Source organism: Ahaetulla prasina, chromosome 2 (genome assembly GCF_028640845.1).
Source record: "Ahaetulla prasina isolate Xishuangbanna chromosome 2, ASM2864084v1, whole genome shotgun sequence".
In the NCBI taxonomy this organism is placed as follows: Eukaryota; Metazoa; Chordata; class Lepidosauria; order Squamata; family Colubridae; genus Ahaetulla; species Ahaetulla prasina.
Window position 1 is genome coordinate 176,134,295 of NC_080540.1, and position 64,572 is coordinate 176,198,866.

Sequence of the window (64,572 nt, forward strand, 5' to 3'; positions counted from 1 at the left end):
CTTGATCTGTTTTGGGTATCCCTAACCTATAGCTGCTTCTGGAAATAAATCCAAGTAACATATTACATTTTTTAAAAAAATAGACCATTATTATGGGAGTCTTAGCCATAACTTTATGATATGGTGTAATGAGATTTTTTGAACATGCTTCTTGATTCTTTTAAAACTCTAACCAGGTCATTTTCAGTATCAAGGCAGCCTTTACCCATCCCCTCCTCCCCTTGCGTCATTCCCACTTTGTTGTTATTGTTGGCAGCATCTTTTCTGATGAAAAAAGCTGGCAAACTTGAAAGGTTAATCAAAACTTTGTAGATTTTTGAGTTTCTCTTTTTTTGAGTTTATCATTACAATTTTATTGCTTCTTATGAAAACACTTTTCTTGGCTGTTGTACTTTGTGGTGAAAAGATTATTTTGGAATATACTAATACTGTCAATTCTTTTTTAAGCCTATTAATGGTATACTCCATTTTAATTATTATATAGAATTATTATGTATTACACTGTTCTATATGCTAGGCAGTTCCTACATTTATTATTTCATTCAAAGAGTATACCACTGAATCTTATGATTTGGTGGTTATAAATCATTTGGCAACTTTCTCAGATGCTGGGTGCCACTTCTCATAAGCGTCAAATCTCAGAGGATTCCCAAATTTTATGAGACTGGTGCCTTCCACTTTTAAAAATTAACTACAATAAATGATTTTCTCTCACAAGATCTTTGTTGCTGTGAATCAGAAAGTTTAAGTGAAGTTAACAGAATAAAAAAGTTGGAAGAGACCTTGGAGGTATTCTAGCTCCACCCTCTGCTCAAGCAGGGGACCCTATGCTATTCCAGAAAGACAGCTGTTCGGTCTCGTCTTAAAAGCCTCCAGTAATGGAACACACACAACTTCTGAAAGGAAGGCTGTTGCACTGGTTAATTGTTCTGTCAGGAAATTTCCCCTTTGTTCCAAGTTGATTTGCTCCTTGATTAGTTTCCATTTATTGCTTCTTGTCCTGCCTTCAGGTGCTTTGGAGAATAAGTTGCCCCCCCCTTCTTTGTGGCAACCCCTTAGATATTGAAACACTGTTATCATGTCACTCTTAGCCCTTCTTTTCACTAGGCATACCCAATTCCTGTAACCGTTCTGTTTTTATACCATTAGTGGATATTTTGTTGTTGTTAAAAGGGCAAACAAAAAGTAGCTGCAATTGGCTATAAATAGCAGATGAGCTTCCGAGCTCATAAAAATTATTTTGTAAGGCAGAGTTGATTGCCCAGGAAAAACTTCCTCTGGAAGCTCCCTCAGTTTTAGGGAGCTGGCAGAAAGTGGCTGTTTTTTTCCTCGCACAGTGCCTACACACAAGTAGAATAAGGTTTCTAATTCTACTTCACTGTCTGCAACTAAAGTAAAATGGTCTACTTTGAGACTGTATCACCTTCAAGTCTCCCAATAAATCCACACTTGTTTGTGTTCTTTAAAGTCCTGCTTTATTAAAATAACTGTTGTTATTGTTGTCCATGGTAATGGCAGTTCCCTTCCATCTCCAGTCATTTACATTCACTTGAAAACAGAGACCCAAGACAGAGACTCAAGTAGACTCTTTGGAGCATGCAGGGAGCCAGAACTATGTGTAACCTGCATGGACAGTAACATAAAGTTACATAAAGGTTGCTCAGGCAACCCAAACTGTGAGCAAATCTGAATACTGCAATCACCTTGAATTGTGCTAGTTGGTCAAATTTGCATAAGAGTCATTTTGCATAATAGTTGGCCAGTTTGATTGCTTTGCATAATTTATTCTCAATTTATTCTAATTTATTTTCATCAGAGCGAAAACCTGTAAGGCATTGCAGGGTCATTGAAGTCCCACGTTTCCAAAACTCACTTAACAGCAATTTCAAATTATTTCAAGCAAGCATTGGCCCTAGGCACATATCTTCATTGCCTCAAAGGCCAGAAAAATCCTGAAAAAGGAAGCAATACATTGAGAAAACAGCCTCTTGGGAAGATTAATTTTGCAGACAAAATGTTCTTCTGGACTCCTGTGGACCTACTAAACAGAGCTAAAATAAAAATCTTAAATGCAGATCACTAAAATACCTCGGACATCTTTTCACATGCCTATGAGGACCATATCATGTACACATAGTGGTTAATGATTTTAGATAATTATTGAAAATTTTGAAATCACCAAGTCTGCAGTTTTCTTCCTAATAAACTGTTAGGTAAGAAACACTGTAACACATTTCCCCCCCTACAATGCTCAGAAGATTTATCTTTTTATTATGAACTCAAAGGATCCTGGAATTGAGCTCCAATACTGAAAAGGTCCTGACTGGAATTTGGGGAATAAAACGTGGGCGCAAATTAACCCTTTCAGGCAGCTACTAAGCAAACAATGCCTAGTACACACATTCACAGGTCTCTTTGCTTTCATGCAAGTATTAAGGCACACATACAAACTCACTATTTGTACAAATACAGATACAAAATGCAGAGCTCCTCTATTTTCTCCCACAACGAAAGACCGGGTTGTATAACACAAATATTTTTGCTTCTAATACTTATGTCTTCCCACTATGATTCTGTTCCAAAGCTTCTCCCCCACTATTTTTATTTCCCTCTGCCTAAATCCTGAATGAACCATAGAGGATTGAACGAGGTGCTTTGGGGATGATGAGAGCATCTATAATTTTGGGAATAATGGGAGAGTTAAGGTTATCATACAAATGTTTGAACCTGCTCCAATTCTGGAATACAGCTCTGGAGGTCTGTTCTGGTGACATAAACACCTAACATCGAAAAACTTAAAAAGTTTCAGATTCTCAAACCCATTTCTGCAGTTCTTGTATCACAGGACCTAGTCAAGGTTAAGATAGCTCTAGAGGTTATGTTTATATAAGCTGCTACACTGATTCCTCAATTCTATGATTCATCCTGGTCTTAACAAGAGAGATCTGGGAAATTCTGTGGTTTCATTTCTAAAATATAGGACTCTGCATTAAAAATTTCTATAAGTTATTTTTTAGTCATTCCAGGATAACCATGTTAGAATTACGTTCCTGCATCTCACTTCTCAAACTGAAAGAAATGAATCTAGAGCAGCCTTCATCAGTTAAGAGGTCATCATTTGGTCTTGTTCATTGGAGGTATTGGGAGTGGGAACTTAACACATCAGCTGGTGAATGTGCTATCATCTCACCAAAAGTCCTGCCTACAGAAGATTCTTATGGGAGAGCTGCAGGTCTCTGCCTAATTTCTGCATAATGGCTGGAGAAGGAGAAACACAAGAAAACCATAAAACCTTCAATATGTGATCAACATCATTAATAACCGGCAGGTTCCAGCCCTGACATGTTCCATTTCAAATATTTAAATTTTAAAAGAGGGTGATCTGGATCAAGTTTGAGATGCTGTTATGCCCAGACCCAACATTCCAGAAATAGCCTCCCCCTCCCCCCGAAAAGTGTTGGTTTCTTGGTCTGTACAGAGCTTTTGGGAGAAAGGGAGAAGAGTCTTTGGTTATTGGTGTGGCCATGTCAGTCTCGCTGTGTGATTAGTAAGGACACCATTGCTGTTGATATTTCAGAAAACCCAAAAGGCAATGAGAACCTTTGCTGGAAGTAGCAGTTGTTCCTGAAAGTGGCACCTCCCTCTCTAGTGTGAGGTATTCAGTTCATCCCAGAAGATTCTGCCACCAGGGCAGGCAGATAGAACCAAGAACAGGAGGTGTTGGTGGACAATGACAAAAACGTAGCACCCTTCTGGCTCCTACGTAGGATCCAGCTCAAAGACACTGTCATTGGTAGGTGAGGTGAAGAAGCAGGTCTGGTCTGAGGCTGGCCGCCGACTGCCCTGGCTAAGCCCCAGGGACTTCTCAAAATCCAGCAGCTGCCCCATGAAATTGAAGTTAGGTGAGATGTTGGATTTCTTTCGCTTCACAAGATCATAGGCATCGTTGAGAGACAGGTTGAGCTTCTGCATGAGGTAGGCTACAGTGACAGTGACTGAGCGACTGATCCCTGCCAAGCAGTGCACCAGAATGCCGCAGTTCCGAGAGAGGGCCTCATCTGACAAAGAGATAAGGGACAAATGGTCAAGTGAATGCAATCATACATGAGGGTTCTAAGCAAGTGGAATTTGTTAACACTGAGCTGGAAAAATGAAATGGCATATCTTTATTTCTGTGACACGTTTCTGATCCAAGAGAAACAGCTTTCTGTATGACTTTGCATTTTCCCATCTTTGTGCCTGGTGTCTAAGAAGTTGTCAAAGCCGACAAAGTAAGGTTTTTCATAGTTAAAGCAAAAAGGGGACTTCAATTTCATAATCAACCTAGACATATCCATATTGCAAAAACTGATTTGAAATGAGAGCGTGATTTGAAATCACTTTGCTATGATATTGTCCAGAGGTCACAACTGGATTTTGTAGATGCATATTAAATTGTGTTAACTAACCAGAAATATATTTCTAACTATTCTAACATAACTTTCTTGTTATGAGAAAGATGCTAAACTTATGGTTTCAACAAAGAATTAACAGAACTAGCTCAGATATTGATTGGAACAGATGATAAATTGATAAAGAAATTATATTGTTACGTATTAACTATTAAACTTGAAAGTGAACAGGTAAGGGAGACAATGATTGCTTGGGCTAAAAACTTTGAATACGCAATAGAATTAGACAAATGGCAGAAATTGGGGTATAGAAATATTAAATTGACAATGTCAACTGCATGTAAGGAAAACTTATATAAAATTTTTTATAGATGGCAAGAGTGGCAAAAATGTTTAAAGATAGATCTGATAAATGTTGGAAGTGTAATCAAATATCTGGTTCATATTATCACATGTGGTGGACATGCCCAAGAGCGAGAAAATATTGGATAAAAATACACACATGGCTGAAAAAAATTACAACACTTCATATAAATTTGAAACCAGAGATATTTTTGCTGGGCATTCTACCAGAAAAATATGATAAAAAGACCGCATATTTGATTTTGCATATATTAATGGCAGCCAGAATTGTATTTGCGCAACAATGAAAAAGTGATGAGACCCTGTCTGAGAATGTAATTAAAAATATATTAGATTGTGCAGAAATGGATAGATTAACACTTGCTATTAACGATAAGGAAGAAACTGAATATTTTTTGATATGGGATACATTTTATCAATGGCTAGATAATAGAAACAGAAGTTAGAAAGGAAGAGATATAAAGGGAGGAAATGGGATAGAGGAGAGTCATTAAAGAAGACCATGTTAAATGTTAAATATTAAGGTTATATCATAATGTTATTATATTATTAATATGAGGGTGATGACTAAATATAATGAATATTTATAAATATGATTATCTAAATATAATTGTACCCAGAATACACACTGTTGAAAATTGAATGCTATATAAATAAAACAAAACATGAAAAAAAATTATGGTTGACTTTATGGTCATTTGAAGCATCCTGTGATCATGTATCCATGATTTATTATGGTTTTATCGAAAACCAGCACTTGCTTTTGCTTAATGACTGCTGCAATAAAGATCTTAAAATCAGGTTGATCACATTTTAAAACTGTTACAAAATACGACCATAATAGGCAGGTTCCATTACAGTTATATGTTGAGGACTACCTGTATTTATACTGCAAGTTCAATTAGTGTAAAGAGCTGACCTTTGACTACTTAGCCTCCATCCCCCCTCCTACCTCCATTCTTGGATACGCAAAATCCTCTGGCCCTGCGCAAAAGCCTGAGTCAATTTGGACTTCCACTTGGCAATATGAGTGGAAAGTAGCAGAGGATACCTGAAAATGCCTTGCTCTGAGTAGATTTCGCAGCAAATCACACTGAATCAAACCCCATTTTCCATTTCCCTTTCTAAGTTATTTCTGCACAGGCTTTGAGTCCTATTTACTGTACCTCATCCACGAGGGAAAAAGAGCTGTTCTGAATAGAATGTTAAAAGGATCTATGTGGAAATCTGACAAGTTTTAGGGAGCTGTCAAGACTGGGTGCATGTTTTAGGCCCCCAGAGCCTTCCTCACAGCATGGGGGCCAGCCATAGCATAGATCCTTCTATAACTGATATGCAATAGGAGACTTCTGCGTATGACAGACCAGTAATGGACATTGGAAGCCAAAGTATCCAGATCTCCTTTGTTTTGGTCTTTGCACAAACTTTGGCAACTCATTATAATGGACCCTGGATTGTAAAAATTTCAGTTTCTTTACCACTTGACTACAGAAGGGCATTCTTTTCCAATTTAGGGCAGAGAATGCAAGCACCCTCAATAATCCTCATGTTATTTATTGGATATCACCACTATAGAGACCACAGAAAGCCTTAAATAGGTTATCTTGCAGAAATCTTTGAAATCTGAACAATGCTATTTATTTATAAAGGGTTTCTCCCTTACGGCTGACCTCTGGAGAGACAAGCACGGCTAGACTTCCATTTCCAGGAACACATGTAGTTCGAGGGTGACCAGAGGAACTAAGGAAATTACGGTAGATCACCACTTCCATTTGGGCTTAGAAGATATATATATATATATATATATATATATATATTTAGCTGTGGAGTAATATATTGTGAACAGGACATAATGTGCTCATAATGTGTTTGACGGGGGAATTGGTTTTTAAGGGGGCCTAAATACTTATAAACACTGAAAACTAGTAAGGGCACATGAAGGGGGAAGTTAGAAATCAAAGAGCTTTTTTTTAAAGTTGTTTCTTTTTGTTTTTAATATGCATAAATAACTATAATGATATAATGGAGACTTCAGTACTAAGCGTTAGGCTTAAGATAGAAACCTTTATTATGTTATAAATAATTTAAGATATTTTGCAGTGTTTATTAATGCTAACATTGAGTTTTAGATGTACGTTTTAAGCATCTTTATGCTTATCAACATTAATGTTTGAGAAATCTGTTAATATTGGCATAGTTCTTAAACTGATCTAAATAATTGAATTATTCATTTAATGGTTGGCTTGTTCATTTGTTTAAGTGTATATACCATCCAGAGTCACAAGCAAGTGACTCTGCTTGTGCTTGAGATTAGGAGTTATATAAATGCAATACAAAAATTAATAATTTCCCCCTTCATCTTTAAAGATTTAAGTTACCTAAACATCAAAGTGTTAAAAATCTCCAGTCAAAACTGTATAAATATCACTGTACCCAAATTACATAATGTACTACTTGTATTTTATAGTGGCGATGACTGCAACGTTGAGGGACCTGAAAGTCCAGGTTAGGAATAGATGGTCCTAGAGGAAATCTATGTGGTTGCTAGGAGTCAAAAATGATAAAAGCATACAATCCATCAAATAATCATCATCGTGGTACTATTACCCTTCAACCTGCTGACACTCACCAATGAAATCAATAGCTTCAGGGAAGAACTGAGAAAGGTTCTGGCTCCAGTGATCCGAAATAGGAATTTGCTTGTAGTGGAAGTCGCCATTCTTCTCAAAGAGGTTTGGGAGGTTTGGAGTCACATTGAGGATGTAGTGGATTCCCAGTTTGGCCAGAGTGTCCATGTTGGCAGAGTCACGGGCACATCCCAGGTAGAGATTGGGAAGGATCTGCACAGGAAAGGAGGGTGGACTCGTGCCTTCAGACTCCATGCCGCTGCTTAGGGGCTCTGACTCGGCATCAGAGCCATCTGAACTTAAGCTCAGGCCTCCCAGCCCCACGATGGGAGCCGCCAGAGGAACAGGAGAACTGCTGGTACTGGCTGTATCCAGGTTGGTTTCACAGAGATGGGGCCATTCAGCCTGGAATTTATTGAAGCCTCCTGGAGGAATGACAAATCCAAGAAAGAAAAATATCAGTGTTATAGGCAACATGTTATAGGATGGCATCAGAAGTTCCCCAAATGTGCCAAACCTTGTTTTCTACCCGTCCCACAAGTCATTTGGAAGATTTATCCATATCTAAGGTAGTAAGCTGTATAAATAATTCAATTTTACCACAACTGAGGCTAAAATTTCTGTTGCTAAGCAAGACAGCTGTTAATTGAGTTTTGCCCTATTTTACGTCCTTTCTTGTCAGAGTTGTTTCGTGAATCACTGCAGTTGTTTAGTTAGTAAGATGGTTGTTAAATGAATCTGGCTTCCCCATTGACTTTGCTTGTCAGCAGGTGGCAAAAGGTGATCATATGAGCCCGGGACACTGCAACTGTCATAAATATGAGACAGTAGCTAAGCAGCCAGATTTTCATCATATGACCATGGGGATACTGCAACGGTTGTAAGTGTAAAAAATGATCCTAAGTCACTTTTTTCAGTGCCTTTGTAACTTCAAATTGTCACTGTAAGTCAAGGCCTACTTCTTGCTATATTTTTATACCGTATTTTCATGCTGGAATATATTCTGTTTTTGTAGCTTTTTGCTTTTATAGATGATTTCATTGTTTTGTAATTCTATGCGAAAAGCATCTCAAAGTAGTTGGAAAAATATAAATACATAATAAAAACTATTGAATTAAAAAGGTTATCAAAATATAGACAGCAATAAGGAAGGGGGATTGGAGAAGAAAAACAAAAGCAGAAATAAAAACATTAATCCAACATTTACACAGAAAACACCTAGCTGGCCAAATAGATCGTTCATAGAAACCTCATGAATTTGGTGTAATGTACGGGAAAATTTCAGAATATTTGCACCTCTGCAGATGGATTTCACCATGGTGAAAGATTATTTAAAGAATCTATATTGCTGCCCAACCTGAACAATGCAACTTGTGGCACCTTATAAAAAAGAAGCAATCCAAGATAAAACAACAATAAATAAATCAGGAGGTGAAATTGCTACACAAGGTCTCATGTGAAAGTCTCTCCCCTGCTAAGCCCATCAACCATCCAGATCTTAAACAAAAAAGGCCATCCATTACAGTAATCCCTGACACACAACACTAATTAAACCTGGCAATTATGATCATAAATTGTGATGCATGTAAAGTGGATCACCAAGTGACTAGATCCGTTTTTACGACCTTTGTTGCAGCAGTCATTAAGCAAATGTCATGGTCATAAAATAGACACCGCAGACATTAACCAAACTTATTTTTTGTTATGGGCCAGTTTTTGTCAGAAGACATAAATAAATGCTGATTTCCAGCAAAAATGTGATAAGTTGCAGTCATGTAACTCTGGAGCACTTCAAATGGCTATAAATACAGGCCAGTGCCAAGTGCCCAAAACGTGGTCATGTGACCATGGTGGTGGGCAAGGTTGGAACTTCAAAACTGAATTGTGAGTCCCTTTTGGAGACTCGTCATAACTTTGAATGGTTGCTAAGCGACTTATTCTAGATCAATCCCTCACTGATCGTCACTTGAAAAAAACTAAGAAGGCCAGAATCAAAAAACATTCTATAATATGGCAATAGCAAATAATTTCCATTTTGTCCCCAAGAAACCTATGTGGACGTGAACATGACATGGATTTGAGGGAGTTTTTCTATTCTATTTAATTTGCCATATTTCTATACTTGATGAGGTCATCAGAGTTGCAAAACTGGATAAAAAGGAATTGATCCACTCCTAGCACTTTTCTTTCAGTTTGCCTCCCCCTTCTACACTCGGAGAGTCACAGAGAATCAAATGTAAAAAGCAACACACATAGCATTCAAATATTCTGTTAAAAAATGGAAATGGGCCTTGCAAAAAATGGCAAGGAAGTGGGCCAGAGAAGATTCTTGTCTGATGCTCTAGAGCAGGGGTGTCAAACTCGAGGCCCGGGGACCAGATTTGGCCTGTGGGGTGCTTAGAACCGTGAGGCTGCCCTGGAAACAGGGAAAGACTGGCCCATGGTGCCTCTGCCAGTAAAAACAGCTTGGGAGGGCCGCAGGAGGGTTGCAGCTGGAAATGGAGTTCGGGAGCCCGTTTTCATTGGCAGAGCGCTCAGGCCAGTACAGGCACCCCCAACATGAGTGACGGCGAGCTGGTCATGCCCGCCCCGCCCCTCTGAGGTCAAACAACCCTGATGCGGCCCTCAATTAAATCGAGTTTGACACCCCTGCTCTAGAGATCCATTGCCCCTCCTGAGGCAGACCTCAGGCCTATGATTTAATTCAATAACTAGATCCTTCTCCATTGCAATTCTGGATAGCAGCACTCTCCAGCCAGAGTGGCCATTGTTTAATTGGATGTTCAAACCTTTTTGACCTTTGAACCCTTTGAAGCGAAGTTAGAAGTCCTAGGGTAGAAATATTCTTACAATGTGAAGGGATATAAGCACAAGGATTCCGATGGGAGAAATGTCTTTTATCTGTTTTTATTAGTGATCTCCTCCTCCTAGCAGTGGGCAGTGATATGGCCAACTGTGAAGATAGTAAAATTATTTAGCTTGACATGAAAATGACATATTTATAGAGATTGTCCTTGACTCATGTCAGTTTGAAGTTGTGACAGAGCCCCTCCCCCCCTCAAAAGGGGGTCTGTCTTATCGGCTGGATTTAAAGTTCCAGTGGTTGGGCTCCCCCTTGGGGTTATGTGATCATCTTTTGGGCACTTGGAAACTTGTAGTCACATAACCATGATTTACAACAGTTTTTTCTGGAAACTGGTGTTTACTTCCGATTGCCTACAAAAAGCACCCATTGAGGACAATAGGTTTGCTTAATGACCACTACAAAAAAGATCACAAAATTAGGCACAGTCACATGATGACTTGCTTAATGACCATTATGACTTACAACTGTAATTCCAGTTTCAGTTATAGTCATAAATTTGGAGAGTACCTGTATATACACATATAACTTGATAGTGTCTAATCTAGTAGTACCTGGCTAGGAAAGAGATTTTGGGGATGTCATTAAAATTTTTTAATGACCCATCATTATAATAATCTATAGATCGAACTATTGTGAAAAATACAAATTTCAGAATACAGGTCATTATACAAGTGGCCAAGCTAAAATGCCAAAATGGGTCATTCTCAACTTACGACCACAATTGAGCCCAACATTTTTGTTGCTAAGCAAGGCAGTTGTTAAGTGAGTTGTGCCTCATTTTACGACTTTTTCTGTCACAGTTGCTACGCAAACCACTGCAGTTGTTAACTGAATCATATGGTTGTTAAGCGAATCTAGCTATTAGAAATAGTTAGAAATGGTGATCACATGATCCCGGGATAGTGTATCTGTCATAAGTACATGCCAGTTACCAAGCACTCGAATTTTGATCATGTGACCATGGGTGCTGAAATGGACATATAAAAAACAGTCGTAAGGCACTTCTTTCAGTGCTGTTGTAACTTGCAACTGTCACTAAACGAATGGCTGCAAGTCAAGGACTACTTTATTGTCTTTATAAGCAATTATGTGAGTATGCTTGGAACCCAGTGCATGAATCTGGTTACCATATCTTAAAAAAGATATTGTTGAGTTTGAAAAGTTACAATGGCTAGTGTTTTCTAGCTTTAAAAAAAAGTAAATAATGGGGAATATAATGGAGCTCTGGAAAATAATTCCTTGTAGAAGTGGGTATAGAAAAGTTATGTCCACCTTCAATGTACAGTGAAACATTCGGAAGAAATAATAATGAGACCTTCATTCAGAACTTAATTATTACCTGAAATTGCTTACTGCAAGAAAGCCACCAATCCAACTACTTTTGAAAGCCAACTGAAGAATAATAGACATTAGCTCCATCAGGGGCTACTAATCCTGATGGCTACGTATCACTTCCAGCAATATATCTGTGCATGAATGTGAGAATGGCACTGTGCTCTTGATCTTAGTCATGAATTCCCAGATGTAGCTGGCTGATTACCATGACATGGGATGCTAAATAGATGGTTCTAACTGTGGCAAAAAGGGAGATGTAATTCAAGTCAACTAAGCTGGGCATGTTCCTAATCCCTTCCCCTAAATATTGCCATCTGATGGGAGTTAGGAAGTGTGCCATTTTGTGGCCACCCTTGCCCTATCAAATAATTTGTCCCCTGACGTTTGATAAGCCTCTGTCCACATATTTATTTTATTTATTTGTAAAATATATTAGTCGCCCATCTTGCCACAGGATAAAACTTGGAAGACCTGGTTTTACCTCCAGGTGCTGGGATAAGATGAAGTGTCTGCATATCACTAAGTCTCACGTTGTACCAGGTTTTTGTTGTTTTTAATGCATTTAGGTTTTAGAATACGGTTTTTGTGCTTTTAACTCTTGATTTGGAGCAGTCCAGAGCTGGTTATAAGATGGGTGGCTATATCAATGTTTTATATTAATAAGTAAAATAAATTAAGTTTGCATTAATTCAAACCAATGGATTTGTCACCTGCTTCCTTTGTGGCACACTGGAATTTCACCCATTTGAATGGTTGAAAGACGAGGAAGTACACAATAGTAGGGCAGGGAAGGACAACAAATAAGTAGGATAAAGGAAAACCTGTTGTATTCCTCATCCCCCAATTTATTGGTGGATTTTTACACCTCAGAAGGGAGCATTCCAGCAACCACAATTTTGGCCTGCTCCATCTTTACTCTGCTGCACCAGTCAAGAATCAATCTGTATCAGGGGTCTCCAACCTTGGCAACTTTAAGCCTGGTGGACTTCAACTCCCAGAATTCCCCAGATTCTGAGAGTTGAGGTCCACCAGGCTTAAAGTTGCCAAGGTTGGAGACTCCTGATCTAGAAGCTAGCATTAGTCAGTCCTTTCTTTCTCCCACAGAGACAGCTTTTTTTCTGCACACCTACCCTGCAGGTAGTAGGCCAGGCAGCCCTCCTCTCGGAGCTTTTGCAAGAGCGTGAGCAGCACCGATTCTTCTTCTTCCTCCTGGTTGTCCGGCTGAGAGAGCTGGATTGTTCCCTCATCGTACAGCAAAACCATGTTCTCACAGAGCCCCTGAGGGGGCCCAGGCAGCAAGGACCGGACCGCCAGGCTCCCCTTCCGAAGGCGGCGCAGAAGTAGTCCTGGGAGGGCCACACTCAGGGCCCGTTCCACATGAGATGAATCGTATAGGTCTCGGCTGCGGCAATCAAGGATATGCAAGCACGGAGAAGGAGAGGCCAACTCGGCCTGCAGCCATAGCGTCGATTTGCCAAGGTCTTCCATAAGGCTGTACGCCACAGTTTAGGTGGCCAGACTGTCTTGATCCAAAGCTTTGGGTCAACCTTGGCAGAATTTCTGTGTAGTGTCTGAATTTTCCCACTCACAAAAATGCATCAGGAAGAGAAATCTTACTTGCCACTTAACTAGTTCCCCCTCTTCTAGTACTTGAAAAGCGTGTGTGTGTATTTGTGTGTGTGTGTGTGAGAGAGAGAGAATGCACACACGTAGGGGATGGCTCTGCCAGAAGGCAGGAGAATGCTCCAAACCAGGGGACTGAAGATCCCAAGTTCTTGCTCCAGAGAAATGTCTACATTGTGCTGCCAGCGTAGACGGTCTTGCCCTCCATTCAGTTTTTGCTAGAAAAACAAGAAAGGGGCATCCCAGAGCACGACATTGTGAGCAGAAGTCATCTTTTGTTCTAGTGGCAGGAAAAAGAAGGAGCTGCAGCCTTTCCAAAGAAAGACGAAGGCATCAAACAAGGCTGGGATTTCCTGGAGAAAGTCTGGAAAAGAAAAGGTCTGATGAAGGAATTGCGCCAAACAAATAGTGGTATTCAGATGCTACTCTGCTTTGTTCAGTAACCCTGATTAGCATGGCTTAGCAAAGATTGGCCGCTATAAAGGCTACCGGATGAAACTTCATCTCCGTAAATCCAGAGTGTTTATCTTGTTTATCTGAAATAACCTTTGTGCTGTTGCTGCTCTTTTGAGTTACCGCCTCAGCTTGGCAGGCTGAACAGAGCCACCACATTAATGGCCAGCCTGAAGAAGTTCCTCCTTTGGTGTTTCCAAATCCAATCTATCCAACTCCCCTGGAGAGAATGTGCTGGAGCAGAGGCCAAGAGGCTCTGTGGTAAGAAGGCATCCACATAAGCCTGCGGGGAATGGAAAACGAAGAAGGACCACCGCAGGCAGTGAGACAGAGCAAGCGAGTGGTGAGGGATGCCTCAGGACTCCAGAGGACAGGGTTTTGCTATGGTGGCTTTGAAAGCCATCCCTGGACAAACCTGCAGAGGAAAAGCAAAGGGACAGAGGGGGAGTGGGGAACAAGAGGGAGAGCAAGAGAACAAGCAGCTGGATAAGGGAAATACGGGAAGTGCGTGTTCCCTTCCTGGCACCTTGCTGTCCCCCTCCATCCTGGCCAGATACTGACGAGAGACTTCCTGGCAACCAAAGGGAAGACAGCTGCAATTGCCAAGAACTGGAGGGTAGCAGGAAGAGCCCCTCCAAGGCCGTTTCATTCATAGGGGAAGAGGGGGCCAGCCTCAACCTGCCAGTCAGAAACATCTTTGATCCACAAGGAATGGGACGGGACTGAAGCTATAGCAAGGGAAGCAGGCAAAGGGAGTTTGCTGAGTGTCGTAGCTCAGTGACAGAACATCTGTGTTGCATTCAAAAGGCCCCAAGTGTGACCTCTGGAATATCAAATAAAGCTGGGAACGATTCCCTATCTAAAATGAGAGGTTAGATAATTGAGTTATATGGACCAGAATCTGACTTGTTGAGTGCTGTCCCAGAAGTGCTGTCCCAGAAGTTGCCTTGTTGAGTGCTGTCCCAGAAGATTAACTTCTGGGTATTTGTGGAGTTCCCACAACTCACTGATCCATGAACAAACTGCGGGGGTGGGTGGGGGTGGGATGGGACAGGATCTGCACAGCACATTTGCTAAAAATGAACAAGTTTAGGACTAATCAGAAGGTATCTCATACTTCGCTTGCACTGATTAAGCAAGTTTGTGACCACAGCCAAAATACTGGTAAAATGCAACTTCTCACAACTCTCTGCCACTTTTTCAAGAACATCCACTGGAAACTCCATATATTCAGTACTGGGGTTAGGAGTAATCCTGCCAGCAAAGTAGAACATTGAAAGAACTCCTATTGTCATCTCTCCCCTCCTCACGCTGAAAGCCCCATGTTTTCCTAAAAGCTGTACCCCTGGGGAGGCAGAACAGGAGAGGCCAGGACTTGTTCTACAGTGATGGCTGCTGGTGAACCAGTATTAAGATCACTTGTATCATGGTTTGTGCTCTGAGCCTTGTACAAAGTTTTGAGGAGCTTGAATATGTGCAGATTAATGCCAAGAACTGACATATAACACATCCTAGGAAATGGGCCAATCTCCCAACTTTACAGCTGTAAAGAAAAAGCAGAGAAAGTGTGGCTTTGCTTACACATGTGATGTATCCCTGAAAACTATTTCACTGTTGGTATATTTTGTAGGCAATCCTCTATATCCAGTTACAAATCTATGAACAAGCAGTAGCACTTAAGATGATTTAATTACAGATTTCATAATCCTTAAATATTGGGTCCCAACCAATCAGCAACCTGTTTTATCCCTATGCTTTCAGGAGGAAAGTTTTTTTTAATGACATAAAAACTGACATTAAGTGTCAAGCTTTCTGCTAAAGATTGCCAGATCTGGCTAAGCTGAACAAGCTGTAGCTACATAGGCTGAAATCCCCCATTTACACCTAAAGAGCAATTGGTAATGCTTCCACCACATGCTGAGTCTATTTAATCTATGACAAGCCTTGATTTAGTAAAACAAAATGATGTTTGGACAACCCACTAAGCCTAAGATTGGGAACATGAAGGGAATAAGAGAGGAAGGTATGTAGGCTGATTAATGATTACAGCTCCCCTCAACTCTATGATTCAACTCTATTTTTGCCTTGGCCAGTGGAACAAACAGAACAGAAATAAAGGCTGAGATCATGCAATTATATTGCTTTGTGTTTGGTTTTGATTTAAGCATGATTTAATAATTCATGGTTAAGTAGGCCATGGCTTGCTACATTCCAGGAGCCAACGCTATACAACCTAGGTGCATATTTTATTATCTTTATGTAGTGAAAATGAATAGGTTAATCAAGCAGAGTTTACTCCTAGATTTTTAAGGTTTAGGAAGCAGAATTCAGAATCTGTTTTCAAATGAGGTGCTCTCTGTTTTAGAAAGTTAACTTCCATTTATATAATAATATAACAACAGAGTTGGAAGGGACCTTGGAGGCCTTCTAGTCCAACCCCCTGCCCAGGCAGGAAACCCTACACCATCTCAGTCAGATGGTTATCCAACATTTTTACCCAGGAGAATTTGAAAGCAATGCCCATTTATTAGTTCAGTAGAGCTTTTAATGTGTCAAGTGTTTTACTGCCTTATGAAGTGGGTTATGTTGTCAAGTTCACAGAACTCAAACTGTGCAGCTCCCCATAGGCCATGCAGTCATCCCACAGCAAAATGAAATACAAGCTTGGATTTCTATTGCTGATTTTTTCCATGTGCCTTAGAGCTGAGAAGCCATTAAAGATGACAACGTGGAGAACTTCTCCTGTGCCAGCCCCTGTGGAGAATAAACTAGAAAACTTTCTTGAAGAGTATTCCCTCATATTAACCACAGGGAGAATTAGGGTATGTTTCTTTCATGCCCGCAAACTTTCTAACTGCTAGAAGCCTCCAGAATTAAAGTGATAGCAGGACTAGCTGTCACAATTCATTACCACCATTTGGGGACAATGGTACTGAATGGACAGTAGCAAGATGCAATAATTTTTGTTCTCAGTATAAACGGCCAATCAAGAAGTCTGTTTTGAGGCTTGTTTTTCCCCAATAAATGCTTATCTAGAGGCCACAGATAAGGTCTCTTATTCAGAGACCAGTCTCTGCCCCAAGTAGATCTCTGGGAACAATGATGGCCTCATTTATAAGGCTGATGTAAGCTAATGCAATGCAAATATCCTCAGGAAAATGAGCACACACGTTCAGGATAGGTTCTAAAACGACGTTTCTCTCCACCTCCTTTGCTCTGCTGTTCTGGATGCTAGTTTCGTGGGGGAAGCCTGCTTGGCTCAAAGACCGGCACGCCGCACGTGCTGTAAACGAACCTTTTGCCTGGGAGATGAACTCCACCACGCAAGACGGCTCACGATCAGTGGGGAGGGAGAAGGACCTCTGCGCGTGCCCATAAACCATCCCTACACTTAACACGAGGACTGTTTTTTCAAGGAGGGGCATAACTGGAATAAAACTTTATAGTGTATCTAAAAATAGGATACCACGATCTGAAACGTACGCAAGCGTTTCTCTTACCCGGTTTTCTTGCTTTCCCCCCCACAACGCCCTGCAGTCCGTTTCGTCGCGTTGGATGGTGGCAACCGAAGATCAAAAACACGCCTGCACGCAACTTCAGCCGTAGAGACGCCCTAGAAGCCGTTTCTTCGGATCCCGCAGCAAGTGCCGGGTTTTTTGGAAGAGCGAGAGCAACGAGAGATCTCCGCAAGATGATCCAGGGCAGCCAACCAACCTTGTGCAGCCCGAGTGTGTTTTGCTCCGGTCGGCGATGCTATTTGATCCAACCAGCGCGGCCGATTTCCTCTGAATCTCAATGATCACTCCACCCCCACCCCCAGCCCCGATTCAGTCCGTTTCTGTTGCTTCCGTCACCAGGAAAAAAAGAGACCCGCCGTTGCTGCAGTCTCAACGGCGGCGGCAGGAGCGACCAAGTATTCGGTCGCCTCCATCTGCAGCGGGGGAGACGGCGAGAGGATGGACCCCTTCCAGTAAGGTAGCCGGCTGGCCGGCAACCTGGCTCGATCGCCAGGGGCTAACTTCTATCGGTGCATCTAACTTTGCAACGACGGGAGCTATGTTTTTATTTTTGTTAAGATTCCCCCGCCCCCGCGCGAGAAAAAGAGCAGAGGCAGAAAGAATGGGCGATGGGGCAAATGAAAGGATCGCCGAGATCCTCCCGGCGGCCACCCACTCCTTGTTCGAAGAACCTCGAGCCAAGGTTCCTGACGCCGCTACAGCTGCTGACTCTGCCTCCTCGGATGCTCGGCGGCTGCCAATCCCCACCCCAGCTGCACGTGGTGGCTGTGTACAGCCGGGAGCACCGCCCAGCAGCTTTCTGATTGGACGGGGCTGCCGCGGGAGGCGGGGGTTTTCCCGTGCGCGCGCACAAGGGGAATGGGGAGCCGGAAACGTTTTCAAGGCGGTGCCTTTGACTGGCGGGGTTGGGAGGGTGGATTTTCGCCGGTAGCCTCAGCTCGAGATCATGGAGCCATCGAAGGCGAAAGTGGTTCTTCGCCCGCATCCTAGAGCCGGGTCACCGAGGCCAGCGCCGGGTGGCTTAATTCAGAAAAAAAAAAGAATAATAATAATAAAAGAACAACGGACTTAACTCCAAATACAGAGTAAAAAACGCTTTGCAAGATGGGAGGTTAGAGCGACGTCCGTCCCCCAACCTGGTGTCCCCACCCCCATGCGCAGGATCCAAGATCAGGGAGGAGGGCGATGGGGGTTGGGGTGGGGTTTCAATCCGGCCGTTCGGCAAAGGCGGGGGAGGGGGCTCTACGACAAGGGAATTCCTGGAAGAGGGTTCACTGGTTCACAATCAACTGGACTTATTTCCTGTGAGAGGTTGAAATGCAATTTCAGTGTAAAACCCAGCAGTGGAAAAACCAGGCTGTTGCTCAGTTTGGTTTATTCTGGAAAGTATTATATTTATTTACAGATATAAAAGGGGGAGAGTAAGATAGTTTAATAGTCTGGAATATGCTTGGTTTTGGAGGCAGGCAGTCCTTAGATCCTTGCAAGATCTCAAATGTCACCAGCCCAATACCCTCCCATTTGGATCGTGGATCTTCTGCTTTTAAGCAGGTCTGAGAACAGCCACCAGTTACTTCCATAACAGCTAAATTAAGTCGGCAGTTCTAGTGGTATTATCTTATAATTGCTTACAAGCGCTATAAGAGATCTCAAGAACACAACCAGTTTTTAGAAGGTGATTTATATGCCATACTGTATCAAATATAAAAAATCATGTTTTTGGGTCACTTTGTACAAGAGCAAATGTGCAGGTACAGTAAAGTAAAAATAAAACTCCCCCCCCCCCAAGAGCTTATGCAGTATGGATCACCCTTAATTACCTCCAAAATAACTGGGTGCCTGTGTCTCTGGAATAGGTTCACAAGCTCACACGGGTGCTAACCCTATATCTGAGAGTAAAACTAAAGTTCATGCTTGACTCGTGGCTTCACTGGGATATTCAAATAATAGTTTCTTTGGGATCAGGTCAAGTAATTTGCCAGGGCTTACTTTGGGAATGCTTTTCGCAACTTCCCAATCTACTGTATTCTTATAGTCCTCGTAGTCTCCCATCCAAATATGAGCTATGTTAAGCTGAGTTGAGTTTCTGAACTCATAAGAGGTATTAGTATTACCAAGTATTGCTGAATACATTAGATTAGTATTGCCAAGTATTGCTGAATACATTAGAACATGTTCCAGATAAGATCAGATGCCAAGGGTGGAATAGATACGAAAGGTATACAGGTAGTCTTCAACTTACAACAGTTCATTTAGTGACCATTCAAAGTTACAATGGCAATGAAAAATATGACTTGTGACCGTTTTTCAGACTTAAGACAGTTGCAACATCCCTGTGGTCACGCAATCAAAATCTGGATGCTTGGCAATTGATTCATATTGTTGATGGTTGCAATGTCCTAGGGTCATTTGATCAAAATTCAGCCGCCTGACAACTGACTCATACTTATGATAGTTGCAGTGTCCTGGAGACAAGCAAAGTCAATGGGGAAACCAGATTCACTTAACAACCATGTTACTAATTTAAGAACTGCAGTGATTCACTGAACAATTTTTTTTTAATATTTACATTTATATCCCGCCCTTCTCCGAAGACTCAGGGCGGCTTACATTGTGTAAGAAAAATGTGAGAAAAGTCATCAAATGGAACAAACTCACATTTCTCACTTAACAACATAAATTTTGAGCTCAATTGTGGTCATAAGTTGAGGACTACCTGTACTTGATGGTATTCTCTCAAGTATAACTTTCATTACTAGCTGTCCGATACTTTCTCCTAAAACACCTTTGCTACTACTTCAAGACCTTGATCATTGCAATAGTCAGGTTGCCATTTCCATTCTTCCTCCTGTTGCTTCATAAATCAGCTTTAGATCATTAATTTATATTAATTTACACACACAGAAAATGTAAAAGAGAAACAAAATAAGATGAAGGCAAGTAAATTGAAGCACAAATTATAAAATAATGGGAATTTGAACAAAAGCAAAATGTCTTTTCAGATATCCTAAAGATAGAACTGTATGTCTCTGTGCACAAAAGCTTTTAACTTTCTTATGTTTTCTACTTTCTTCCACCGGATATCAGAACACAGGCACTGACAACATGATTTCTGTCATGGAGAATCCCATCTTCCCTCCAACTTGGGTAGGAGTGTTATTTGTGAGTCACAGCAAATGAATAGACAAAGCAAATCTCCAAAAATAGTTTATGAAAGCACAATGCACACACAAAGAGAGGCATAGCCTCCTCTTACAGTTCTAATCACCTTGGCAACATACCCATTTTCATCTTGTAGGAAAAAAACAAAAATGGAGTTTTCCTTCCTATGATGAGTGGGTGGTTTTCTCTATTAATAATTATTTAAGTCATGTTTATCATCAAGTTTGTCCAGCCAAGAGAGAATCAATGGAAGAACTTGTCTGAGGTCAATCTTTTCCTTCAGGAATGGGAATCCTATCAAAAGAGTATTTTGGAAGCCATAAGGAGGCAATGAGGAGGATGAGGACAATCCAGAAGTCATAAATGGTTTTGGCCCAATAGTATTGGCCTTCTCCACTCAGTCCGGCAGAAAGGGTATATTGCAGATGCTGTCAAATAGTTTTGGCTGATGGCGTCTAGAAGAAGAGCCTTTTCTGCCATGATCCCTACTCTATGGAATATCTTTAAGCCTGAGATGAGGTCTGCCCTGTCCATTTGGCCTTCCAGAAGGGCATTAAAACCTGGCTCTGCCAGTTAGTCTGGGATCTTGAGAGAGGTACTCAACATTGGAGGTGGTTGGTGGATTTACTGAGAAGATTAACACCATGCTGATCTTGCCTTTGTTTCTTATCATTGTATTTAATGTTTTTAATATCTTTTTATGATTTTGTGAGAGTGAGATGAGCAGCATATACATTTAATAAAATTAACCAAAGTTTGGTGCAGGAAGTCACACTTTCTGAGATTACCCTGACGCAATTGTAAAATGCAATGTCACAAGACCACATCACTTAGCAGCAGAAATTCCAGCACTTCCAGCTGCTGTCGCTAAGTGAACCTCCATGAGTTACTTAAGCAAAGATGTCATGTTTGTGACATCCTGCCAACTTTCCTATTGAGTTTGCTTGCAAGAAGTTGGCAAAGAAGGTTGGAAATGACAATCGGGACTGAGGATGCTACAATCTATGTAAGTTTGAAGACTGGACATAACTATCATTTGTGCAGCACTGTCATAAGTTCAAAGCATCACTGAACAAGTGATTGTTAATTGAGGATTAGAAAAGAAATTGCAAGCAGGGAAGCGGGTGACTGGGCATTGGGTGGGCATGGGCGGGGAGGGGGGGCAGGGATTTTTGCTATCAGTTCTCTGAACCACCGACCACCATTGCTACCGGATTGGCTGATCCGGTTTGAACCTGGAGCATTTCACCCCTGCCTGTCACTCTTAAGGGATGGAGGAGTTAATTAGGAAGATTAAAAGACTATCAGCAATCGGGTTTCTGATGTGCTGGATAACACAGGGATCACTGGAGGAAAATGTTCCCCAATAGTTATTGACTGTAGAGCTAATGTTAATGTCCTAAGATGAAGACCAAAGGCCCTAATTTGGGTAGGAGTGATGGTTTCAAAATTAGCCCTTGTTAATTATTAATACGCAATCTCCTGTGTAAAGGCACAGAGAATAGCCTTGAAGGATGGGAGGATCTGTAGCTATTCTAATAAATTTAGTATTGGATTAGGCCTACATGGCATATGATGATAGAGATGAGTCTACTGCATTGCTTCAGTGCTCTCAGTGGAATAGAAGCTTCAGACTGGGGGATCTCACAATAAAGGTAGTGGTATGAAGAGACCTGAGAAAGGAAGTTCCAACAATAGATTAAAGGCAGATGTTGTCTTTTTCATTTTGCTTTGTACAGGATCAGATGGGGCTGACTTTTGGGGAGATCTTGGCCACTTACCCACTGGTCTAAAGGCAATGAGGCCATCGCCTAAGAGTTACTGTATTGATCTTGAGTAGTTTCAGAAAAGAACATAAGGGATTTTTATTTATTTATTTATTTTGTCACAACAGTATATATAAGTATAAGCATGAAATAACTATACAATATATAAGCATATATATAAGCATAAGTATGTAATAACTATATTAATTGGATATAATGAAAGGAAACTTTTTCTGACAGATGATGAGAAACTGAGGGTGTCAGAGCATCAGAGATGCAGTAGCGGAGGAGGCAATTACAGCTTTGGAATCTGGGACCTTCTAAGCCTACTTCCAGGTGCTTGACTTTGATAAGTGCTCTGGAGGAGTTTATTAAATGCTTTCAGTTCTCAGTGGATTCCATTGTGTGTCCTTCCCCAAGCCGTAAAAGCTGCAGCAATCCGAGAGGGACATGCACTCTGCAAGGTGGCACTGATACTTTGCAATCCTTAAAATCACAGGGCTGGAGGTGGACCATCAGAGGAATTCACTGATATTTATAGCAACCCTCTTTCCATTTCTTCCTCATGTTGTATATATGCTACCATTTTGGATATTTTTAAGTTTTTTTAAAAAAAGTATTTAGGAAGGATTATTCTGAATCAATGAACAAGCTTACCATTGTGGTGACCAAATATAACATGGGGGAGTAAAGACTCCATGCCAGGAGTTCTTCCTCACAGCCATGTTAATGTGCTTTTATCCTGTCTGTCTCCCTGTTGTGGGACAAGTATAGCGATATAACTTGCACTGTGTTTAGAACTCAGCCTTTACCACTTCTGAGCAGTGGTGGGTTTTGGATTAACTTACTACCAGTCCGCCCTGTGCGCACACGCTTGTTTTCTGCACGCATGCGCCCAGTTTGCATGCTCTCCTGCCTTCCGTGCATTCACCCGGCCTTCCACACATGTGCTTTGCTCACATGTATGCCTTCTGCACATGCGCCTGGCCTCAAAAACGTGCCTAAATAGGATGGCATAGAGTCGGGGAGGAGGGTGGCGGGGGGTGGGCCGGGCCCACCCGTGATTTCCACTACCAGTTCGAGTGAACTGGTCCGAACTGGCTGAATACCACCTCTGCTTCTCAGCAACAATGCCAGGCAGTGCAGCTGTGCTCATATAATTGTGCAATGTGGGCATCTTTCAGAGTGGCAGTTGGTAGATTCCCTATGGTCCTTTCCTCTTCCATCCAGCATCACCTACCTGTGGGAAAGCTGAATGTCTAGCTGGAATGAATTGGGGATTCAAACCTTAATTGGCTTTATTTATTTAGCCACTGAGCCCCATTTTCCCTCTCTGTACTAATGCCTCTTCTGACAGGACTCTTGATCTCCCAGATGACCAATAGTCCTAATAATGAAATCTATAAACCTGATTCATGGGACTATGAAGCTGCTGGAGGATCAATAGGCCTGCCAGAGAGATAAAAGATCAATATACTCGCATCAAACAACCTCATCCCCCACCCCCAAACTCTGTCTTGAGTGATCAGAAGAAGCGATTTGAAATAGAAATCAGAGAAATGTGAACCAGAGCGCCTTCAATGATATTATGGCTCTGGAATTTTCTTTCCTTATTCTCTCCTGAAGTCAATTTCTTCACAAATCATTTTGGTCAGACAATAAGCTCTTTCTCTTGCCTAAATCTCAGGTAGTCCTCGACTTACAACCATCCATTCAGCAACCATTTGAAATTACAATGGCATGAAAAGAGCGAATTATTACTGGTCCTTGCACTTAATGACCACTGTAGGATCCCTACAGTCACATGATCAAGATTTGGGTGCTTGGCAACTGGCACATATTTACGATGGCTGCAGAGTCCTGAGGTCACGTGATCCCCTTTTGCTACCTTTCCAATTGGCTTTCTGGCAAGCAAAGTCAATGGGGAAGCTGGAGTTGCTTAACCACCACATGATTCACTTAATAACTATAGTGATTTGCTTAACAACTGTCAAAAAGGTCATAAAATCAGACGTGATTCACTTAACAACTACCTTGTTTAGCAAAGAAAATACTGGTCCCAATTGCGGTCATAAGTCAAGAAGTACCTGTACGCTATGGAGCCGCCTTAAATATTTTATAGAAGTTCCAATGAGAGGATATTTCAATGTCTACAATCATTTTGTATCTTAAATAATTTAATTCCAAAATTTAATTCAAGATGGAAGCCATCCTTAGGCTATAATTCGAGACATGGATTGGCACCACATCCAAAATGTGGGTTTCTCAATGCATGAAGTCCATACTTCAAATTTATAGGACTTTAGTAGTGTGTAGTGATTAAGGCACTAGGTTAGAAACTGGGAGACCATTAGTTCTAGCCATGCTTTGGGCATGCAGCCAGCTGGGTGATCTTGACCAGTCACTCTCTCTCAGTACTAAAAAGCAGGAAGGGAAAACCACTTCAGAAATCTTGCAAAAAAACCCAAAAAACCTCCTACAACCTATCAGGGACTTCTCCTGACAGTCTCCAGAAGTCAGCACTGACCTAAAGGCACTTTCTCCCCAGCCCCCCCAAAAAGTGGTGTGGACAGAATTTAGTGTAGCTCCTAAGTTACCGTACTTTTCAGAGTATAAGATGCATTTTTCCCCCCTAAAAGAGGGTGGAAATGTTGGTGAGTTTTATACACCGAATACAGCCATTTTTGGCCTCCCAAAGCCTTGCCCTGCCCATCCTGTTTTTTGCAAAAACAGGGCCCGCAGAAGGTTTGGGAGGCCTGCAGAGTGCTCCAGGGGGCCGGGGAGGGCAAACACTTTTTTTTCTTGCTTACCTCTTCGAAATCTTGGTGCGTCTTATACACTGGTGCATCTTATAGTCGGAAAAATACGGTAATTCTATGACTCGTACTTTGGTCCTTGATATTTATGCTCTGCTTCGAGCTTAATAATGATTCACAGGCTTTTAAAAACAAAATAATGGTTTCAGTTATTTATAATCAGTTAACATTTACTGCAACATTATAATATGTACATTTGTAATTTCCTTGTTTGTTCATTTGCATCCTACCCTGTATTCCATTCTTTTGCTTTTTTTCCCCCCTTTCCTGTTTTTGTATTTTCCCTAAAATGTCTAATTAAAACTGCGGATATATTTTTTTAAAAAAGACTGTTCAGAAACTTCTGTTAGCTTTTAATTTGAAAGCTAGAGTGCTAAGTGAAATATGGATTGTGGTCATCTTCAATGGCTTCCAGTTCATTTCTGGTTGTATTCAAGATGCAAGTCTGGTATTAATTTTTAAAAAATCCTTTATAGCTTGGGACTATGAAGGAATGCTTCTTTCCAATAAGTTTGTGTTGGGGTTAGAGTTTGACAGTCCAGGAATGTGCAGAACGTAAATAGAACTAAGTGTGGAATTATAAAGTATGTTGAAAAAGCAGGAAGTAAGATATTGGACTAAGATACACACGCGGTTGGAGAAAATGATTAAAAGACACATAGACTTTAAGCCAGAAGTCTTTCTGTTGGGAATTATTCCCGAGATATATACTAGAGATGTAAAATATTTAATTGTGAATATTATTACAGCAGCGAGGATTGTGTTTGCTAAAAATTGGAAAAATGAGAAATTACCTTTGCAAGATGAAATAATTAGGAAGATGATGGAATGTGCAGAGATGAGTAAATTTTTGAAATTAGAGACCAAGATGATAAGCAATATTATAGAATATGGGATTTATTCTATAATTGGTTAGATGGGAAAATATGTTAGAAAAGAAGATATATTTACGAAGAGACGTGTATTTTGAGATTGCATAATAAGATATGTAAACACCCGTTCAGCATATTGAAATTGTTTGATGTGAATGATTTTTTTCTTTTTTGTTGTTGTGGAAAAATAAAAATTTCATTTAAAAAAAAAGAAAAAGAAAAAGCAGGAAGTAAAGGCAGTGAATGTGAGGATATATGTTGAGATATCTGCAGTAACTATCAGAGGTAGTTATCATTGGCTCTGATGTTCTAATGAATATTCAGTTCTAGCATGCAGTGTAAAATTTCTGGGAAATTAAAACAAACTGGAGCCAAAGGAAGCCTGATAGTCTTATCTATATCGACTATCTATAGTTAAGGTTATATCAGAGGCCTTATTCTGTTGTCCCTATTTTTGGGGATACAATAGTTAGAGTAAACTTTTTCAGTGGTGGTCTCCCAACTTTGAAATTCTCTACCCAGCAAAGCATACCTGGTGCTTTGCTGAGTAGAGAATCCATCCCCCAAATTACATTTTATTTAATTTTTAAATATATTAATTTTTAGGCTACAGGGGAACTTTTAAAGTGATTTCATCCAGAAGTTTTGACTTTTGCTGTCTATAAATGGTATATTATTTATTACCTGCTGTCCTTTCTTCAGTATTTTAACTGCAATTTTGAAGGATCACTAAACTACCTTGGGAAAACTGCTTTGAAGGTCAGGATATACAGTGTGCATTTTAAAAATAAACATACAAGTAATTGTGGGCATCCCACAGACCACTGTGGGAAACAGGATGGTGACCTTGGCCTGAACCACGTGGGCTCTTCTGCTGTTCAATAGCTACCACCCCTCTTCTTCCCCGTGCATTTTTCTGTGGTCAGTGGACCATTCTCTCCATTGAAATGCTACTGCTCCCTTTGAGGCTACCTCTCTAATGACATCATCTCTTTTGAAAGGGAAAGATCTGCCAGGAGCACATCAGCCTTACACACAAAGAAGCTGAGAGACAGCAAGAATCATCCTGATAAACAAAGGGCTGGTTTCATCAGCCCGTAAAAGCCTCCCTCCCCTACTCACCAGTTTAATGGAAGAAACAGTACGTAAAAACAGATGATCTCATCTCTTGGCTGGATCATTTAGTTTCTCCATTACTTGCTTAGAGATGCCAGTGTGTGATTCCCGTATTCTCCACAGAGTTGGGCCAGAGGATGGAATCGGGCAGTGACGGAGACCTCAAGAGCATTAGAGGGAATGCTGGCAGAAGAGAAGCAAACATAGTTTATTGTATGGTTTTGTGTTAGGCCCCATGTCATTCATTACAAACTGGCCTGCTTGCTGCCAAGGCCCTGCTCCAGAGACAGTGAGTGTCTGAAGTGACGCTTCTCAAATTATTTATAGTTACTCACGTATACGTTTATAACCATTTTTTCTATGGGACTGCAGTGCAGGCAATAAACACAATACAGTACAGTCATAATGCAAGATGCAAAATCACAATGTGATAGAATTTTCTCCATACCTGGTGCTGGTCTCCTGAGAGACCCTGATCTTAGCTAATCTCCAAAAAGCCATGAGAGTGTTGTGAACTCTTGTTTTGGGGAGCAAACTCTTCCCCAGGAGAGAAGCTGCTTCTTAGAATGCCTACTTTAAAATAAAAATTCTTGTGACCCTGTCCTTTTCATTTCAATAAATTTTGTTAAGCGGATTCTATATGATTTGTGCTGAGAAAAGAATTACTTTTGATCTGAGTCAACTGCAATATTTATTTATTCAATTTATATTGCTGCCCATCTTGCAGATGTGATTCTTAAGCAATTCACAACACCTTAACAAACAATAAAAAGAACATAATTTATGCAACATAAAGAATCTACAATAGGTGCCAAGAATAAACTCAAAATAATTAGCAAAATAATGACCGTGTGCTGATAGTCTCCCTTATTAGACCTTAATAGGGCTCCAGTCTTCAAATACATTTTTACAAATACATTAACTCATTACTGTATACTGTATTCTTATTCGGGAAAAGTTTCAACTTTTAGAGTCCAGGATTCCAGGTGGTTTTTGACAGTTTTTGGCTGTCCAGGCTTAGGGCCACACAGATGTGAGCTCAGAGCTACTTTTGCATATCTCCATGACAGCATGGGACTTGCCATGGCCAACTTAATGAAAGATGAGTTCATTCATTCCAGAAGTTAATTGACTCAGCTTCCAGTCCAAAGATGACAAGGACAGTTTCATGGCAATTACTCTGGAGTTACAGAGCAAGGAGACTTCCTACCGGTGGGAATTCCTGCCATGCCCCAACCCCACTCTTCACCTCTTAGAAGCTAAGCTAAGTTTGGCTTCTACTCCCAGCCTAACATACTGTAATCAAAAGGGACTTTCCTCTTTCCATCTTCCATTAAAAAAACATAGCAAATGGAAGAGTGGGGATGAGAATAGCATGCAGGCTGCCTCCTGTTTTGGTACTCTCCCTTGGCTGGTTGAGTGACTGGCTCCAGCAAGCAGCTTTTATAGATCCTTACATGGTGACCTGAGGTGGCTAATGTGTGTTCAAGCAAGCAGTGAAGCCACCGATGTAAAATTTTGGAAATGCCCTCAGAAAGAGCCTTCTCAAACAGCATCCATCATATTTGTACTATATATATATACTTGCAATTTCATTTAAACCCAATTAAGGGAGGGGTAAGACATCAAAACAAAAATGTCCATTGCCCTGTGCTCCATAGTTATTTACATTGATCTCTGGATGGTGACTGTATGACTGTAAGGCTATGTCGTGGCTTAAAAAACAGTAAAGTCTTCCTCCAATTGAATTCACTCCTGGTGACTTCATTATAGATATGTCAGTGCAGTTTTCATTGCTGTCTTTCTGGCTATTTTTCAACTTCCCAATTTAAGACATATTCTGAGAGTGATCTCCCAACCAAATATTAACCAGGTCTAACCCTATTTAGCTTTTGAGACCAGACAACTTAAGACAAATGCTGCTGCTGCCAAGCCTCTTGATTTTCTTTAGGTTTTCCAGTGATGATGGGAGCTACTGGTACACTCATCTTTGCTTCTTCTCATACATGCACCTAATTTCAGTGCCTAACAAAAGCCTAAATCTAGCACTGATATGTTCTTCATCTGCCAGGGATTTCCAGCAGTGATGGGTTTCAAATTTTTTTCCTACTGGTTCTGTGGGTGTGGCTTGGTGGGCATGGCTTGGTGGGCATTGCAGAGGAAGGATACTATAAAATCTCCATTTCCTCCCAGTCAGCTGGGACTCGGGAGGCAGAGAATAGGTGGGGGTGGGGCCAGCCAGAGGTGGTATTTACTGGTTCTCTGAAGTACTCAAAATTTCCGCTACCGGTTCTCCAGAACTGGTCAGAATCTGCTGAAACCCACCTCTGATTTCCAGATGAGGAATGGTGAGTCAACATGTCTCCAAATGAGAGGAAATGATCAAAAAATCAGGGAATAGGCTGGCCCCACAAAACCTCCCCAAATAAGGAGAGGATGAGAGATTACCCACTTATGATCCTGATAGCTTTTCTTCATGAGAAGACTGAAGAATATTGGTTTCTCATGAGTTTGGTCACCAGGAGACAAAGAAAAGCCATGATGCTCTCAACCAGAATTGAGCCTTTTATATTGCTAGCCTCACTTTCTAATCACTTTTGGAAATTATCTATTTAACTATTTTAAGGCTATTTTAATAAAGACCTTCAAAATGATAAATTTGCATAGCCACCTGATGAGTTTACCCTCATTCCAAAGTAAAAGAAAAAATTAACTATAAGCATAAGAATGTCAGGATTTTGAAGCAAATGGCAAAAATCGAAATAAGATTTCATTTCAAAAAAAGTTATACGTGAATTAAGGGACCAGATAAATTTGGAATGTTAGGACTTTCGCTAAAAGATTTTGGAAATAATTATACAAATAAATAGCCCTTTTGTGGGAACTAAATTGTTTGGTTTCTCTTAAGTCACAACAGAAACCTAAGGCTTTATGGTTTCAGAAATTGGACACTGAAGGGGATTCCAGTATAAAAGGAAAAGAAAAAAAGAAAGAAAAAGAGAGAGAGGTTGCTCTCCCCCCATTTAGGTCAGCATTAAGACAAAACAACACAACAAGGCATGACATTTGAAATACTCCTGAATATATTTGAAGAATGGGGACAGAAACTAACAGCTACAATATCAGCAGTGATGTCTGCTTCTGTTGATATTCTATGTCCAAAAGATGTTAAAGAAGAAATGATAGATAGAAAAGAGAACACCTTGGAAGAAGTAAGGATAAAGAGCTGAAAGCAAACCTCATGCATAAATATTAGAATATAAAGAAATTGTTGAAATATTTGAAAATAAAAAAAGTGTGGATTATAAAATCCAAATAACAGTTAAAGTGGAAACAAATGATAAGTGACGAGATTGACCTGGATAATGACTTCTCACTGGTTTTACAAAAAGAGGTTTGCTAAAGTCTCAAAGAAATCTTGATGGGAAACTCTCTTGCCCATTTAGCTACACATATCTTGACCATTGAACCCTTAGAATCCTTTCTTCATTCGCAGTCATTTAATAAAATTAAGGAGAGATGAATTCTGCTCCTCCATGTGTAGCTTACGTCAATTTTCATAATACCTGATTTTTGGCCGTGCTAATTAGATGAGAACTGGAGTTTATTGCATCTAGAAAGATGAAAATAATCTAAGGTAAAGTCTCCTTCAGATCAAGCTAAAGGCATCATGAACGCAACTGTGTAGTTTTCTTTACCACATTATGGAAATGCTTTGTTACTGACTTTTTCATGGATGTTTTTCAATTTCAACTTCTCAGTCTAGCTCTCACCTACAGCCTAATAGGCTCCCATCCAAACATTAACCAAGTCCAGCCCTGCTTAGCTTTTCAAGATGAGCCCAGGTCAGTTAGTTGCAACACCTATTGCAGTGTTTCTCAAAGCGTGGCCTAAGGACTCCCCGGGGGTCCCCTAAGTTTCTCTCAGGGATCTAAAAAATGAAAAATATTTGCAGCCTATATTGAAAAATAATACAGTATTAAAATCTCATCAAATAATAATGAGCAGTGATAGTGACAGCAAATAAGTCAGTTTTTAATTTTTAATGTAAATTAACCCAGTATAAGTCATAACAACAAAAGTTCTTTTGGGGTCTTCCATAATTTTTAAAAATGGGAAAGGATTCTGAGCGGAAAAAAGTTTAAGAAACACGGATTTAGTGGATCAAGTAATTTACCCAGGATTTAAATGGGCAGAGGCTCTACTTTTTATAATGCTGCTATAGTATTAAAAAAAGATAGATTAATAGATGATACCCATCATGTTTATACGAGTAAGAGAAAAATGGGGAACGACAGGGAGCAATAAAAGTTGATTATTGGAAATGTTTTCCTTTCAGTGGCTACATAAATCCAGGCTGGGGTAGGTAAGTGAGTAGTTAAAACACATAGAAGTAGACATTATGTTAAAAACTAAAAACACTGAGTGAAGAAGAGGCAATTTGACAACACTTGTTGGCTTTTTCATGGATTAGTGGTGAAGGAAAAAGCAAGTAAATCTGGGTATTGATTTTTAAATAAGATTTCATTCCTATCCTAGAAAAACAGTGATGTCATTTTTTATTTGATGATACATAGCCTGTATTAGTCACTGGACCAAATATACCATGATGATATGTTACTTCTTCAAGAAGATATATACTACTGAAATGCAAGGAGGAATTAAAATGCTTTTTAGAAATATATATGACTCCTGGGGATGCTAGAGACAACCCATATGGGAAACAAGTAAAACTTACACGAGAGGAATTCTCATAAGCATCATAGCAACCTGGAAGAAAGAACAACAGACAGAAATTGTACCTGGAAGAAAATAATGAAAGAACAGGAAGAGTTTCACAAAACTAGCTCACCAGTTTTCGTGTTTTAAAATTACATTTTAATGTTGCCCTTAATCTTTATTTTCCCCTGGCCTTTCACACTTTGTATCATGGCCCTACTATGATGGCTTTCAGCCCCCTTCACAAAGCAAAAATGGCTCCCTGCTATTATGAAATTTGGGGAGAGATGACTAATCAATTATTCCAGGTTTTCTATTTTTATTTTTAACACATGCTTAAAGTGCACGGATTTTTTGCTTTCCCAGCACTAAAAGTACAAAATAACACAGATAAAATGTGCAGTGTCTCCTATAGCTAGCCTACACTGCTAAGTTATGTAATACTGAACAGAACAGAATAATAGAGTTGGAAGGGACCTTGGAAGTCTTCTAGTCCAACCCACTGCTCAAGCAGGAAACCATATACCATTTCAGACAAATGTTTGTCCAATCTCTTCTTAAAAACCTCCAATGGCTTGGAGGCAAGTCGTTCCATTAATTAATTGTTCTACCTGCCAGGAAATTTCTCCTTAGTTCTAAGTTGGTTTTCTCCTTGGTTAGTTTCCATTCATTGCTTCTTGTCCTGCCTTCAGGTGCTTTGGAGAATAGGTTGACCTCTTCTTTGTGGCAGCCTCTTAGATACTGGAACAGTACTTTCATGTCACACCTACTCCTTATTTTCATTAAACCAGACATACCCAATTCCTGCAACCGTTCTTCATATGTTTTAGCCTCCAATCCAGTGGTGGGATTCAGCCAGTTTGCACCACTTCGGGAGAACCGGTTGTTAACTTTCTGAGCAGTTTGGCAAACTGGTTGTTGGAAGAAATCATTAGGGCAGAGAACCAGTTGTTAAATTATTTGAATCCCACCACTGCTCCAATCCCCTAATCATCTTCGTTGCTCTTCTCTGGACCCTTCTTATTTTTCCCTGTGTGCAAGTTGATCCCAACCCCCCATCCATTTAAAAAAAAATCTAAATTCTCAATCTAAACCAAATCTCAAGGGTTAAGTTTTTTATCAGTTGAACTATCTAAGAGGTTGTCTGGGGCACTGACTCTGAAATCTAGCAAAACCTGAAAGAGATGGGCATGGGGCAGTCCATTCCTCAACTTTGTCTGTCATGTGCTGCATCCAACATCATTCAAAAAAGATTAGCAAAAAAAATATTTACAGACCCCTCACATCCTGGACATAGTTTCAACTCCTACCCTGACACTATAGACCACTGCACACCAGAACAACTAGACATAAGAACAGTTTCTTCCTGTTGTGTCTTGCCCGCTCTCAGCGCAGCCGGGGTCTTCTTATCTGCTTCCGAACGCTGAAGAATGTCCTAGTATGCCTCCCGGCCCCAGCCCTGGCTCCATGCCCAGACAGGCTGAGGAGGAGGGGGCACCTCCCGGCCCCAGCCCTGGCTCCATGCCCAGACAGGTTGCAGAGGAGGGAGCACCTCCCGGCCCCAGCCCTGGCTCCATGCCCAGGCAAACGGAGCAACTAGACCCTTCCCCCTCCCCCACAGCATGTGAGCCTGAGGGAGGTTTATTACCAACAGCTGCCGACTGGAGTGACCCTCGCTTCAGAAGAATTGATAGGCGGCGGCGTCAGAAGGAAGGGAGGGGCAGGCCTGAATAAGTGCTGAGTCATGGAGCCACACCCCATGGCCTATATAAAGGATCTGCTTTCTGGCAGTCTCTGAGTCAGGCAAAGTCGAACATATCTTGCTGAAGTCACTTTCTAGTCTCCTGCCTGCCTTGAGGACTTTGCTAGGACTTTGGCAGAGCTGCAGAGGCACGCCTGATTCGGATTTCCCTGACCCGGCCGTCAGCGGAGGAGTGGGACACGACACTTCCCAAACGCCATCACTCTGTTAAACAAATAATTCCCTCAACACTGTCAAACTGTTTACTAAATCTGCACTACTATTAATCTTCTCATCGTTCCCATCACCCATCTCCTTCCACTTATGACTGTATGACTGTAACTTTGTTGTTTGTATCCTTAGGATTTATATTGATATTGTTTCCCGATTGCTTATTTGTACCCTATGACTAACATTAAGTGTTGTACCTTAGAATTGTTGATGAACGTATCTTTTTTTTATGTACACTGAGCGCATATGCAACAAGACAAATTCCTTGTGTGTCCAATCACACTTGGCCAATAAAAAAAGAAATTCTAATCTAAAATAGAGAAGGTGGGGGTTGCGGCTATGGGGGCTGCCATGTTTATGTCAGTTTTGTTTTCTGCTGACTGAAGGATGATTGGAGAGCATTTTAATTCAGTCAACATTTGCAAATTCTGTATCCAAGACCTGACAGGAATAGGAATTCGTAGCATGCTAATGCTATAGAATAATCTTATGCTGATTCCAGGGTTCTGGGGCATTAATACCAGTAACATAATTCTCCCAAGGGAGGTATAGTGTAATGTCCTTCCATTGCTACGCACCTCTAAGCAACAAACTGCCTGAAAACATTTGAGCTCTGAGCTGCAACATTTATTATTGGTAGTACTAGAGACAATAGTAATATACTACTATGAATAATTTTGCAGTTATGGGTTCTTCAGTATCTGATAGTATTTCTTTGACAGTGTTCCCCTTGCTCAGACTGATCCCCTTTTCTTCCTTGTTGATACTTTCTCAGAGAGAGGCAGGCTGGCCTGCTTTTGCTGGAGTCTGTGACTGCTGGAAGAAGTCTGATACTGAATAAACTGACTATAAATAGAGAAAGGGGAAAAATCAATAACTCTGAGGCCAGACAGAACGCAATTTAAACCACCCTTCCATCGCCTATGGCTGGCACGTTCTTCACCATCCCGTCATCTCGGGTCTTGGCTGCTTTGCTTATTTCTCTTGGCTTTCTATTGGCCTCCAGCCCAAGATAGCACTCTTTTTGAAGGCAGAGTATTTGCAGCCCCTGGGAAGGCGTTTAAATACACCTTAAGCATTATTTTAGTTTTTGAGAGTGCAACAGCCCACAGGCTCTAATTTTAATAAGAAACTACTGCTTCTTTGAGAAATTCTCCGATAAGCATGTCCTCAAATAATCCCTAAATCGCAGGCAGGTGAAGAAGTTCCATTTCAAAACTTTGATATTTTCCACTTACCAGTATTTTCTCTGGCAAGAAATATTCAAGTTCATAGCATACGAATATTGAGTTGTGTTATATGTAATAAGTGTCTTGCCTGGTTGGGGGGGATCATATGCTTTTCAGAAGTCAACCCTCTGTGAAAAAAGAGAAAAACTGGTTTTCTGTTTGAAAGACTGACCTGTTTAGACTGACCTGCTAAAGAACCATAAACAGAAAGCACCAGAAGATTCTTTGCCCATCAATATTTAGGACCTGGAGCAGCAGACCAAATAGGTACATACTGTAAGTTGCTTAGTCCACTATATTAAAATGTTTGATTTCAATTATAATTTTGTTCCTTCAAGTCAGTTTTTTTTATTTCTGGCAACTGCTTGGACATATCCCTGTAGTTTTCTTGGCAAAGTCTTTTGGAAATGGTTTACCATGGCATCTTCCCTAGGGCTGAGAGAGAGACTGGCCCAAAATATCCAAGTCAGAATCTCCTGGTTTCTAGTCTAGTGCCTTAACCACGACACCAAATTATAACTGAAATAAATTGAAATTTATTTCAGTTATAATAATCATTTCTAAATTTGCACGCACATGACGTTTAAATCCACATTTTGTTTTGACATATTATATTTGATGATGCAAATTTTCTCCCTATTTTGGGGTGATGTCTAAGTATTCACCCATTCATTGTATTAACAGATGTAGACTCTTTTTAGCTGTAAGCATTTGTTTCTGATATATACTGTATATTATGTGGGTCTGGCTTTGAAAAAAGTTCAGATGCTTTATTGAATGCACAAAAAGCTCCTGTTTGCTTACAAAGATGAAGATTGATATGAGGTAGACCTTAAGGAGGTGGTAGATTGGCCCAAGGGTGAAATCCAGCAGGTTCTGGAAAACCTGTAGCAGAAATTTTGAGTAGTTTGGAGAACCGGCAAATAGCACCTCTGGCTGGCCCCAGAGTGAGGTGGGAATGGAGATTTTGCAATATCCTTCCTCCAGGAGTGGGGAGGGAATGGAGGTTTTGCAGTAACCTTCCCCTGCCACGCCCACCAAACTACACCACACCCACCAAGCCACACCCATAGAACCGGTAGTAAAAAAATTTGAATTTCACCACTGGATTGGTCTCCAAATTGTACCACTTCAGCTTCCAGGTGGAGGCTCAAATGACAGAATGTTCTTCCCAATTAAAAATGTCCTATATCTAGAAAACAGATAACAAGGAAAAGTTCTAATCCACTAATCTGTTTTTCTTAACAGGAGCAATCTACACATAGGCTTACTATTGCCATGAAAATTAAAGCAACTGCGGTGGGAAATTAATATGAATTTATCTATTTAAAGATATGCATTATAACCAAATTGCAACCATAATGTGTATATTACAAAAATGGTTTTGCAAAGGCAGGACAGTGACTTACCCATAGTAAGTTGTGGCACGATATACAGAATAATCATTTTTAGTAGAACTGTTTTGGAAAGTAAAGAATTTCTAAGAGGAAAGAAATTTATGAGTGGAAAAAAAACCCTTTAAAATAATCAATGCTAAATAAAACTCCTATTCTCTAACCTTGAAGATAAAAGCTTCCAAGAAGACAACCTGATTAGAAATAAGTGCAAGTACCATATGTATGTCCCACTGTCCCACTTAAGGCTCTACTATATTATTCAGTTGCTACATGTGATGAATTAGAAGCACTTATGGGAGCACTCACTGAAGCTTTTCAAAATGCAATTGCCACTGTTTCAGAACTGTCATTTCATGGGGACAGGGATAGGGGTCCATTTCTACTGTGCTTTCCAGCTGCTTCTTCTACTGTGCAGTGTATTTTGATTATAACTAAGACCACTGGGAAGACAGTGGTCCCCTTGACTTCATAACTATTCCATTCCAGCTTTTGGATTAGATCTTCAAAAATGCTTTGAAGTGTATGGGATCATGAATGTAACACCAGCCTGGAATGTGTTCATGTGGATCCCAGGAAAAAGTGCAGATGCTTTAAAGTACAGGTAGTCCTCTTTTAGCAGCCATATTCAGGACTGGCAATTTAGTCATTAAATGAAGCAGTTGCTAAATGAAACTTTAACTGTGCTAAAAATCTTACTTCAGATTTTCTTTGCTTTTCAGGGCATGCAAAGGTCATAAATGTGAGGATTGTTTGCCAAGTCATTTTTCATCACTGTTTTAACTGTGAAGAGTTGTAAATGAGGCAGTTGCTAAATGATGTCTGTATTGTCAAAGATGCAAAATCAATATTTTTGCAGTCCTTTTTAGAGATCTAGTCCAAGGCACGGTACAGCCCTGACATTCATGAATTTTCTTGGCCAAGGTTTTGAAATAGATTATTTTCTTCCATCAAGATGTTTTTTGATTTTCAGTTTAGCTTTAGAATTTCCTGATAATTATGATATCTGCTGATGCTTAACTTCCAGATCAGAGAAGGCTTGTTACATATTGCCATTTAACTATTTGTCTAAAAAAAACAAACCAGTTCTGGCCAGCAACACATTTTCTTTGGCCAGCAACACATTTTCTTGAAAAAATGTTAACAACTATACATGAACACACAATAGATTTAAGCTTAATGTGAACCGCTCCAATCTTGATTGCAGAAAATATGACTTCAGTAACAGAATTGTTAATGCCTGGAATGCACTACCAGACTCTGTTGTCTCTTCCCAAAATCCCCAAAACTTTATATCTACTATTAACCTCACCCCATTCCTAAAAGGTCTGTAAGGGGCGTGCATAAGAGCACCAACTTGCCTACCGTTCCTATCCTAATGTTCTCTTTGATTGTATCCAAATTCATATAGTTATTACATACTTATGATTATATTTATGCTTATATATCGTATAGTTATTTCATGCTTTTGCTTATATATACTGTTGTGACAAATAAATAAATAAATACAATAAAATAAATAAAACTAGGTGATAGGCCAGCCTCTCAAACTTCTGGAGAGTGTTCCATAAAACTTTGTAGTGCAGATTCTGCACTTTTTGCAGCCATTCACCACATGTCTGAATCATTTTTGTTTATGTTTGGAGGAAACAAAAGATGGACAGCCATTTGTCTGAAATGGTATAGGGTCTCCTGCTTGAGCAGGGGTTGGGCTAGTTAGAAGACCTCCAAAGTCTCTTCCAGTCCTGAGCAGATAAATAGATGTGTCTTAAGCTCATCATCTTCTGACTGCCGATTATTTATTTATTTATTTATTTATTTATTTATTTATTTATTGTTGAGTACATATTAGATAATATATATAAGTATAAGCATGAATTGAATACATAAAATGAATACAATTAAAGGGAACATGCAGTAGGCACGCTGGTGCTCTTATGCACGCCCCTTACAGACCTCTCAGGAACAGGGCGAGGTCAACAGTTGGGCTGGCCTATGAAATTTTAGCACCTGAAATGCAGCAATATGCGGTTGTTTATGCTAGAGAATATGATTAAAAGCTGAAAAGGATTATGGAAACTGGATAAAAACCAAAAGTGTAATGTATTTGAATTCCAGGAGGAAAATTTGGGTGGGAAAACTGCACGTTGCTGATTGGCTGATGCCTCAGCCAAATTACTATTTAAAGAGGGTTTTTTGCCTGTTGGTTTTGCTGGGGATCACAATAAACTAAAGAGCTGTTGTCACTTGCATCGTCTCCTGCCTCTTCATTGCCCAAACTTAACATTGGCGACGAGGATGGGATTTTGAAGGCAGTGAGACTAGGAAAAGAGCTGAAGGAGCAACTTAGTTTCAAACCCAGCCAGTATCAAGAGCGGATACATAGCGATGTCTAGCTATACGCCGCCAGCGCCATTCGACCCAGCCAAGGAGAAATGGGGGTCATACATGGCTCACTTCGAGTGTTTCCTCGAAGCTAACGAACTGCAAGGAGTATCGGATAATCGGAAGCGTGCCTACTTCCTGAGTCACTGCGGACCAGAAGTCTTCGATACCACCGAATCGCTATCAGAACCAATGCCCGTCCAATCGGTACCATGGCCAGTGCTACAGACAATGCTATGAGCCCACTATGCACCGGTGCCATCGAAGTTCGTGCAACGTTTCGAGCTAAGGCAAAGAGTTCAGTGAAAGGGCAAATCGATAAGCATGTACATGGCCACGTTAAGAAAAGCCGCAACCCACTGTGAGTATAGAGACTTGGAGGACACTTTATTAGAACAACTCATTTGTGGGGTCAGGGACATCAGACTACAGAGGCGGCTGCTCTCGAAAAGCAACCTAACCCTAGCGATAGCACTGGATGAGGCACGGGCGTACGAGATGTCCACCAAAGCGGTGGAAACCTTACAGAAGCCGAACACGCCAAATTCCGCGGCGAAAGCAACGCCAGTCCACAGCGAAGAAATCCAGGCCGAATCAGAAGGTGAAGAAGAGGAAGAGGTTTTCCACACCGGGAGGCCGGAGAGAGGCGACCATGACGAGTGCGTGAGTTGCGGGGGCCAACACCAACGACAGAATTGCAGGTTCAAAGACGCAATTTGTCGGCGGTGCGAAAAGAAAGGACACATAGCTCAGGCTTGCCGAGCCCCCCCAACCTTCCCGCCAAAAATTCAAACCGGCCAATCAACAGGGCGCCATTTCCGCGAAGCGGCCAGGGATTGGCCAGTTCAAAAAAGGCGCGAAGATGAATCATACCACAGTGCGAGTGGGCCACGCATCAACACGGCTAGAAAGGAAAATATTCACCAAGACCTACATCGAAGAAGTGCAGTGTAAAATGGAGGTGGATACCGGCTCATCAATCACGATTATGTCTTGGGACACAATCGCAAGGGACCTGCCAGAAGTCGCGAAACGCCAGTTGCAACCCCAAAAGCTGAGAGTGCAAGACTACCAGGGGAACCGAATCCCTGTTCGAGGAGTCACGTCGGTCAGAGTGAAATATGGACAATTCAAGAAGACCCTGCCGATCACCATCGTAGATGGAAACCTGCCCAGCTTACTAGGCCTGGACTGGTTCCGAGCCTTGGGCATGGGCATAACCGGGGTTCACAGAAGTGGAGTCAACCTGAAGGACGAATTGCTGAGGGAATTTGAGGACGTTTTTCAGGACAGCCTGGGCAAGTACGTGGGGACCCCCATTTCATTCAATTTGGACCCCCAGGTGGCTCCCATTAGGTTAAAAGCTAGAAGGATCCCGTTCGCTCTCAAACCCAAGATTGACAGGGAACTAGACAAATTAGTAAACCAGGGAATATTAGTCCCCGTCGACCATGCAAAATGGGAGACACTAATAGTGACCCCAGTCAAACCGGACGGATCAGTCCGTATCTGTGCTGACTATAAGGCAACGCTTAACAAAGCATTGCAAAAGAGTGCGTACCCCGTCCCCATAGTGCAACATTTGTTGCACTCGTTAGGGCAGGGACAGGTCTTTGCCAAACTCGACCTGGCTCAAACTTACCAACAACTACCAGTTGACAACGAAACAGCCGAAGCACAGACGATTGTCACACACCGGGGCGCTTTTAAATGCACTCGACTTCAGTTCGGAGTCAGCGTAGCCCCCGGGTTATTCCAAAACCTAATGGAATGGCTCCTACAAGGTCTACCGGGAGTAGTTCCATATTTCGACGATGTACTGATATCAGCAGAGAACTTGGAAGAATTAGGGGTCAAATTGCGGAAGGTTTTGGGCATTTTCAGGTCTGCAGGGCTTAAAGTTAAACTCACCAAATGTCAGATAGGAGTTGAATCTGTAGAATTCTTGGGTTACCGGATAGATAAGGAAGGCATCCACCCAACTGAGAGCAAAGTGTGAGCCATTAGAAAGGCCCCAACCCCAAAAAACAAAACAGAATTACAAGCATTTTTGGGGCTTGTAAACTTCTATGCAGTATTTTTTAAAAATAAGGCAACGGTAGCCGAACCACTACATAAACTGCTAGTGAAAAAATCTGTATGGACTTGGGGCAGGGTTGAGGCCAAGGCATTTGAAGGCGTTAAGAAACTTTTGTCCAGCGATAGCCTTTTAATTCAGTACAATGGGACGTTGCCACTAGTACTAGTTTGTGATGCATCGCCCTACGGGGTAGGGGCTGTCCTCAGCCACAAGTTACCAAACAGTTCGGAAGCCCCTATCGCATATTTTTCCCGCACGATGTCTGCAACAGAAAGGAACTATAGCCAACTAGACCGGGAAGCACTTGCTATAGTCTCTGGGGTTAAAAAATTCCACGAGTACCTGTTTGGGCGGCGATTTGAAATAGTCACAGACCGCAGACCTTTATTGGGACTCTTGGCGGGGGACCGTCCAAGACTGGTTTCATTATCACCCAGTGTTGTGACCCAGGTTCCTGGACCCAGACTCCTGGACTCGGATGATTCAGAAAATGAGGGAGAAGACCTGGCAAGCCCTGTTTCTCTTGAGCCCTCTCCTTCCCTGGCACCCACTCAAAGGGAGGAGGAGGGGCCGGCACGGCCTGATTCTCCCGGGCCTTCTTCTGATTTGGCAACGCCCCAAGAACAGTTTTGGAGTGACGCAAGATTACGAAGACTTGATCGACGTGCGCAGCAGCGGAAGAGTTGGGACAAAGCCAAGTCATAATTGTCATGCAGTGACATCTGCAGAGACTATAAATAGGAGGCGGGACTTCCTGGTTTTTTGTCTTGGACAAAGCAATGAATTTGGCGCGAGCTAACTGTTTCATGGAGGGAAGAATATATTCGTGAGTAATTCTGGCCTTATCTATAATTTCCTCGTTATCTCCAGAAACTTGGCAGGCCCGTGGGTAGACGTGGCCAGGACATGTATCTATGTAAATAAAAGGAAAAAAAAAAGGAAGGCCTCTGACGGACTCTTTGCTGGGAGTATTGGGGGAAGGGAAACAGAACATTTTGTCCAAGACCTGACTAAAACATCTTCCACCAAAGATGGATCAGCAGCAGGTACAGCAGCAGTTAGAGCAGCTACACGCGGCTAATCAACAGCTCCAGCAGCAAGTGGCTCACTTGGCAGGCCAACTTGCTGCCAGGAATGTGCCTGCAGCCCCCCCCCATCCTCCCACTCCTCCTCCTCGTCGCAAGTGCCCGATAACCGTGCCGGATAAGTTTTCTGGGCAGCCTGAGATGTTCCCGACCTTCTTGGGACAGTGCCAGCTCTACATGGCTATGAGGCCAGAGGATTTCCCAGGCGACCGGGCTAAGGTGGCCTTCGTGATTAACCTTCTTTCCGGCTCGGCTGCTCGATGGGCCACGCCCCTCTTGCTCCAGGACAGCCCCCTGCTGGCGGACCAACAGCGTTTTTGGCAGCACCTGCGCACCATGTATGAGGACCCCGTTCGAATGCTGGCGGCAACCAGGCGCCTTTAGGGACTCCGTCAAAGGAAACGCCCCTGCAGGAGTACATCGAATTTTGTCTTTTGTGCCAGGACTCTGACTGGAATGATGCAGCGCTGGTGGGCCAGCGTTCAGGAGGGACTCTCAGAGGAATTGCAAGGCGAGCTGGCCCGCGTGGGCGCCACGGACCCTCGACAACTTGGTGCCCCTTTGTCTCCGCCTCGATGCCCGTCTGCAACGGCGACCGTCCCGTCGCACCCCCCGGGACCCTCCGTCGACATCTGCACCCCCACTTCCTGCACCACCAGCACCCAGGGTCGCCCCACGTTTTGTAACCGCTGCGGAAGAGCCCATGGAGTTGGGAGCGGCCAGACCTCGCCTAACAGCCCAGGAGCGGAACCGGAGGCGCCAAGGGGGATTGTGCCTGTACTGTGGGGAGCCCGCCACTTCGCCGCTTCTTGCCCCAGAAAGCGAAGTGGGGCACGCACGCCGGTCCCGAATCACAGCGTGACCAATCGGGAAACGGAGCAGGGCTGACCTCGGGGGAACCCTAGGTCAGGCGCGTACTAAGCCCCACTGGGCGTTGGAAGTAGACTCTGGGCCCCGCCGGCATCTGATTCTGTACACGCGGATATGGTTGGGGAACCAGTCGGACGGGCTCCAGGCGCATGCGCTGGTGGACTCAGGGGCCACAACAAACTTTATGGACCAGGCCTTTGTGACCCAGTTTGCGGTCCCCGTGGTTCCGGTGGACCCTCCGATGCGGGTAGAGACAATTGATGGACGAGAACTGGTGTCCGGCCCCATTAAATTCGCCACCCAGCCTCTGCGCCTGGCTATTGGGGACCATGAGGAGGCGATCCAGTTTTATGTCACGGCGGACCTTCATTTTCCTTGGTCCTTGGGTTGGCCTGGCCGGACCCACGATCCTCAGGTGGCCTGGTCGCGGGCGCCATCTCTTTCCGAGTCTGCAGTGCGTCGATCACATCCGCCACACCTGTGCCGGCCAGAACGTCCCCACCGCTGCCATCACCTTGCCTCCTGAGCTGGCGGACTTCGCCCGGCGTGTTCAGCGAGAAGGAGGCGGACCGACTACCCGCGCCGGCCCTCGATTGCCCGTGGACCTTCTGCCCAACGCACCACTGCCTGTGGGACGCCTGTATTCCATGTCGGGCCGAGTTGGCCGCCTCAGGGACTTCCTGGACAAAACCCTGGCCCGAGGGTTCATCCGGCCTTCAAAGTCCCCCCTCTCGGCCCCGGTCCTCTTTGTGAAGAAGAAGACAGGGGACTTGCGCCTATGCTGTGATTACCGCCGGCTAAACGCCATTACGGTGCGGAATCGCTACCCCTGCCGCTCATCCGGAGCTACTGGAAAGGTTGCGGGAGGCCACGATCTTCACCAAGCTCGATCTCCGGGGCCTACAACCTGGTGCGGATACGAGAAGGAGGCGAATGGAAGGCGGCATTCGGCACCCGATACGGACACTCGAATACACTGTCATGCCATTTGGGTTGACCAATGCTCCCGCCGTTTTCAGCACTTCATGAGCGGCGTGTTCGAGACATGTTGGATCGGTTCGTGGTTATCTACCTGACGACATCCTGATTTACTCCCGGTCCAGGAAAGCCACCTTCGACACGTCAGTCTGGTTCTGCAACGCTTGCGGGAGCAACAACTCAATCGAAGCTGGAGAAATCGTCTTCTTCCGGACTTCCATAGAATTCCTCGGGCATATCATCTCGCCCGAGGGCATAATATGGACCCATGTAAAGTAGAAGCTTTGTGTAGCTGGGAAGCCCTCGTCGGGTGAAGGATGTTCAGCGCCTGCTGGGCCGCCAACTACTACCGGACCTTCATCCGGGCTTCGCCACACTGACAGCTCCACTTACCCAGCTCCTCAGGAAGAAGGTTGCGTTCGGTGGGGTCCCCGCAGCAAGAAGCATTCACAGCCCTCAAGAAAGCCTTCGTCACGGAACCCGTCCTGAGGCATCCCGACCCGCTCCGGCCTTTTGTGGTGAAGCGGGCGCGTCAATGTGGCTCTGGGAGGCGGTGCTGCTACAGGCTCCGACGAATGGCGGCACACTTTTCCCTCACTACTCCCGGAAACTCAACCCTTCCGGCGCAACTACACCATCTGGGAAAAGAGTTGCTGGCTATCAAGGCTGCATTCGAGGCTTGGCGACACCATCTGGAGGGCCCGACATCAGGTGGAGGTCCGAGCGGACCATCGGAATCTCGAGCACCTCACCACAGCTCGGAAGTTGAACCAGCGGCAGATCCGGTGGTCGTTGTTTTGCCGGTTCAACTTCCGCGTGACCTACATTCCCAGCGGTCACAACCGGAGGGCGGATGCCCTGTCCCGCAAGCCAGAGTACCTCTGCGCCAAGGACCCCCTTCCTCCACGGACAGTGCTGCCGGCAGAAGCCTTGGCCGCAGCACGGGAGCCAGTGGACTTGCGGGCCCAGGTGCGAGAGGCGCAGCGCCAGGACGCCTGGTCACAGCAAAGGAGAGCGGAGGTGGGCCCCACGTCTCCTTGGACCTTGGAGGAGGACTTACTCAAGTTTCGGGGGCGATTATATGTGCCCACAGGACCACTCCGAGCCCTCGTCATGACCCAGTGCCACGACAACCCTGCAGCAGGACATTTTGGGTTCTTCAAGACCCTCCACCTGGTGACACGGACCTTTTGGTGGCCCCGAGTGCGGCATGATATACATGCCTACGTCACTTCCGGTGGTTTCGTTTTCCCCGAGAAGGACGCCTGGAATGGCGTCCCGAACTGAGATTCTGTAAAAGTTGGTGAAACAGCGGGAGAACGGCTGTTAGCCAGCTTCAAAGCTTTTCTCTGGGTGAAAGAGAATTAGCCAGAGCGGCTGGAGAGCAGAAGATTGCCCCAGGGGCTCTGCTTTCTTATGCAGAGTCTCGGAGGGCTGCCTGCATAACCCAGCCCCCTCCAGACTCGGCTCGATCCTGTTAATTAAGCAGGACAAGAGGAAAACGCCCACCTCTGCTCAATTGATTCCGTTTTGAATAACTTCAAGCAGACGGGGACAAACACAAGCGATCGATTACTGGGGAAGCAAGAAGAGAGCTGACTTCTACTCCTTTTTAAAAGGGGAAAACTTTTTCTCACTTGAACTTAGTGAAGGAAGAAATGGCGTCTGAAAGGAAGTGGATTGGAGGCTGCTTGTGAGAGAAAGCGAAGTTCGTCTTTGTGGATTTTAGCTGAATAGAAGCTTTCCAGAGGAGGCAAGGTGAAAGTTTTTATTTTACAACTTTAATTGGAGACTTTTTGAGACTTTGAGATTTACTAATTTTAATTAGAGACTTTACTTAAATTAAAATGGCTTCTAAGCCACCAAAAGCTCCCATGACGAGAAGGGGGTCTGAAACTAATTTAGAAGATATATTAAAGGAACAGAACAGAGTTTCTGAAGAGCGATTTAAAGAAATTATGAATAATATTCATGGTGTGAAGGATCAACTTAGGGAAGAAATTAAAGAGACTAATAAAAAAATTAGAGAAGATTTATTGATGGTTTTTCAAGGTTTGGCAAAAAATTTGGAAGTAATGGAGGATAAAGTGGAAGTAATTAGTCAAGCAAATCAGTATTTGGATAATAAAGTTGGAGAGCTTCAAAATAAAGTGGATAAAAATGAGGATCATGTGGTGGTATTGCAATATAGAGCATTGGAGAAGGCTTTGAGAATTAGGGGTCTTCAAGACCGAAAGGAAGAAGACCTTAAAAAAGTTATATCAGAAGCCGTAGCTGAAATGTTAGGCATGGACCCTCGAGAAGTTGATTTTCAAATTGATAAGGCATACAGGGTTAATTCTTGGGTAGCGAGGCAGAAAAAGCTCCCAAGAGATATTGTAATTTATTTTTTAACTTCTACAATAAGAAATCAGATTTTGCAAGCTACATACCAAAAGAAATTGCAAATAGCAGAACAGGAGGTGTTGGTTTTGAAAGAGATCCCTGCTAAAATGTTAAAGCATAGAAGGATTTTTAGGTTTTTTACACAAGAGCTTAAGAAGCATCAGATTCAATATAGATGGGAGGTTCCAATTGGTTTAACAGTATTTTTCAAGGCAGGAGATATCGAATTGATACTGAACTGAAAGCAAAGATTTTCTTTTAATGTATTGAAAGTGGATGTAGAAACAGTGGATAAAAGTCTTCAAGAGAAACAGAGTGGGAAGCTGAAACTGCACCTGTGATATCAGTCCTCAAGAACAATCTCAGGAACAAAGAGTGACAAGGGAGCTATTAGGCGTAAGGAGATGGAGGAACGACTTCAAAGACAAGAACGGATTCTACTACTGAAGCTGTGGGAGGAGCCAAGCCAAGAGTGAGGGTCTTCAGCTAATTGCTCAGAAGCTTCAAGAGGCCAGAGATGGCAAATAAATTTTGACATGGAATGTTAATGGTTTAAATTCAGCACAGAAAAGAAGAAAAATATTCCATTATTTGAAACAATTTAAAATGATGTGATATGTTTGCAAGAGACACATATAAAATTATCAGATCAGAAATATTTGATTAATTCAAATTAGGTAAACATTTTGTTTCTTCTGCTCGAATAAGAAAAATGGTATAGTTATATATTTGAAGAAAAATATATCAAGTAAATTAATTGAAACGGACATTCAAGGAAGATATATTGCTATTGAATTGATTTTAGAAGGAAAAAAGACACTTGTGATTGGCATATATGCACCTAATCAACAACAAGAAAAATTTTATAAATTGTTACATGAAAATTGACTTTTGGGACTATAAAACATTTATTATATTAGGGATTGGAATGGTGTAATGGACATTAGAAAAGATAAAGAACTCTTTCTAAGAAAATTCCTATGCATGCAAAATTGCCTAAATCTTTTTTTGATTTGATGGAAGATTTTGAGTTGAAAGATATATGGAGAAGGCAGAATTTTGATGATAGAGATTATACTTATTTTTCGGATAGGCATCAATCTTTTTCACGTATTGATTTTATATTAATTACCAATGACTTGCTTTCTAGGGTTAGGAAAACAAAGATATTTCCAAGGTGTTTAACTGATCATAGTCCGGTATGGATGGAGTTGCAATATGAAGGTGGAAGAAGATCATGGAGAATAAATGAAAATTTGTTTAGATATGAGGATAATGTAAATCAATGTAAAAAACAAATGAAAGAATTTTTTGATTATAATTTGGGAAAGGGAACTTCGATAGAAATGGTGTGGGACGCGAGCAAGGCCTTTATGAGAGGAAACTTGATATATATTAATAGTAGACAGAGGAGAAAACTACAAAAACAGCGTAGGGATTTAGAAGAGGAAATTCAGAGGAAACAACAATTATTGGTACATAATCCACATGATTTAAAAACTATTGAGGCGATAAAGATATTACAGAGTCAATTTAATATGTTAATGGCAGATCAGGTGGCAACCAATATACAATATGCTAAACATAATACTTTTGTAATGCCAATAAATCAGGAGGTGGTAGGCTTATATGTTAAGGAAAAGACAGAAAGCACGTACTATTGAAGGAATTGAATACAAGGGTAAAGTGCGATTTCAACAGGATAAAATTAAAAAAGCTTTCTTGGAATATTATACAAATTTATATGCCAGAGATACAATATTGAATATGGATATTGATAAATATTTGAAAGAATATAAGGTTAAAGGTTTAACTAATGAACAAAGGAAGAGTTGAATCGGCCTATAACTTCTGAGGAAATTATTTGGGTAATAAAGCAATTAAAATAGGAAATCCCGGGCACAGATGGACTTACAGCAATATATTATAAAAAGTTACAGGATGAGATAGTTGGTCCACTTATGGAGTTATTCAATCAGATATTGAGGGGAGGAGGAGTACCACCATCATGGAGGACTACTTTTATTTCATTGATACCAAAAGAGGATCAGGATTGTACTAAGCCTGGGAATTATAGACCAATTTCTCTCTTGAATAATGATTATAAGATTTTGCAAAATAATGGCAAATAGGTTAATGGAAAATTGTACAACAAAGGATCCACACTGACCAGTCTGGTTTTATAAAAGGGAGACAAATGAGGAATAACGTTAGGCAGATAGTGAATATATTGGAATACTTGGAAAAGAAAATCAGATTCCGCAGCGTTTATATTTTGGATGCAGAGAAAGCTTTTGATCGTTGCATTGGGAATTTTTATTTAAATTAACAGACAAAATGCAATTTGGAAATGGTTTTATACGAATACTTAGGGCAATTTATGGAGAGCAAACAGCTCAGATAATAATTAATGGTAGTTTGACAGATAGTTTTAAAATTGCGAAAGGAACAAGGCAGGGTGTCCTTTATCACCTTTATTGTTTATTTTATCTTTGGAACCTTTATTGGATAAGATAAGAGAGTTAAGGAGATAGAGGGTATTAGAATTAGAAGATATGAATATAAAGTCAGAGCATTTGCAGATGATTTGGTTGTTATGTTGACTCAGCCTATAAATTCGAGTGTATATTTGTTGGAAGTAATTAATCAATATGGAAGGGTCTCAGGGTTTAAAGTGAATCAAAATAAAACAAAAGTGTTAACCAAAAATATGATTAAGAACCAGAAAGAAAAACTAGAGGAAATAACAGGATTTGAAATTGTAAAAAAGGTTAAATATTTAGGAGTCTTTCTTACATCATCAAATGGAAAATTGTATAAGAATAATTATGATGTGTTATGGAAAAAAATTCAGAAGGAAATGAATACTTGGAAAAATTACAATTATCTTTGTTAGGAGAATAGCAGCTATAAAATGAATGTTTTGCCTAAATTCTTGTTCTTGTTTCAGATGATACCAATAATTAAGAAAGATAAAAATTTGGATGAATGGCAGATTGGAATTAATAAATTTATATGGGAAGGGAAAAAAGCGAGAGTCAAAATGAAAATAATGCAAGATACACGGGAAAGAGGAGGATTAAAAATGCCTAATTTAAAATTGTATTATGAAGCAGTTGTTCTTTCGGTATTAAGTGATTGGTTTAATTTGACGGAGGAAAGGATTTTGAATATAGAAGGTTATGATTTATTATATGGTTGGCATGCATATTTATTGTATGATAAGAAAGTAGATAAAGCTTTTAAGAATCATGTGTTGAGAATTTCTCTTCTGCGTGTCTGGAAAAAATATTATCATAAGTTAAATTACAAAATTCCTATATGGGCATGTCCTAGGCACGCATGATAGAGAATATAAATATAGAACAGGAACAAGAAATGATTACTTATAAAGATCTTTTATACAATGAGAGGAAATTTACAACTAAAATCTTTGGATACATTAAAAGAAGAAGGAGGAATTATACTTGGTTTCAATATGGACAGTTAAAGGCTAGATGGAAGAAGATCAGAAAATTGGTATCATTCAAAATGAAGAAAATTTGGTTAAACAAATTAGAAATCAAACTCAGGGGCATATAAAGAGATTGTATACTGTGTTGATAGAAATAGATTCTGAAAGAGATTTAATAAAGGATTGTATGATAAAATGGGCACAGAATATTCAAGAACCAATAATGTTGGAAACATGGGAAAAAATTTGGGTTAGAAATGTTAAATTACAAGCGCAGAATTTAAGGAAAAATTTTTATAAGATGTTTTATAGATGGCATTTAGATCCTAAGAAATTATCATGTATGTATCCAGATATGCAAGCGAAATGTTGGAGATGTAATTGTGATGATGCTACATATTTTCATGTATGGTGGACTTGTAAGAAAATTAAGTCTTTCTGGATAAGAATCTGGTGGATTATGCAGAATGTTTTGAAGAAGAAGATAAAGTTCTTACATAATTTTTCCTTTTGGGAATAACAACGGACTGTACAGTGATTGAGACTAAGTTGATTTTGAACTTAATAACAGCAGCACGACTGTTGATTGGACAATATTGGAAGAAAAAAGAATTACCCACAATAGAAGAATGGATATTGAAAGTTTCCAATTTGGCTGAGATGGCTAAAATCTCAGCCTTCTTGAAAGATAGTACTCAAGAAAAATATTTAAATGAATGGAAGAACTGGATTGATTATATTCAAAATAGATATCAGATTAAGAAATTTCGGATTGCTTTTGAATGAAGGATGTTATTTTTGATTTTAATGGAAGAAGTCAGGTTATGTGAGAGAGAAAGATTATAATTGTGTTAGATTTTTAAAAATTTAATGTATGACTGTTTTGTTTAAGGAACTATACCTTGTGTTTGCTCCGGGAAGTCCGGGGGGGGGGAGGGGGGTTTAGGAGGGAGGGGGGGAGGGGGAAAAAATTTAATTGTTGTAAAACTATTTTAATAAAAAAAAAAAAAAAAAGATATACATGCCTACGTGACATCCTGCGTACCGTGCCGGCAAGCCAAGACCGTCACGGGGGCCCCTCCCGGGCTCCTCCAGCCCTTGCCGACACCCGACAGACCCTGGGGGGCGATCTCTATGGATTTCCTGACAGACCTGCCGCCGTCCTCTGGGTTCACCACGGTGCTGGTGGTGGTGGACATGCTCACCAAGATGGCACACTTCATCCCATGCCGCGGACTGCCCACAGCCGCAAAAACGGCCCGTCTCTTTCTGCAGCACATCTTCCGCCTCCATGGTCTACCGGACAGGGTGGTTTCGGACCGCGGAGTTCAGTTCACAGCCCGCTTCTGGAAGAGCCTGATGGCCGCGTTGGAGGTGCAGGTATGTCTGTCGTCATCGCACCATCCGGAGACCGACGGGGCTACAGAGAAGGTCATCGGTATACTGGAACAGTATCTCCGTTGCTTCATCAACCAGCAACAGGACAACTGGGCCGACTACCTGTCCCTGGCGGAGTTTGCTTTTAACAACTCTCAGCACACCTCTACTCAGATGACCCCGTTCTTTGCCAATGTAGGGTACCATCATGCTCTTCCTCTGGCACCACGGACTCTCCTGTTCCCGAACGCAGACCTTCCTGGCGGAATTGCATGCGGTCCAACAGTTGGTACGTCAGCAGCTGAATCGGGCAAGGAGGACTACAAACGGTCCGCCGACCGCTCCCGACGGGCAACGCCCCGCTGGCAGTTGGAGACGGTGTGGCTCTCACCAAACACCTCCCGTCCGACCGCCCGGTAAAGTTGGACCACCGATTCATCGGCCCGTTCCCTGTCGAGGCAGTCATCAACCCGGTAGCCTACCGACTGACCCTGCCACGATCCATGCGGATCCACCCGTTTTCACGGTCCCTTCTGGTTCCTGAGGCCACACCGAGTCCCTTCGGTGCCCAACAGCACCGTCACTGTCGCTGAGGGCGGATCGGAGGAATCTGAAGTCCACAGCGTCTGAGACTCTCGCTGGCTAAAGGGTCGTTTCCAATATTTGATCGCGTGGAAGGGATACGGGACTGATTTCTCCTGGGTAGATGCCTCCGGCGTTCATGCCCTGACCTGGTGCAGGCCTTCCATGAGCAGAACCCAGCCCGACCGCATCCCGATCGTCAGCCCGGGGAAGGGCCCTGCGGTGAGGATAGTGTTGTGACCCAGGTTCCTGGACCCAGACTCCTGGACTCGGATGATTCAGAAAATGAGGGAGAAGACCTGGCAAGCCCTGTTTCTCTTGAGCCCTCTCCTTCCCTGGCACCCACTCAAAGGGAGGAGGAGGGGCCAGCACGGCCTGATTCTCCCGGGCCTTCTTCTGATTTGGCAACGCCCCAAGAACAGTTTTGGAGTGACGCAAGATTACGAAGACTTGATCGACGTGCGCAGCAGCGGAAGAGTTGGGACAAAGCCAAGTCATAATTGTCATGCAGTGACATCTGCAGAGACTATAAATAGGAGGCGGGACTTCCTGGTTTTTTGTCTTGGACAAAGCAATGAATTTGGCGCGAGCTAACTGTTTCATGGAGGGAAGAATATATTCGTGAGTAATTCTGGTCTTATCTATAATTTCCTCGTTATCTCCAGAAACTTGGCAGGCCCGTGGGTAGACGTGGCCAGGACATGTATCTATGTAAATAAAAGGAAAAAAAAGGAAGGCCTCTGACGGACTCTTTGCTGGGAGTATTGGGGGAAGGGAAACAGAACACCCAGGCTGACCCATTGGACTATTTTCCTGGCAGCATATTTGTACCAACTGTCTCACCGACCGGGCAAGGATTTGGGACATGCGGACGCTTTAAGTAGATGCCCATTGCCAGAGACTATTGAAGACCTTACCCCAGGGACACCTGTGTTGCTAATTGACTCTTTGGACTCTGGCCCAGTCACATCCACGGAAGTGACTAGGGCATCTTACAAAGATATTATTGTAAGGACTGTGATCGGTTGGGTGCAGAGGGGATGGCCCGCTGCACCGGAGGCGTTCAAAGAGTTTACAAAGAAGCGTTCGGAACTGTCGGTACAAGGGGGTTGTCTGTTATGGGGGGATAGAGTGGTTATTCCGGAGAAATTACGAGGGCATGTGTTGGAGCTATTGCATGTGGGCCACCCAGGGATTGTGAGGATGAAAAGCCTAGCGAGAAGTTATGTGTGGTGGCCACAAATGGATAAAGACATTAGCGACCGGGTAGGGAAATGCCAAGCTTGTCAGGAATCAAGGCCACTACCCCCAACAGCCCCCATCAGGGAATGGGAGAAACCCCAGGGTCCTTGGTCCAGGATCCACATAGATTTTGCCGGGCCGTTCCATGGGCAGACCTTCTTAATTGTGGTAGATGCCAACTCGAAGTGGTTAGAAATTGTACTCATGAAAACCACAACAGCGGAAACTGTAATCACAGTCTTGAGGCATCTATTTGTGACACACGGGTTGCCCGACACTCTAGTGTCTGATAATGGCCCACAATTCACGGCCACCCAGTTTGAGGGGTACTTGGCAGGAGAGGGCATCCGACATGTCCTCTCGGCACCTTTCCACCCGCGTGACGAGCGGACTTGCAGAGCGTTTACGTGCGCGGTGCCAAGCGCTATCTAGAATTAGCCCAGGAGATTGGCAATCCAAAATTGATACCTTCCTGGCAGTCCAACATAGAACTCCCTGTGTGACCACCGGCCGCAGCCCATCGGGTAGAAGACTCCGGTGCCCCGTAGATCGGTTAAACCCAACATACTCCCCTGATGGGTACCAAAGCACGAAGGGAAAAACCAGAACAATGATAACAGGTGACCCGGTATGGGCACACAACTATAGTGAGGGCCCAGCATGGCAGGGAACAAGTGGATGGCCCAAGTCATATAGTGGACATGGGAGATGGCCGAGTATGGAGACGCCACATAGATCAATTACGAAAAAGAATACAAAACGATCCAGAAACCAAACAGCCAGACCCTGACTACCAAATATTTGAATCAACAGCTAGCTCAACCGCGAGGCGATCAGAGGACTTAGCTGAGTCTGAAGAAGTCCAGCGACGCCAACCGGTTCCTCCAGAGGACAGCAGGGACGACTCTGCAAATAATCCAGGGCCGGAGGGCCCAGAGGAGGAGCTGGGAGGAACAAACAGTCCCTCCGACCAGCTCAACTCACTCCCAGGGAATGAATTGCGCAGGTCAGAAAGAGTTAGGAGACGCCCTGTCTACCTGCGTGACTAGGTGGAGAAATAACATGCAAATGTTATGCAAAAATTATGTAAATATGGTAAAATGTGTTCTGGGAGGGGAGGAGTGTAATGTATTTGAATTTCAGGAGGGAAATTTGGGCGGGAAAAATGCACGTTGCTGATTGGCTGATGCCTCAGCCAAATTACTATTTAAAGAGGGGTTTTTGCCTGTTGGTTTTGCTGGGGATCACAATAAACTAAAGAGCTGTTGTCACTTGCATCGTCTCCTGCCTCTTCATTGCCCAAACTTAACAAAAAGGTTATCCACACTATAATCCATATTGCAAAAGAGCAGTTAAAGTGACCTGGCCCATAGGATATGGCCAATTACTTATGAGGTCTGGTGAGATTGTCACTAGCGTAGCATTATTCCTCAGCCATGATATTAGAAGCAGGTTATTGCACTGATGGACAAAATGGCCACCTTTGTCCTGTTCCTCATATAAAAGCTGACAGGCAGTTGTCATTTATAATAATATTATGAATTGATCAATTAAAATGTTAAGCAATGCCACTATATCAGGGGAATCAAACTCGCATTGTAACGTCGTTGTCACGTGATGTATCACAACTCCCTCCCTTCACTAAACCGGGTATGGGTGTGGCCCACGGGCCGCGAGTTTAACAGCCCTGCACTAGACTAATATATGCATATCATAAATCATAACCCCCAAATAAAAATGGAAAAGGAAGAGAGAATGGATGTGATATATAAATATAAATATGGGCCGCGGTGTGGCTCAGGCTGTTAGAAGCCTGTTATTAAACACAGCTGCCTGCAATTACTGCAGGTTCAAGCCCCACCAGGTCCAAGGTTGACTCAGCCTTCCATCCTTTATAAGGTAGGTAAAATGAGGACCCAGATTGTTGGGGGGGCAATAAGTTGACTTTGTAAATATACAAATAGAATGAGACTATTGCCTTACACACTGTAAGCCGCCCTGAGTCTTCGGAGAAGGGCGGGATATAAATGTAAACAAAAAAAAAAAAAAGCATTCTATTAACAGAGCATTAAAAGATGATTTTGATGGAGATAAGCCAGATCTATTTCCAGGTTGATAAGGTGAGAAGAACAACTCAAACTCGTGTTGTGGCTCCAGGCCTCCCCCCCCCGGGCCTGGCCCCCTGCCAAAAAGTGACTCAGAGAGTGAGGGGGAAGGGCCGTCAGGGCTCCCCTCTGCAGGGCCGGCTTCTCTGGCTCAGCTCCAGGAGCCAGAGGCAGGCCAGGTGGAGGAGTTGACGAGGCCTCTGTCTCCTGTATCTCCCCCCGCCCAGGCAACGCTTCCAGACCCAGCTGTGGACAATCAGTCCTGGTTAGATCCCAGGTTTCGTAGACAAGAGAGGTGGGAACCACAAGAGAAGGGGTGGGGCAGGCCTAGAGAGTGCTAAGTCATGGAGCCATACCCCACAGAGTATAAAAGCAGGAGGGGCTGCTCTACTACTTTGTGACGGACAAAACAAACTGACTGGAGAAAACTTGAGCTGAACTATTTTACTGAGCATTTGGCCTGGATTGCTGTTCGTTCCTTACTTCTTGGTTGCTCCGGTAACAAGCTTCTGTGATGCTGGTATCAGGGAAGATAAAGAAAACCTTGGCAGACAATCGCTGGTTTGCTGCCAGAGCTGATAGCTGCCGTGGACTAAATTGCTGGCTAATTGAGTCAGTTCACGTGTCTCTCAGACTGAGGTGGGGGGGACAGAACAACGCAAAAAAATCTGAACGGAAGAGAACATGCCTAAGACAGACACCTCACAGGAGTATGAGTAGTGGGTGGGTGGGGGGCGACAACTAAAACTAATCAGAATATGTTGCTATATTTATTTATTTTATTTTATTTATTCATATTTTTATACCGCCCTATCTCCCTAGGGACTCAGGGCGGTGTACAGCCATATAAAAACACATAAATATACAAAGTAAAACATTCATCTAAAAAACTTATTATATCAACCAAATAATTAAAATAGACATATAAATAATAAAACCCAGTTTAAAACCAAATCTAAAATTTAAGCATTTAAAAATTTAAAAAACTTAAAAATCTAGTCCAGCCCTGCGCAAATGAATAAGTGTGTCTTAAGCTCATGGAAGGTCCGAAGGTCGGAAGTTGACGAAGTCCTGGGGAGCTCGTTCCAGAGGTGGGAGCCCCACAGAAAAGGCCCTTCCCCTGGGTGTCGCCAGTCGGCACTGCCTGGCCGACGGCACCCTGAGGAGTCCCTCCCTGTGAGAGCGCACGGGCCGGTGGGAGGCATTCGGTGGCAGTAGACGGTCCCGTAAGTAACCCGGCCCTATGCCATGGAGCGCTTTGAAGATCATTACAAAACCTGAAGCGCACCGGAAAACCACAGGCAGCCAGTGCAGTCTGCGCAGGAGAGGTGTTATATGGGAGCCACGAGGCTCCCTCTATCACCAGAGCTGCATTCTGAACTACCTGGAGTCTCCGGGTGCTTCTCAAGGGGAGCCCCATGTAGAGAGCATTGCAGTAGTCCAGGCGAGATGTCACGACAGCATGAGTGACCGTGCATAAGGCGTCCCGGTCTAGAAAGGGGCGCAACTGGCGAACCAGGCGAACCTGGTAAAAAGCTCCTGGAGACAGCCGTCAAGTGGTCTTCAAAAGACAGCCGTCCATCCAGGAGAACGCCCAAGTTGCGTACCCTCTCCATTGGGGCCAATGACTCGCCCCCAACAGTCAGCCGAGGCTGCAGCTGACTGTACCGGGATGCCGGCATCCACAGCCACTCCGTCTTGGAGGGATTGAGCTTGAGCCTGTTTCTCCCCATCCAGACCCGTAAGGCTTCCAGACACCGGGACAACACCTCGATAGCTTCGTTGGGGTGGTCCGGTGTGGAAAAGTACAGCTGAGTGTCGTCAGCGTACAGCTGGTACCTCACACCGAAACCACTGATGATCTCACCCAGCGGCTTCATATAGATGTTGAACAAGAGGGGCGAGAGAATCGACCCTGAGGCACCCACAGTGAGGCGCCCCTGGGCCGATCTCTGCCCCGTCAACACCGTCTGCGACCAATCGGAGAGATAGGAGGAGAACCACCGATAAACGGTGCCTCCTCCCAATCCCTCCAACCGCAGCAGGATACCATGGTCGATGGTATCAAAAGCCGCTGAGAGGTCTAATAGGACCAAGGCAGAGGAATAACCCCTATCCTGGCCCTCCAGAGATCATCCACCAGCGACCAAAGCCGTCTCAGTGCTGTAACCGGGCCGGAAACCGGACTGGAACGGTCTAGATAGACGGTTTCCTCCAGGTACCGGGAAGCTGACATGCCACCACTCTCTACAACCGCCTGCAGGCGGGTTGAGACCGACGATAATTACCTAACACAGCTGGGTCCAGGAAGGCTTCTTGAGAAGAGGCCTCACCACGCCTCTTTCAAGGCGGCCGGAAAGACCCCTCCAACAAAGAAGCATTGTAAGACCCTGGAGCCAGCCTCGTGTCACATCCTGTGGCCAGCACCAACCAGGAGGACACGGGTCCAGTAAACATGTGGTGGCATTCAACCTACCCAGCAACCTGTCCATGTCCTCAGCCACAGGGTCAAACTCATCCCAAACAATCTCAACAAGGCGGCTCTCAGACATCCCACCGGATCTACCCAATTTTGGTCCAGACCATCCCAGCTGAGCGATTTTGTCGTATAGATAACCACTAAACTCCTCAGCGTCCCTGCAGCGGGTCATCCCGCTCTCCCTGATGAAGGAGAGAGCGAGTTACCCGAAACAGGGCGGCCGGGCGGTTATCTGCCGACGCAATGAGGGAGGAGACGTAGCAACGTCTCGCTTCCCCCATTGCCACTAGGTAGGTCCTAGTATAGGACCTAACTAGTGTCCGATCAGCCTCCGAATGACTGGACCTCCAGGAACTCTCTAGGCGTCTTCTCCGGCGTTTCATCTCCCTCAGCTCCTTTGAATACCAGGGAGCTGGTTGAGACCTACGCCGGGTCAGAGGCCGCAAAGGCACGACACAATCCAAGGCCCCCGCCGCGGCTCGTTCCCAAGCCGCGACAAGTTCCTCGGCCGTGCCGTGGGCCAGACCCTCAGGAAACGGCCCAAGCTCCGTCTGGAACCTCTCTGGGTCCATCAGGCGCCTGGGACGGAACCAACGTATTGGTTCCATCTCCCTGCGGTGTTGAGTGGCGGTCAGAAAGTCTAGGCGAAGGAGAAAGTGATCTGACCATGACAAAGTTTCAATGACTAAATCCCTCAAGTCCAGATCCTTCAACCACTGACCAGAGATGAAAATCAAATCCAGAGTGCCACCCCCACTGTGAGTAGGGCCATCAACTACTTGGGTCAGGTCCAAGGCCGTCATGGAAGCCGTGAACTCCCGAGCAGCTGAAGATGACAGGCCGGTCGATGGCAAGTTAAAGTCCCCCATGACAATAAGTCTGGGGGTCTCCACCGCCACTCCAGCCAGCACCTCCAGGAGCTCGGGCAGGGCTGCTGCCACGCCGCAAGGAGACAGGTACGTGACAAACAAGCCCATCTGACATCTATGACCCCACCTCACAAAGAGGGATTCACACCCGGCAATCTGAGGTACAGTGGTCTCCCTCGGCTCCAGACTCTCCCTATAGCTGATCAAATAGTTTTAACCTTTCCTTTGGAATTATTTTATTGATCTGGTATATGCAGTGGGGCTGGCAATGTTTTCTCCCCTGATAGAAAGTCTTGCGTACCCCTTAATGTGTGTGGCCTCCACTTTGGAGACCACTGGACTTGACTAAAAGAGGGAGGCTTCCTACAAATAGAATATGGAGTACTACTGCTCTCCTCACTGTCTGCTATCTAAGGCCATCACATCTCTCTGCCTAGTAGTAGAACAAGCCCTTTGTGAGATCAGGATCAAACAGTAGGATGGTGATGGTGGCAGAGATGCATGCTGTCAGTACTTTCACTCAGAAAACTTATTTCATCTCCTTTTTCTTTCTTCTTCCCCTTCTCCCCACCCCCTGCCCATGACCTGCAATGTTTTCTTCTCCTTTCTCCCCCAGGGGACTGTGGTATGCAGTTAGCCTTCTGCCCACTTTCCTATGATCTGCGGTGACTTCAAGGAGACTTGATACCTGAGATGTTTAAAAGGCGAGCTGCTTGATGTAGCTCTAATGGGTCTGATTGATTCTTAGGCAGTAGATCCCTCCCTCCCTCCCTGGCCCAATCTCCTGCAGGATGCTGGAAAACAACATCATTTCCAGCTAAGTGGTATCATCTCTCAGGCGAAGCTGTTCTCTTTACCTTCCTCCAGACTAAGGAAGAAAATGGTGTGTGTGTGGGGGAGCCTTTTTAGTAGCAAACTGGCACATATGGGAATGGAAACCATGGTAACAGGAAATGTGGAAACCAGTTTACTCTGCAACTCTATGGCTTTTTCTCTTTCTCCTTATATGTAGAATTTATTTTATGCTTCTTTGAATGATATATAGTTTTGTGGGAAGGTCAGTGCTTAAGGAAAAAGGGTTTGATGTGTAACCTTCGTTTCTTTCCCAGATAGAACAAAGGTTGGGCAACATGCTTTTTCATCCAGAATCGTTCCCACCTACCGGTATCTCTCCATCTGCTATTGAACCTCCAGATGCCTTTACAGTCACAATAATACTGAGAACCATTTCAGAAGCGATTAGCAAACTTTTGGCTGCATTCACACCTCGCACTAAGTCATAATTACATTTGACTTTAGCTATGAGTGTTTTGTGAGGCCAGTGATTGCAGTTTGTCACCCTTGTTTTATGTTTTAGCAAGAGGTATGATCCCAGTCTTGGAATGATATTCAAGTCCATGAAAGATGGAAACTTGGCGGTCTTAATAGGGTAGGTTTTTCCCCATGATATTGGTTTTTTGTAAGATTCACATGGCTAGCCAATCCCTTCCACAAACATCTGTGATCTAAAACAGGGGTCTCCAACCTTGGGAACTTTAAGCCTGGCGGACTTCAACTTCCAGAATTCCTCAGAGGAATTCTGGAAGTTGAAGTCCGCCAGGCTTAAAGTTCCCAAGTTTTTTTTAAAAAAATTTGAATTTATATCCCGCCCTTCTCCGAAGACTCAGGGCGGCTTACATTGTGTAAGGCAATAGTTTCATCCTATTTGTATATTTATATACAAAGTCAACTTATTGCCCCCCCAACAATCTGGGTCCTCATTTTACCTACCTTATAAAGGATGGAAGGCTGAGTCAACCTTGGGCCTGGTGGGACTAGAACCTGCAGTATGTGTAATTGCAGGCAGTTGTGTGTTAATAACAGGCTGCATTAGCCTGGTGAACCACTTCCCAGCCCTGGGAAGGTTGGAGATCCCTGATCTAAAAAGCTTCTGGTGAAAGTGACTGAAAAAGAACTCTGCGTGTAAACATTTGGGTAATATCTCCCTTTTCTATTTTTGATTATAATATGTAATAAAGATAGATTTTTAGTGTAAAGTCTCACTTCCTACCTTATTCTATATAGATTATCCCTAAGGCCAAAATTCTTAATCAAATCCTCAGTAGAGAAATTTATCAAAGCTCACTACTTTTGGGACTAATCTACTCCACAGAAATATTGGGAACAGGCATGTATACAGTGGTCCTCAACTTATGACCACAGTTGGGACCAGAATTTCTGTTGCTAAGCAAGGTGGTTGTTAAGTGAGGTGCATCAGATTTATGATTTTTTTTGCCACTGCAGTTCTTAATGAATTACTGGTTGTTAAGCCAATCTGGTTTTCTCCATTGAGTTTGCTTGTTGGAAGCCGGCTGGGAAGGTTGTAAATGGTGATCACGTGATCTAGAAGTGTTGCATATGTTGTAAATACATGCCAATTGACAAGCACCTGAATTTTGATCACATGACTGTTGGCATGCAGTGACAGTCATAAGTGTGAGGACCGGTCGCAAGCCACTTTTTTCAGTGCTATGGTAACTAAGAATGATTGCTACAAGAAGGGTTGTTAGTCAAGGACTATTTGTACTGACTTCAGTTATTTGCACGATAAGACGGAATGGTTAAAAAAAATCACTGTATTTTTTGCACTATAAGACACACCTAACCATAAGATGCACCTAGGTTTAGAGGAGAAAAACAAGAAAAGAAATATGAATATTTCTTTTTGTGCACAAGAGCACAAAAGTGCCTACCGTTCCTGTCCTATTGTTCCCTTTCATTATATCAAATTAATATAGTTGTTACATACTTTTGCTTATATATTATGTTTGTGTATACTGTTATGACAAAATAAAATTTAAAAAAATGGAGCACCGTCTCACTGTGAATATGGAGCGCCTAATATGGAGCAGCAGTGTAATGAGGGCAGGAGGCGGAACCTGGGAGGACCACAGATAGGTGTCCTCTCATGTGCCAGCTCTGCCTATTGACTCCTGCACTGCAGAAAAGAGACAGAAGAGGCAGGGTTCCGCACTGTAAAAGGACCCCGCCACCGTGGCCCGATTGCTATTTACCATATTTGCTCCATTAGATGCACAGACATTTCCACACACTTTTTTGGGGGGGAAGTGCATCTTATGGAGCGAAAAATATGGTATTTCTCAGCAGGAGGCAGCATCTGGAGAACTTTGTGTGGGATCAAAAGCTAAGCACAGTTGGGTTTAATTAATACATGGATGGGAGATTGCTGGGAAAAAGCAGTTTTAGGGCTAGACTGAAAAATCAGGGGGGGAAAGGGAAAAGACGGCAAAACGTATCTGTTTGCTGCCAAGAAAGCTATATAGGTGTGCCTGTATAGGAATCAAGAAGACTTTAATGAAGCAATGGATTCTTTGCATAAGAAACTTTTAATAGATCTGTTTAAAGGTTTGCGGTTATTAACAGATACGCATATCATCCTCTCCCCTGTAGACTTTGGGAGTTTTAGTCTATCTGTACAAGAGAAACAACACATAAAAGCTCAGGGTGGGCTTTCAAAGAACCCAATGAATGTGTTGCTAAAGCTATCGCCAGCTATCATGAAGGTTAGTAGGAAGAACTTTTTTTTATAGATTTAGAATTCTTTATTGGCCAAGTGTGATTAGACACATAAGGAATTTGTTCCAGTGCGTAAGCTCTCAATCAGTGGTGAAATCTGAACTGGTTTGCTACCTGTTTGCTGGCTGCGCATGCGCAGTGCGCACCACGCACCAAATGCAAGGTGCGCGTGCACAGTGCACACCAAAAGGAGGCATGGGGTAAGTAGAACAGCGTGTAGGGGGTGATAAGCTGTGGTGCGTAATCTTTTTTTTACTTTTAAAAGCATTTTTTTTACAACCTATTCGGCAGAATAGATTGTAAAAAAAATGCTTTTAAAAGTAAAAGAAAAGGCTCTGACGATTCCGCAGCTCAGCTGTGATCATCCGAGCCTCTTTTTTACCTTTTAAAAGCATTTTTAAAAAAGAAGCAGGAAGCAGGGGACCGGGCATTGGGTGGGCATGGACGGGGGGCGGGGGGGGCGGGGAGGCAGGGATTATTGCTACCGGTTCTCTGAACCACCCATCACTATCACTACTGGATTGGCTGATCGGGTCTGAAGCGGGAGCATTTCACCCCTGCTCTCAACGTACATACAACAATGGTGATAAGCAACAAAGAAGATAGGTAATAGGGAAGATGAGAATAATGATGGTAAATACTGCCTTTTTAGATTGTTTGACAGTGTTGTGGGAATTAGTTGTTTAGCAGAGTGATGGCATGGGGGAAAAACTGTTCTTGTGTCCAGTTGTTCTGATGTGCAGTGCCCTATACCGTCATTTTGAGGGTAGAAGTTGAAACTGTTTATGTCCAGGATATAAGGGGTCTGTAGATATTTTCACAGCCCTCTTTTTGGCTCATGCAGTATACAGGTCCTCAATGGCAGGCAGATTGGTAGCAATTGTTTCTTCTGCAATTCTAATTATCAGTTGAAGTTGGTGTTTGTCTTGGTGGTTGCAGTGCCAAACCAGACAATTATAGAGATGCAGATAACAGACTCAATAATTCCTCTGCAGAACTGTATCAGCAGCTACTTGGGCAGTCTGAGCTTTCTAAGTTGGCACAGGAAAAACGTTCTTTGTTGTGCTTTTTTGATGACGTATTTGATGTTAGGTGTCCATTTTAAGTCTTGAGATATAATAATAATAACAATAATAATAATAATATTTTAATTTGTATACCGCCCTTCTCCCGAAGCACTCAGGGCGGTTTACAGCCAGAATAAAAATACAGCAATACATACAATATTAAAACAAACATTAAAAAAATTATTAAATTTGGCCTAATATTAAAATACAAGTAACACTAAAAGTTAATATAAAATTAAAACCCCATAAAATCAGCTAAAAATTGAAATTAAAATTCAAGCCAGTCCAGCAAGACGAAACAAATAAGTCTTAAGTTCGCGGCGAAAGGTCCGAAGGTCAGGTATTTGTCGAAGTCCAGGGGGAAGCTCATTCCACAGGGTGGGAGCCCCCACAGAGAAGGCTCTTCCCCTGGGGCCGCCAGTCGACATTGCTTGGCTGACGGCACCCTAAGGAGTCCCTCTCTGTGAGAACGCACAGGTCGCTGGGAGATACAAGATGGCAGTAGGCGGTCCCGTAAATATCCCGGTCCTAAGCCATGGAGCGCTTTAAAGGTGGTAACAATACCTTGAAGCGCACCCGGAAGACAACAGGCAGCCAGTGCAGTCTGCGCAGGATGGGTGTTACATGGGACCTCCGAACCGCTCCCTCTATCACCCGCGCAGCTGCATTCTGGACTAACTGGAGCCTCCGAGTGCTCTTCAAGGGGAGCCCCATGTAGAGAGCATTGCAGTAATCCAAGCGAGAAGTAACAAGAGCATGAGTGACTGTGCATAGGGCATCCCGTCCAGGAAGGGGCACAACTGGTGAATCAGGCGAACCTGATAAAAAGCTCTCCTGGAGACGGTCGTCAGGTGATCTTCAAATGACAACCGCCCATCCAGGAGAACGCCCAAGTTGCGCACCCTTTCCATCGGGGCCGATGACTCGCCCCCAACAGTCAGCCGGGGCTGCAGCTGACTGTACCGGGGTGCCAGCATCCACAGCCACTCCGTCTTGGAGGGATTGAGCTTGAGCCTGTTCCTCCCCATCCAGACCCGTACGGCTTCCAGACACCGGGACAGTAATTCGATAGCTTCGTTGGGGTGGCCTGGGGTGGAAAAGTACAGCTGCGTATCATCAGCGTACAGTTGGTATCTCACCCCAAAACCACTGATGATCTCACCCAGCGGCTTCATATAGATGTTGAACAGGAGAGGCGAGAGAATCGACCCCTGCGGCACCCCACACATGAGGCGCCTCGGGGTCGATTTCTGCCCCCCTGTCAACACTGTCTGTGTCCGGTCAGAGAGGTAGGAGGAGAACCACCGATAAACGGTGCCTCCCACTCCTAACCCCTCCAACCGGCACAGCAGGATACCATGGTCGATGGTATCGAAAGCCGCTGAGAGGTCTAATAGGACCAGGGCAGAGGAGTAACCCTTATCCCTGGCCCTCCAGAGATCATCCACCAACGCGACCAAAGCCGTCTCCGTACTGTATCCGGGCCGGAAGCCGGACTGGAACGGGTCTAGATAGACGGTTTCATCCAGGTACTGGGGTAGTTGACATGCCACCGCACTCTCTACAACCTTCGCCGTAAAATGAAGGTTGGAGACTGGACGATAATTTCCTAAAACAGCTGGGTCCAGGGAAGGCTTCTTGAGGAGAGGTCTCACCACCACCTCTTTCAAGGCAGTGGGAAAGACCCCCTCCCGCAAAGAAGCATTTGTAATCCCCCGGAGCCAGCCTCGTGTCACCTCCTGCGTGGCCAGCACCAACCAGGAGGGGCATGGGTCCAGTAAACATGTGGTGGCTTTCAATCTTCCCAGCAACCTGT

General features: G+C 43.1%; 1 protein-coding gene across 2 annotated transcripts; it reads right to left on the bottom strand.

Moving 5' to 3' along the window:
• Window positions 1-213: 213 nt before the first annotated feature.
• Window positions 214-17,981, bottom strand: DUSP9 (dual specificity phosphatase 9). 2 transcript variants are annotated; one of them, XM_058173914.1, is made up of 4 exons: window positions 17,159-17,981; window positions 12,713-13,569; window positions 7,384-7,806; window positions 214-4,058 (listed from the first exon to the last, which is right to left on the bottom strand). In XM_058173914.1, the coding sequence occupies exons 2-4, from the start codon at window positions 13,068-13,070 to the stop codon at window positions 3,760-3,762; spliced, it is 1,080 nt and encodes a 359-aa protein (XP_058029897.1). In that variant the 5' UTR covers window positions 13,071-13,569; window positions 17,159-17,981; the 3' UTR covers window positions 214-3,759. The 2 variants fall into 2 exon arrangements, with proteins under 2 accessions (XP_058029897.1, XP_058029898.1); XM_058173915.1 differs by having other exon boundaries at window positions 12,713-14,073.
• Window positions 17,982-64,572: the final 46,591 nt, after the last annotated feature.

What these genes read in the sequence shown, in the direction of transcription:
- DUSP9 (XM_058173914.1), bottom strand. Translation starts at nt 13,070, where the DNA reads ATGGAAGACCTTGGCAAATCGACGCTATGGCTGCAGGCCGAGTTGGCC. An exon ending in CCTGGCCTACTACCTGCAGG is followed by an intron (nt 7,807 to 12,712) that starts GTAGGTGTGCAG and finishes TCATTCCTCCAG; the next exon opens with GAGGCTTCAATAAATTCCAG. An exon ending in TGAAGCTATTGATTTCATTG is followed by an intron (nt 4,059 to 7,383) that starts GTGAGTGTCAGC and finishes TCTCTTTGTCAG; the next exon opens with ATGAGGCCCTCTCTCGGAAC.